The 67,012-nt window shown below is 57.0% G+C and overlaps 7 protein-coding genes across 8 annotated transcripts in view; 4 read left to right on the top strand and 3 right to left on the bottom strand.

The window, feature by feature from the left end:
• Window positions 1-1,000, bottom strand: part of CRYBA4 (crystallin beta A4) — a gene marked incomplete at both ends in the record, with an annotated part of 1,255 nt that extends 255 nt beyond the window's left edge. The window contains 4 exons of the mRNA XM_082491496.1: window positions 66-208; window positions 352-493; window positions 718-836; window positions 962-1,000. Coding sequence (XP_082347622.1) covers window positions 66-208; window positions 352-493; window positions 718-836; window positions 962-1,000 — 443 coding nt within the window. The remainder of the gene's footprint in view (window positions 1-65; window positions 209-351; window positions 494-717; window positions 837-961) is intronic.
• Window positions 1,001-6,178: 5,178 nt separating this feature from the next.
• On the top strand, window positions 6,179-9,993 carry CRYBB1 (crystallin beta B1; the record flags this gene model as incomplete). The annotated part of the gene is made up of 5 exons (XM_082491885.1): window positions 6,179-6,319; window positions 7,231-7,349; window positions 9,097-9,229; window positions 9,362-9,504; window positions 9,813-9,993. The coding sequence occupies 5 exons, from the start codon at window positions 6,179-6,181 to the stop codon at window positions 9,991-9,993; spliced, it is 717 nt and encodes a 238-aa protein (XP_082348011.1).
• Window positions 9,994-24,167: 14,174 nt separating this feature from the next.
• TPST2 (tyrosylprotein sulfotransferase 2) lies at window positions 24,168-30,505 on the top strand (the record flags this gene model as incomplete). 2 transcript variants are annotated; one of them, XM_082491787.1, is made up of 5 exons in its annotated part: window positions 24,168-25,018; window positions 26,583-26,781; window positions 28,093-28,143; window positions 29,231-29,279; window positions 30,007-30,505. In XM_082491787.1, 4 exons carry the CDS (start codon window positions 24,183-24,185, stop codon window positions 29,258-29,260), a joined length of 1,116 nt encoding a protein of 371 aa, XP_082347913.1. The 2 variants fall into 2 exon arrangements, with proteins under 2 accessions (XP_082347913.1, XP_082347912.1); XM_082491786.1 differs by lacking the exons at window positions 28,093-28,143; window positions 29,231-29,279; window positions 30,007-30,505 and having other exon boundaries at window positions 24,183-25,018; window positions 26,583-26,976.
• A 217-nt stretch (window positions 30,506-30,722) lies between these two features.
• TFIP11 (tuftelin interacting protein 11) lies at window positions 30,723-39,650 on the top strand. The gene is made up of 12 exons (XM_082491732.1): window positions 30,723-30,932; window positions 31,371-31,524; window positions 32,207-32,363; window positions 32,903-33,030; window positions 33,494-33,646; window positions 34,080-34,589; window positions 35,184-35,290; window positions 35,528-35,696; window positions 35,901-36,144; window positions 36,797-36,939; window positions 37,217-37,382; window positions 39,110-39,650. The coding sequence occupies exons 1-12, from the start codon at window positions 30,736-30,738 to the stop codon at window positions 39,463-39,465; spliced, it is 2,484 nt and encodes an 827-aa protein (XP_082347858.1). The 5' UTR covers window positions 30,723-30,735; the 3' UTR covers window positions 39,466-39,650.
• Window positions 39,651-40,362: 712 nt separating this feature from the next.
• On the bottom strand, window positions 40,363-42,251 carry SRRD (SRR1 domain containing; the record flags this gene model as incomplete). The annotated part of the gene is made up of 7 exons (XM_082491555.1): window positions 40,363-40,739; window positions 41,030-41,075; window positions 41,291-41,445; window positions 41,592-41,690; window positions 41,783-41,916; window positions 42,021-42,061; window positions 42,136-42,251. The coding sequence occupies 7 exons, from the start codon at window positions 42,249-42,251 to the stop codon at window positions 40,524-40,526; spliced, it is 807 nt and encodes a 268-aa protein (XP_082347681.1). The 3' UTR covers window positions 40,363-40,523.
• A 209-nt stretch (window positions 42,252-42,460) lies between these two features.
• HPS4 (HPS4 biogenesis of lysosomal organelles complex 3 subunit 2) lies at window positions 42,461-57,880 on the top strand (the record flags this gene model as incomplete). The annotated part of the gene is made up of 13 exons (XM_082491933.1): window positions 42,461-42,501; window positions 43,160-43,250; window positions 43,777-43,920; window positions 44,903-45,010; window positions 45,826-45,942; window positions 46,071-46,165; window positions 47,810-47,882; window positions 48,601-48,634; window positions 49,278-49,374; window positions 49,832-50,753; window positions 53,846-53,978; window positions 54,904-55,012; window positions 56,581-57,880. 13 exons carry the CDS (start codon window positions 42,461-42,463, stop codon window positions 56,750-56,752), a joined length of 2,136 nt encoding a protein of 711 aa, XP_082348059.1. The 3' UTR covers window positions 56,753-57,880.
• Window positions 57,881-61,966: 4,086 nt separating this feature from the next.
• Window positions 61,967-66,795, bottom strand: ASPHD2 (aspartate beta-hydroxylase domain containing 2; the record flags this gene model as incomplete). The annotated part of the gene is made up of 3 exons (XM_082491884.1): window positions 61,967-62,076; window positions 63,159-63,272; window positions 65,910-66,795. 3 exons carry the CDS (start codon window positions 66,793-66,795, stop codon window positions 61,967-61,969), a joined length of 1,110 nt encoding a protein of 369 aa, XP_082348010.1.
• Between the last annotated feature and the right edge of the window lie 217 nt (window positions 66,796-67,012).

The raw sequence follows: 67,012 nt of genomic DNA, 5'->3' as shown, positions 1-67,012 counted from the left end.
CCTCGGCTCTGGTGCGTGCTCCCGGCGCCGGGTCCTGGCAGGGTGCAAGCCCCCGGGCTACTCACGCGCCGGAGCGGATGAGGAAGGAGCCCACAGCGCTGCTGCCCCAGCCCAGGGCGGGCAGCGAGGGGCAGTCATCGCTCAGCTCCCCCCGCTTGCCCTGGAAGTTCTCCTGCTCGAAGAGCATCAGCCTGCTGCGCCCGTGGTCCTGCCGCCAAGAGGGGCATGGCGTCAGCACGGCCGCCCTGCCCGGCCCCCTGGCCAGCAGCTGGTGGTGGGCTCCAGGGACCAGCCCAGCGGTGGGCTCCGGGGACCGGCCCTGTGGTGGGGGTCCGGGCTGGGGGCACTCACAGCGCAGGCGATGGGGCGGAAGGAGCACATCCTCTCCACGTGGTAGGCGTTGCTGCCGCTCCACGCCTCCCAGCACGGGTACTCGCCGCGCTCCAGCACGAACTGCTGCCCCTGGAAGCCGCAGTGCTCGAAGCCTGCCCACCTGCCAGGGGCAGGAGGGGGGGTGAGACCCCCACGGCACCCACCACCCCGCTAACACCTGGGGCAGAGCCCGCTGCACCCCGTGGGGATGAGGCCGTTCCCCAGCGAAGGCAGCCCCGTGGCTCAGGTGGCCAAAGGCACTGGAGACCTCCATCCTCCAACCCCCCTCCATCCACGAGGTCCCACAGCACCGTGGAGTGGCAGCCCCCTGTGACCCCCACTCACGCCCCGCTCTCGATCTTGCAGGAGCGGACGGTGCTGAAGCCGTGCTCCGGAGTGCTGTAGCAGTCGGCGGTGAACTCGTGCTTCTTGCCCTGGAAGAAAGCCTCATCCCACACCACGATCTGGGGAGGATGGAGCAGGTCAGGGCGCTCCGCAGGTGCAGAGGCCCCGAGCAGACCCTGCACCCCCGTGCCCAGGCGTTCATGGGGCTCAGGCTGCGTCGCTGGTCCTCCCCAGGCTCCCGTACCTTCCAGAGATTGGAAGATCTCCTGCAGCGATGAGACATGGTGGCTCTGCCGGTTAAACGGGACGGTTAAAGCCTGCCCCGGGGCTGGTGCACGGCTGGTCCCGCGAGCCTGTCCTCGCCGCTGTAGCCTGCCCAGACCCATCAGCACTGCGCTGGGGGCTTGGTCCTTCCCTGGGACTCCCACGTCCCAGGACCGGGCTTCAGGCCATGCGTTGTGCGGGCAGTGCAGGCAGATGGAGGCAGGAGCCTGTAGCCGCCTGCTCTGATCCGCGGGGCTCGCTCCAGCCTCTGCCCAGACGACTCAGGCGCCTCTGCACGCCCCTCCACCAGCGGCGTGGGAGGCAGCGACGGGGTGGCTCCACACAAGAGGCGGCGCAGAGCACGGCCCAGGGCTCTCCCAGCCCACCCAGGGCTGCCACCCGGCCGTGCGGAGCAGCGGGTGTCTGGCAGGGCAGCCACGGCCCTGGCAGCCGTCCTGGCAGCACCGCACTGCACCGCAGTGAGCACACTGCCTGCCTGCGCATGGGGCTGCCCGTGCCCGGCTAGACCCTTCCTCCCGCAGGCAGATCCCTGAGCCAAAGCCCCTGTGCAGGCAGCGCCGGCGCAGGCAGCCCTGTGCAGGTCCCCCGGCGTGCTCGCCACGCGTAGGCAGGGCCAGCGCCCGGGGCTGCAGCCAGGGCAGTGCTGAGCCAGGGGCGCTGCAGAGGTGGCCGCGTGCCCGCGCTGAGCAGCAGCACCTTGCCCCGCTGCCACGGCACGCGATGCCCCCTGATCCCCCCCGCCACCGTTCCCCGGCGCCGAGGCGTGTGATGACAGAGCGTTGCCGCAGCCCGTCCCTGGCGGCTGCCCTCACCTTGCACCCCGGCTGCAGAACCCCGCAACCACCGACCATGCCATGCCATGCCATGCCATGCCATGCCATGCCATGCCAGCGGCCTTGGATCCTCCTCCACAAGTCCTCACGGCAGCGCTGCTGCCAGGACCCAGCTGTGTAGAGAAGGGGCAGCTGCCGCCAGGCTCCCGCGCTTACCTGGGGTGAGGCGCCGGTGCCCAGGGAGGTGACATGTCTGGCAGCCCTCTGGCTGGGTTTTTATAGCCTCCAGATAGAGACAGAGCCCAGGAGAGCATTACTGAAACCCCTAACTCAGCACATGGAGGGAGGAGGGACCGGGCAGAACAAAGGCGATGCTGCAGAGAAGCTGATGAGCTGGGATGTCGCGACTCCCGCTCCCCCGGCCCACCGGGCACGGGCTCTGACCCCCGGCCCCGCAGCTCTGGAGCCGGAGCATCTCCCCTGGGGTCTGCCGGTTCTCCCACCACGTGCCCTGCACCGGCGTGGGGCTGGGCTGGGACCGTGTCCCCCAGCTCTGGCCGCACTGCCCCTGCCCACAGGCAGCACTGCCTGCCCCACGCCGCGGCTCGGGGTGCAGGCAGGTTTTCTCACCTGCATTTGCGGGAAGTAGGAGGAAAGATGCGTCTCCCCCCCGGGGCAGTGCCTGCGCTCCCTGCTAGGGCAGAGCAGCTCTCCCCGACAGCCGGGGCAGCTCTTTCGCAGGTTGAGCACGCGGCAACCATGGAGCATGGCAACAAGCGGGAACTGGGAGGGGGGCAGGTTTGCAAAGGCATTAAAGGGACTAAAGACACAGATCAAGACGTAGGGAGTGCTGCAGCTGCCTCCTGCCTCTGTGTGCGGGGACCTGGAAAGAGCCCAGTGCATCTCCACTTTGCATATCTCAATAGCTTCAAGATTTGCTCCCGGTGACCCTCCTCCACCAAATCCTCCCAGGGTCACGCTGGGAGGGCACAGGGCTCCAAGGACCGAGCGCCTTGCAGAGGAACCCCCACAGCCTGCCCGTCGGAGGGGGGAGCAGTGGGGCAGCAGCGAAAGGAGGCCGTTGGGCTGAGTGGCGAAACCCACGTTCCCAGGTCGTGCTGCGTTTTGGGACAGCATTTGCCAGGAACCTACCTGGTGGCTGAGCTGGAGCATCCTCCTTCGTGCAGCTGCAGCCGCGGCGGCCCCGGGGACCACGGGGGAGGCAGAGCAGGAGCGCACGGCAGCCAGGGGGGCTCACACGCAGCCGGCTGCTCCTGGCCGCGGCGGGGCTGCGCTGGCTGTCCCCGACATCTGCAGCTCCCAACAAATGTGTGTTTGGCACAAGTTGCCCCCAGCCTCTCCCTGTGGCCTGAGCTAAACTCAGCTTGCTGCTGGCCACCAGCAGGGTGAAGACAGCTCACTCCCTCCCCGTGACATGCCCCGGCACCAGGATGTGGTCGCGTGGAGTCCATGCCGCGGCTGGGTGCACCCCCGGTGCTGTTCGGCGCTGGGCAAGGGGACGCAGCAGCCGGGGCTTGGTGTGCAGCAGGGCACAACGAACCCCTCGCGCCGGGCATGCCCCCCCCGCCTCTGCCTGCCAGGGCCAAGCTGGGGCGGCTCCAGCCATCTGCACCGGGGACGAGCCTTGGGCAGCTCTTTGCTGCGTCTGAGCTCTGCATCACACGTGTCCCTCCGTGCCGGGGCGGGACGGTGCCGCGAGGGGCTTTCCAAAGCGCCTGCATCCAGCTGGAGGGATGCTCAGTGGGGAGGGCAGAGAGTTGGGGTTTGGGGGGCTCAAGAACTGCCAAGGGCAGATCGCCGCTGTCAGCCCTTCCGCAGCCCCGACTCAGGGAAACTCACTGGGCTGCTGAGTCACAGAATCACAGAATGGATTAGGTCGGAAGACACCTTGAAGATCATGGAGTTCCACCCCCCCTGCCCTGGGTAGCCCTCAGAGTCCACGAGTCCGCAGAGTCATGGCCAAAGCAGCACGGAGCAGCTGTCGGGGGCAGAGCTCGGTCCCTCCGAGCACAGTTTTCCGATGCCCAAGTCCAAAGGTGCCGGGAGGCAGGAGGGGAAGCGGAGGCAGGAGCAGGGCAGCAGGAGCCGCGGGGTGGCTGAGATCTGCTGAGTAACAGGTGAGGCAGCGCGGTTAGAAAACCCACCCTGGCTCCGAGAGGAAGAGAGTGCAGCTTCAAATAGAAACCTGTCTAACAAACATGAAAATGAATGCAAATTGAAAGCCATGAATCATGAAAAGCTGCCCAGCGCCAAGGTGAGGGAGCAGACTGCGGGCAGTGCCCAGGGGACACGGAGCAGCAGCACCCGTGCCCGGCCATGCCTGCGGCACGACACAGCCTCCACGAAACCGCAGGAAAAGAAGAAGGGATCAAGAAATGCTTTTTGTTCAGGATTTTGGGCAATAGCCTGGAGGATGCAGCCAGATCTCCCCTCTGCCAGTTGACACTCCCCATGCAAGGGGAACAAAAGATGACGGCAAAACTGAGGGCTCTGAGCTTTCTGAACGTGCAGCCTTGGGTGACTTACTGCGGCCAGCGATGAAGAGCCAGCCCAGGCGTGCTGGTGCTGAGTGCTGCGGGGGGCTGCGGGTGCTGGAAAGGACTGGGAGGAAACAAGTGTGTAGGTGTACACACAACGAACAGGATCACAGCAGGCAAACAGGGAGAGCAGCTGATCCGAGGCTCAGTGGGAGCCACGGGAAGGTCCCCCCAGTGCCTCCTGGTGCAGAGAGTGGCCGTGGGGTGCAGGAGATGCGGCACTGCAGGCTGAGCCACCGCAGGGACCGGTGCCCAGCGTGTCCCCAGCCAGCCACCCCACGGCCCCCTCCGCCTGCCGTCAGTCAGGGACAGCACCCATGCACTGAAGCCCCACGTGGGATTTGGTACGGTGCAGTGCGGTGATGCAGCTAGGGATGGTATAGGATGAGCACAGCACAACTTAAGTGGGCTAAAAACCAGCTAACGTCCATGCCAGTGGGCGCAGTGAGCAGGGACATCCTCAAAAGAGAACACCATTTCCAGGGACTGAGATGTTTTGGAAAGCATCAGTTTCCATTACACATCATTTGGGGAAAAAAAAAAACAACTCCTGAAATATTTCAGAACACTTCAGTCTTGCATCTTGGCATCTTCAGGGCAGCACACTCAGGCGTTTGCAGGTGATGTTTAAAGCAAGAGATTCAGTGTTGAGAGGGGAGAAATGCGCCTCGCGCCACGCTGGGGCTGGGCACCATGCAGCCATAGGGCTCGGCGCGATGCAGCCACGGGGCACGGCGCTGGTGCACCCTCCCTGGCCGCAGCGGCACTGGAGCTGGGTGTGCGTGCCGGTCCAGGCAGCGGGGGCATTGGGCAGGGGAGGGCGGCGTGCTGGCACTGGCCGGGTGGCACAAGGGCTATATATGCCCTGTCGGGGTGGCCGCACGCGGGGCAGCGGGTGCTGCCGCACGCTGCAAAGTGGCACGGTCAGGTCTTCTGTTGTGCCGCGGGCACAAAGGAAAGTGCTGGGTTCAGCGACTGGGCACGGGGCTGGGGAGAGGCTTCCAGCTCGCCCAGCGCTTTGCAGGATGTGATGACTGGGCGGCCGCGCAGACACTGATGAGCCGGCAGTTCCTTTGTGCGTCCGCCCGGGGGTCTGCCCTTGCCAGGCTATAAAGTGGGGGCCTCGCTGCGCCCCGAAACACAAGCCAGCTCACTCCAACAAGAAGCAGCAGCTGCCCAGGTAAGAGGACAAACTCCCCGGGCACCGGGCTGCAGCCGGACCCGAGGCGGGGAGAGGGAAATGCAGGGTCTCAGCCGTGGCCACCACTGTGGTCATCGTGTCTGGGAGCACCCTGGTGCTCAGCATCCCACCGCCCTCCTCTCCCCCGCCAGCCACTGGTGACACTCATCTGTGGGGCCACTGGCAGGGTGCCCGCTGGAGGGCCTCAGCAAACCGGGGCGGTCCCCTTCCCACCCCCTCATGGACTCCCAGGCACACCCCGTGTGGGACATCCCCTGCACCGGTGCAGCATCAGGCTCCAGCCCTGCTGGGGAGAGCAGGGAGCAGCCGGGCACTGGGGCTTGGGGCTGCCCTGGGCACCCCTGCAGTGGTGGAGCCACACTCAGGGCTCTCCTGACCACAGGAGGAGAGTGCGGACACCTCCTGCAGCCCTCCCGGTGAAGGCAGGACCCCGCTGCCTGTGCCTGCCTGGCGAAGCTCCCGGCACCTCCTCTCCTGGCCCCAGCTGCCCACCCCATTGCTGAGCCCCCCACCCCAGTGCGGCCATCCCCTGGGCAGGGCGAGGGCTGGGGCGGGTGGTGGGTGCCCATGTCTGTGCCTCCCCTCCAATCTGCTGCTGACACCTCTGCCCGGTGCCCTGTCCCAGACTTGAGCCCAACACCACGATGTCTGAGACCACGAAACCCGCTGCTCCTGGCCAGGCTATGGAGGAGAAGGAGAAGACGGCCCCAGCGCCAACTCCATCCCTCGACCCTGCTCCCGTCGCAAACAGCAAGGGCGAGGAGCCTTCCACAGAAGCCTTCAGGGTAAGCCCTGTGCCTCCCCACGCGTAGGGACACGGTCCGGGGCTGAGGGGCAGTGGCAGCATCTCTGGGGCAGTTGGCAAGAGGAGATCGCAGCCATCCCAGGGGGAAGGACCTTCCTCCGAGAGCAGGAGAGCGCAGACGACGCCATCCCTCCCCGCTGTGTCTCTCCTGGGCAGCAGCTCTCTCGGTGCAGGATTTGGGCAGCCGCTTGCGGGGCCGCTGCAGGAGGGATGCCCCGGGTGCCCCTTGGCTGGGACAGCTCGTTGGGGACTACAGGCTTTGGAAATGCTCCCTCCAGGTCATGGCATCAGGGCTGGGTGCTGCCACCTGCTCCCTCTGGGCGCCCTCTGCATGCAGGGCTCCTGCCATGCTGCCGGGGGATGGAGGAGAAGGCTGTGGGTGACAGGGCCAGCACTGCAACACCACGGTGACACCAGGGCAGTGTACCACTGAGGCGCTGCAGCGGGGCAGGGGACAAGGGGCGACCAGTGTGAGGGTTCCGGTGACACTTCTGCACACGCCAGGCACCGAAGGTCACAGCATGGATGCAGCTCGTGGAACAGCAGCTCCTTCCCAGCCCAGCTGGGGTCTCATGTGGGCACCGGCACAGGGACATGTGGCTTTGCAGCACCAAAACCGGGGGCAGGATGAAGTCGTGTCAGAGCAGGGATGGCTCTCAGGAGGGGACCTTCCTGTGCTCAGCCCATGTTGGGATGGGGCTGCTCTTGCACAGAGCCCACCTCAGCGTGCTCAGGCACCAGATCTGAAAAGCTGCAGGAAGCCTTGGAGAGCCGAGGGGAACGCGTGGGGTGGTGGGCTCGTGCGTGCAGGGTCCATGCAGGGACATGCAGCACCACCCTGCCCTCCCAGAGCACGCCTGTCCCTATCCAACCCTTTCCCTCCACCCCCAGATCATCGTCTTTGAGCAAGAGAACTTCCAGGGTAGGCAGATGGAGTTCACCACCGAGTGCCTGAACCTGGGGGACCGCGGCTTCGACCGGGTGCGCAGTGTCATCGTCACCTCTGGACCGTAAGTGAACCCAGCCACGGAGGGGACCGTGTCCCTGGGGATGCCCCGAGGAGGTGGGGATGCGGTCCTGGGGAGCAGCCCCGGGTGCAGCGTGATGTGCATCTCCTTGCAGCCCTGGCAGAGAGTGGAGCAGGGCCAGCGCAGGAGCGGAGCTGGGGACCCTGGGGACCCTGGGTCTCCTTCGAGGAGGGCAGGGTGGCCTGGGCAGGTGGGAAGGACACCAGGGCCATTTGTAAAGCAAAGGGCACGAGAGGCAAAGCCGAAGGCTGAGGAAAGGCGTCCATCAGATCAGCTGCCTGAAGCTCTCCATGAAATGCAGGAGAGCTGTAGATTTTAGAAAAGCCAAAGTGAAACGAGGCAGGTGCCTTGGACTGGGCTGCTGGCCCGGGGCCACTGCAGAGACGAGGCTGGAGACGAGCAGCGATAAGGGGGCTGGGAAGGTCCGAAAGCCATGGCAACAGCCGGCACAGGCGGGGACAAAAATGATCGCCGAACCAGATGATAACTGCACAGACAGACGATCTTCATGTAGGAAGAGCATCTCCCTGCGGCTGTGCCCGGCGGGAAACACCGTGCCCAGGAGGGCAGCCTGGTGGCAGTGAGACAGCCCGGGGGGGCTGGTGGTGCTGCGGGGAGGATGCACGGGGCACAGCTTGCCCTGACGGCAGCCCTGAGGGGTTGGGCAAGGCGACCTGTGGTCACCTTGAATGACACCGTGTAGCACCGATGACGACTTTTTTATCAGGAACCCCAAATATTCAACTCTTCTTGAAACGAACAAGGGGTGGTGCAGCCCCAAAAGAGCTCAGGCGTGACGCCTGGGAAGCTGCACTGGACCGAGGAAGGGTGAAACCTGGAGAGCAGAGTATTGAACTGTCATTGAGGTCCTAAATCCTCAGAGTCTTCTTCAGAGTCACTGGTGAGACTCTGTGCCCAAAAATTTACTGGGGGAGAGACAAAAGCAAAATCAACCAAGCTGAGCCTTAAAAGTCAGTGTAAGGTCACACTGCCCGGGGTACTCCAACGCGTCTCCTGCCACGAGGAAAATACCTGTTGGTGTCTGCAGAAAGAGCCCCGTTTTGCAGGGAAACGGGAAACAGCAAATGCAGAGCTGTGCGGGTGTCGAGGGCTTTTGGAGCTCCTGAGCCTGTGCCATTCACAGCACAGCAGCACCTCGTGGCACTGCTAAAGAGGTGACATTGCAGCTGAATGAGCGCTGAGCGCCCGTACCCCGCTAACGGGCTGAATGCCAGAGCTGGCTGAAGCTGGTGCAGTGGAGCATGCGGCGTGCCAGGATTAGACAGCCCGGGCAGCCCCGGCCCCCGCTCAGTGGTGCAAGAGGGAAGACAGAGGGAAAATAGTCAAAGTCCCGAGATACCACAAGGACGAGTCCCTGGTGCGCAGCGTGCAGGGCTCGCCAGCTGCCTCGGGGTCCCGCTGCTCCCCGGGCTGAGGAAGGGGAGCACTGTGAGCACACTGGTGTCTGCTGCCGGCCCTGGACGCGTGCACCAGTGAGCGCTTGGCTGAGAGCCTGCGGGCTCAGCGCTTCATGGCAGCCGCCGGCTCCGTGCACGCCGTGGTACCTGTGCTCTGAGAAAGGTGGGAGCAGGACGGTGGGGCCAGTCCTGACACCTGCAGCCTTTTTGGGTGCTGGGACCCTGGCTCCAGCACCCCACAGGCAGGCAGAGCCGGAGAGGAGCTGCTGGGTGGCATCTGACCCGCTGTCTTCTCTTACCTCTCTCCCCAGCTGGGTGGCCTACGAGCAGGCCAACATGCGTGGGGAGATGTTCATCCTGGAGAAGGGTGAGTACCCTCGCTGGGACACCTGGTCTAGCAGCTACCGGAGCGACTGCTTCATGTCCATGCGTCCCATCAAAATGGTGAGTGGTCCGGGAGCAGGAAGCACCCGGCGAGGTCTGGCCAGGGCCGGATCGGTGCTGCTCGATGCCTCATCGCAGTGAGCTCGGGGGCTTTGGCCGCGCGACTCAGTGCCTTCCCTCTGTCGTCCCCAGGAGGCTGAGGACCACAAGATCTCCCTGTACGAGTCTGCTGACTTCAAGGGCAACAAGATGGAAATCCAGGAGGATGATGTGCCCAGCCTCTGGGCTTACGGCTTCTGCGACCGCGTGGGCAGCGTGCAGGTGCCCAGTGGAACGTAAGCCGGCCTGCGGCGGGGGCTGCCTCCTGCCAGGCTCCCCGTCCTCCCCCTGCCCCAGCTCGGGGGCAGCTCGCGCCCCACTCTGGCTCGCTGCCCGCTGATCCTGAGCATCCACATGGAGCGCTCGGGCAGCCCGAAAGCGCTGCATGGCTGCTTTCGGCGGTGTAGCCCATCACCCAGGGGGTTGCACCGAGTGCGCGGGAGGTAGGGGGGGGGTCTGCCAGCTTCCCGAGCGTGCCGGCCACATCACTGCTGCCTGCAGCAGCCAACGCGGCTCAGGTGCCCTCTGTTTGCTTTCCCTGCAGCTGGGTCGGGTACCAGTACCCCGGGTACAGAGGCTACCAGTACCTCTTTGAGACCGGAGACTTCCGACACTGGAACGAGTGGTCTGCCTTCCAGCCCCAGATCCAGTCCATCCGCCGCATCCGGGACATGCAGTGGGACCAGAAGGGCACCTTTGTCACCCCCGACGCGCCCTCCGACTGAGCGTGCCGCCTGCTAGCTACGAGTCCCGGGCCCCGTGGGGCACCCCCGCCTCCCCTCGCGCTCGCCTGCTCAGCACTTTCCTTGTACATTGCACATTCCCTGGATGTACTCTACCTTGTGAGGCAAATTAAAAACAAAAAAACCCAGAAGGCTGGAGCGGCTCGGGAGGCGGTGGTGCGCGAGCGCGGCCGTTGGGATGCTCTGCCATCGGCTCCGCTTCACCGTCCTGCGCGAGCCTCGTGCGGGAAGCCGGGTGGGACGTGGCGGAGGGTGATTTTCGCAGGGGAAGCGCTCTCAGGCAGGACCCCCCCACCCCATGCTGGGGCTGCGGTGGGGAGAAGGGAGACCCCGGTGAAAGCAGGACCGTGCCCGGGAACGGACATTGCTCCAGCCCGGCCTCGCCAGCCCCCGCGGGGCCTCTCGCAGCCGGGGGGGGGCTCAGGGCGCCCCGGGAGCCGTTGGACGGGGGTGGGGGGCTCCCGGGCCCCTCCGTGGCTGTGGGGTGTGGGGCAGCGGGGCCTCACGGGGCTCTGCTGGTGGTACACACCATGAGATGGGTCTGTGAGCAGCGTGCAGTGGGATTCACCTGAGCGGTAAATAATTAACAGCAGTAATTGGAGTCGATCAAAGATTAATTCACTTTCAAGGAGGTGCTTTTTCCCCTCGGACGCTGTGCCCACCCCACCCCCAGGCGCTCCCCCTCTTTTTTCGGGCTTCCGTCCGCCGCTCCCTCCCGGTGAGACACCCTCGGTGGCAATTCCCTCCGCTCCCACGTGGCTAATTAGCGACCGCCGTGATTGATTGCACTGATTGCCGTGACTGCGGCGCCGCCGGGCGCTGTGCAGGCAGCACCCCGGGGCTCGCTGGGGGCCGGGGGCGATCGCTACCGGGGAGGGGGGGGGAACACGGACAGCCCGCCCCGGGACGCCGCGGGGTGGCGCACGGCCGCATCCCGGCACCGGCTGCCCCGCGCTGCCCACGCGTATCCCGGCCCCACGCGGCCCCACGCACACCCCGTGCACACGCACGCGCCACCCCCCACCCCCGTGCGGGCACACGCGTGCCGTGCGACATCCCCCCCCCCGCCATCCGCCGCCGCCGCCCGCGCGCGCCCCCGGTGTCGCCCGCCGCCCGCCGGGCGCATGCGCAGTGGGGCGGCGCGCGGCGCGGGGATCCCGGCCCCTCGTGCGCGTGACGTCGCCGCGTCTCGCGCCGCTCCGGGCCGGCGGCGGTGGCGGCGGTCCCGGTGAGTGGCGGGGGAGGGGGGGATCGGTTCGGTGCGGTACGGCGGGGGCTGCGTGTGCCGCCAGCGCCGCTCGGCACCGGCAGCGACACGGGGGGTGTCCGTCCGTCCGTCCGTCCGTCCGTCTCCCCGCCGCGGCGCCGGTCGGCAGGTGACAGCGGCGGGCGGGGGGAGCGCGGCGGGCAGCGCTCGGTTCTCGGTGGGTGGCGCAGAGCGGAGGGTGCGCGGAGCGGCGGGCGGTGCTCGGTGCGTGGGGGGTGCTCGGTGCACCGAGCGATGCAGGCTGCTGGGTGCGCGGAGCGGTGCGGGGATGCTCGGTGCAGGGTGCGGGGGTGCTCGGTGCAGGGTGCATGGAGCAGTGTGGGATGCTCGGTGCGGCGTGCCCGGAGCAGTTCTCGGTGCCCGGAGCGGTGCGGGATGCTCGGTGCGGGATGCTCGGTGCACTGAGCGATGCAGGGTGCAGGGCGCTCGGTGCAGGGTGCTTGGTACCCGGAGCATTCTCGGTGCGCAGAGCAGTGCGGGATGCTCGGTGCAGGGTGCTCAGTGCCTGGAGCAGTTCTCGGTGCCCGGAGCGGTGCGGGATGCTCGGTGCGGGATGCTCGGTGCACTGAGTGATGCAGGGTGCAGGGCGCTCGGTGCAGGGTGCTCAGTGCCCGGAGCAGTTCTCGGTGCCCGGAGCGGTGCGGGATGCTCGGTGCGGGATGCTCAGTGCACCGAGTGATGCAGGGTGCAGGGCGCTTGGTGCAGGGTGCTCAGTGCCCGGAGCGGTGCGGGATGCTCGGTGCACAGAGCAGTGCAGGGTGCACAGTGCACAGCACAGGGTGTGCGGAGGGTAGTGCACTGGACACAGCGCAGAGTGCTCAGTGCAGGGTGCTCTGTGTAGCTTTCCCCCCCCCCTCTTTCCTGCCTTCCAGCAGGTTCCCCTCGCCCCAGGTCTCCCCGGCACCCCTTTGGGAGCCCAGTGCTGTGCGGTGCCCTCCCATCACCCGTACAGAACAGTGGTGGAGGGCAGGCTTGGGCACGCCGCCTGTCCAGAGGCACGGCTGTCCGTCTGTCCGGGCACCCAGGGCTGAGCCCGGGGTCAGGGCTGCCCTCCTCTGCTGGGGCGAGGGTGGCTGCCTGTGTCGCAGCGGCCTGGGCAAGCGAGCGCTGGGTGAGAGGCTGTGCCCGTGGGTCTCGCTCGGCGTTAGCCTTGACTTTGGGGACGGAAGGTTTTGGCGGCAGCTGAGGTCAGGGTGGCTGTGGGGTGTGGGTCCCTTGGCAGGGCGGTTGCAGACGGGCTCCCGAGCGGCTGTGACGGTGCCTCGCAGTCCACCCAGAACATCGATGCTCTGCCCATCTGTCACCGGGCTGCTGCCCTGCGGTGCTGCATGGCAGGGAAGTGAGATCCACGCTATTTCCATAGCAAGCTCGAGTTCCCTGGGACTCGTGGCCAGAGTCACAGTCCCTGGCACCGCCGGCAGCATGAGCTGGGCCGTGATCTTCCATGGGAAGGGTATGGCTCGCATTGCGCGGGCCTTTGTTCTGTCCCTCGCTGTGTTTGTTTGCATGCTCGGTCTCTGTCCAAAAAATATCTCACAGCTTGAAACCCCTCACACGTCTTCCTCTTGCGAGGCAGAGCCCGGCCCCGCCAGCTGCTTGTACTTAATATACGGGCGGCGAGTCTCCCCGTTGCACAGCTGTGCTGCTCTCGCATGCTTGGGTACCGAGCAAGGGTGAGTGGAGAGATTAAAATGATTTGTGCTAACAGGTTTCCAAATTTGACGTTGCTTTTCTGGGAATACTGCAGCGCGCTGGTGGGGAGCTTGTCAAGTGCCAACGCAGGTTCAAATGTTTCCTCCAAGCGGGGTTTTGTAACGGCGTGCCTGCCTGCAGCTTGTGCTCGGCGGCTGCCTGCATGTGGCCCCCGGTGGGAACAGACATGCTGTGCCGCCCGCAGAGAGGGCTGAGGGTCTGCAGGGTGCTCGTGCAGGGGAGGCAGCCCCTGAAATTGGGGGGGGGGGGTGTGGGGGGGATGATTTCCAGCACTGACCTCTGTAGCTGCCCCAGGGTCTGTGCATGAACCTGCAGGGGTGGAGTTCGAGGAAGGGGGTGGTGGATCTTGCCGGTGCGCCCATGAATGCCCTCTCAGCATTTGTGTCCGGAGCGCTGAGCTTTCTCCATTCCTGAGTTCCCTCCGTGCCCGTGTGCGTGCTCGGCGGGCGGTGCTGCTCTCCAGGGGAGCCGTGGCCGGCTGTTGCCTGCACCTCTGCATTTCCCAGAAGACGGGAGCATCGCTGCAAGGACCTGACCGTGAGACCCAGTCTCCGTGTCTCAACGTTTGGTGGCCCGACAGCTGAGATGGGGCACCGTGCTCCGGGCCCCCTCTGCCCAGCTGAAAGCCTCTTGCCTGGGGCGAGCAGCACCGTATGCCACGGCAGCAGCTGAGCCAGGCACGGCGCCGCGTGGGTCCTTCCCAGCATCACCGGGAGCCGGTGCTGCAGCTGGCGTCAGGGGCATTGCTGCAGGGGGATACGGGCAGGATTACGCCCTCCACACTGGCACTGGCGAGATGTCCCAGGCTGGGGACGAGGAGGCGGGAGCCGCCGTGTGTCTCTCCAGGATGTGGTTTGCTGGTGGGCTCACCAGAAGGACAGGCAGGCTCGTGCCGCTGCCGTTCTCTGCCTGTAGGTTTTAAAAACTGTATTAGTAATTTCTGTCGCTATTTTAGGAAGATACTTCCAAAGGCAGTTTGCATTACAGATACGCTGAGCCTTCAGGGGATGTGCGGGATGGCAAGAGCGCTATAAAATGCAGTGACTGTCAAGAACATTTTTGGAGAGAGAAAACAAACACCCAGCAGGTGGTTTTATTTGGCACCATACAGATGCGTCTTCTGACGAATTTGTGGTGTGTTTAGGAAGCCTCAGCAGAGCGCGTTTCACTTTGGATTTCGCAGCTCTCCAAGCGCAGGCAGCGAGCACGCGGCCGGTGGGAGAAGCTTGCCGGGTTTGTTTTATACCATTTTGCAAGCCTTTAGTCTGCACAGCTCTCCTAAACCTCTGTCTGTCTCCAGTATCGCAGGGACTCTCCTCAAAGAAATCCTGTCTAATGGTCAACGATGCTTTTTTTTCCCGCTTTTCATCCCCAGTCCATCCTCCGTGCTGGTGTTGCCGTGCGGGCGCAGGCAGGAGCGTGGGCTGGCAGCGCTGCCTGGGGCTGGCCCTGCCCGTAGGAGCCATGCAGGTTCGCCAAGCGGCCGTCCCTCGCCCCTCGCCCCCTCGCCGCCTCCGCAAACAAGAACCACTGATAGCAGAGGGTTGCTCAATCCGCAGCGTTCCGAAGTTAAACAAGCGGCTGGTTCCCATCTTGCGTTCCCAGGCGAGTGAGCCCAAACGGAGACCGGGCAATCCCCCAGTGGCTGCGGCGTTGAGGTGCTTCTCCGTGGAGAAATGGCCACTGTCTTGTTGGCTCTGGAGCCACTGCAGTCCGCAGACTGCTGTAGCGGGGCAGGGAGACGCTGCTGGGGTTTCTCCAGTGCTCCGGTTCCTGCTCGGTCGGTGCTGGGGGTGGAACCTGTGGTGTGAGCGACCGTTTCTGGCAGCGGCTGTGCCAGGACATGCTGCGAGGGGGGTGGGAGCGCACCCGCCCCACCGGTCCCCCCGGCAGCTGTGCTCACAGCTGGCCGATGGCCAGCGTGGCCGAGTCCGGGTGACATGCAGAGGAAGGGTGGCATGCAGAGGCAGCCCTCGGTGGCCCAGCGTTTGCAGATGTAAGTGGCAGCAGAGGAGCCGGGGCTCGCGGCTGGGCTTCTGAAGGCAGGAACCGAGCCGTGAAGCACTCGGGTGTGCTGTTCAGGGTAATTTGTCTCGCGGGTCAGCCACGCCGCGCACAGAGCACAGCGTTTTGGAAGGACCCGGTTCCTTTTCTTCCATCCGTGGTTTCATGGGAAGAGCTTCTCCCGCACTGGGGCTTGGTGGGAGGTCGTTGCACGTCCTCGCTGGGGGCTGTGCAGGCAGAGGGGCTTCGTGCCGCGTGGAGCGGGAGGCCACGTATTCACACATTGCTGGAGCTGGTGCTGGGCAGCACTCTGTGCCCTTCCCCAAATTCCTGGCTTTGTGAAGATGCCAAACGCTCGCCCTTGTGGCAGCCGACGTGCCGAGCCCGGCTGGGCCACGGCCCCGGGGCCGGGCTGCGCGGGGAGATGGGGCACCACTGCCAAAGTGTGGCTGACGGCGGTGTTCCTTCCTCGCCTGGCTGCCCGAGGGGTGTGCGGCGTGTCCCTCTGTCCGTCTCACCCTCTCCTCAGTCAGTGCCTTCAGCTCTGGGGACGCCCGGGGTTGCTGCATGGGGAAATAAAATATTTTGATTTTGTTTCCTAAGCAAATTTGAGGTTTTGGGGTTTCTCTTGCAGAAACAACCTTTTATTTGCAAATCCTGATCTTCGTGCCTGCAAGAATGGAGCTTGTTGAGACTGACGGTTTGGCATGTGGATTTGGAAAATATTTTTTTGAAGATACTTAGTATTTTTTCTCGCGGTTCCTCGGCCGCCTTTTTCTCCCTGTTGTATGGCGGGTTCTGACCACCCACATTCACGCGGGGAATCTTTGTTCAGTTTTGGGAGGGAAGAGTCCTGTTTGTGCCGAGCGTGGGGAGTTAACACGGAGGCGGCAAACTCTGTCTCCCCTCGCCCTGCGGCGCTCCCGGTGCCCCTCTGCAGCGGGGTTCCCCGGGACTACCCTGGGCGGGGGGGGGAGTTGGGGGGACCCCGGTCAGAGGAGTGGGGGAACAGCTCCGTGCTTCCCGAGAGCCCCCTCGTCCGGCTCTGTGGGGGGAGCAGGATTACCGGGCCACCGGTCAGGGCACCAGGGGAGCGAGCATGGGAGCGTGTCTGTCTGTCTGTCACTTCGTGCAATGGCACCCGCACTGCCTTTGCCCCCCTGAGGCAGCGACTGCAGAGTAATTAAGAAAAGGTAAAGCTCTGTGAATTGGAGCTGCGGGTTGATTAAAAGCCAGAAACGTCCCTCCGAAGCACAGAGCTCTTGTCCTGTTTTGGCACAAGCGCTTCCCAAGTGAAGACCAAGCCCATCTGATAGGTGGCTCCATCCATCGCTGGGGGGTCACAGACACCCCTCCTGCTCCGGCACCCGTCTCTTGCAGCCCACGGCACAGGGCGCTGTGTGGGTCACCCTTCCCCGCCTGTACCCCATCGCTCCGCTCAGTCCTTCCAGCGGCAGCTGTACCTCCTGACCCCGCTCCGACATCCAAGAGGGGGACGTGGTGAGCCCCTTCCCCCCGGGCTTTGCCGGAGCCTTGCTGGGGTGCGGTGGGTATGGTGGCTTGAGCCAGGTCGCTGTGGGGGGTGCCTCCATCACCGCCTGCTGGCAGCAGCTTTCGCTTCGGGCATTTCATAATTAATAAGCCAGTTTGAGACAAAGGATTTTGCCTTACGGAGAGGTTGGCAGAAGTGGATGCTGTGGTTTCAATCACCAGACGATAAAATGCCATTGCTGTGCTTGGAACGAGAGGCGGGTGGAGCGAAGATGCTGTAAATTGGTGAGATTTTTATTATTTCGGGAACATTGTAGCATTGAGCAGGATAATAAAATGTTTTTCTAATCATAACAGCCTCGAGGCAATAAACAAACAGTACATTTGTGCTGTGAAATGTCTTGTCGATTCGTTGTTGATGTGATTTAGAGCCTGTTAAAGCAGGCTGGTGCGCTGTGCGTGCATCCCCGGCCAGGCTCTCCGGGGATGGTGTGCCGGGGCGCTCGGCGGGGAACGTGCTGCGTGGCTCAGGGCTTCCACCTCGCAGGTTGTTCTGAGCGAGAAGGCTGGTATTTGGAGCCGGTGCGTACTGCCTTAATCCTCGGGGCATCAGATTCTGCTAGTTTATTTTTCTAGGTACTCAGCAGTGAGAAGAAACCCCCTCGTGTCCCCCCTGGAGGAGGGCTCTGTGCTTTGGGAGAGAAATGGTCTTTTGTGAACCCCCCTCACCCCAGTGGGTCCAAGCCAGCGACCTCCGGGCTGCAGGAATGTGGTAATCGTGGTGGTGCTGGGGAGCGGGAGCTGCGCCGTGGTGGTGGGCTGCGCCGCTGGACCCTCGAACCCAGCCGCTGGGGCAGCTTCGGCATCTGAGCGGAGCTGCCAGAGCCACGGCGAGTGCCTTTTGCAGCAGAAGGCGAAGAGGGGAGGTTTGGGAGCCAGTGTCGTTGCAGCGACCCCGGCTCATGCATCGCGTTGTGTGTGCTCAAGTAGGGAAACGGGGCAGGACCTACGAGCGCAGCAGTGCCGGCGTTCTCTGCGGCTGCTGTGGGGGTGAGCTGGGCCGCTTGGGTGCTAAGATGCAAGCTGAAACATCCTCCTTGCGGTTTGGGCACTGAGAAGTGTGCTTCAACGCTCATTCTTGCAGTCTTTTGACTATTTCTTCCAGTTTTACTTGGGATGATGTCAGCGGTGCAAATACAAACCACAGTGCTGCTTGTTCTATTTGGGGTTTTTCAAAGGGACACATTACCCAGAAGTGTTCTGAAATCCATGTCTTTTTCTGGGATTGGCTTCTGATTCTTGTAGATACTCCTGAGTTTGTGACCTGCAGTGCTTCAGTGCTTCTTTAGCTTTAGTAAGCAAAACCGGTTCTGTTGACATTGCTGTTCTCACCACTTGGTGGCCTGAAAGCAACTTCTTTTTTTTTTTTTTTTTTTTTTGTTTTTTGAGTGCTGTAGGTGCCGTTCAACAGCTTATTTTCAGGCACATAAGAGTACGCTCTTGTCTCCCTGGCCGGAGCCTTGGGCCGTTGCTCGCCTCCAGCAGAGGTTTGTACAAAGCTCCGGCTGTGCTGCGAGCGCTGCAGGATCGATTGGGGTGGGCAGCAAAGCGCGGGGTAGGTTGGACCCTGCTCCCGCAGGCTGGCTGCCCCCGCGGGGATCGGCCCTCGCTGGGGCGGGGGCGGACGAGCACGAACCCCGGGTTGTGCAACGGGGCTGACGCCGCGCTTGGGTCAACCTCAGCCTCTGCTGTGGCCTCGGCTGCGGTCGTGGGCGCGCAGCGGCGAGCAGGGAGCGGTGCTTGCTCCGTGCTTGCTGCATCCCAGGGCTGCTCATTGCCCTCTCGGTGAATGTTCTAAAATCTGTTGTTCAGCTTTTGCTCGGGCTGCTTTGAAATTGAGATGGAGAAACACCCTGCGCGTTGCGTGCCGGCAGTCCCTCCCTTCCCGCTCCTCGCCCTCAGCCCCCACCGGCTCTTCCCGGCTTTCCTCTCCTGGGGCTCGTTGGACTCCTCTCTGGTTTGCTGCTGCCTCCTCAGGACGTGAGCATCTCTCCTGCTAAGGGAGACGCCTTGGGGTCATCGGGTGTTTTGAAACGCGCTTTACGAGATGCCACCAGGAGAGACCAGGAGAAGCACGCCTGCCTTCGGTGGTGACAGCACTTCTGGTGCATTGTTTGTCTCAACTCGGGTTGGGATGGCAGTGGCCACCTGAAGGCAAGCTGCATTTATTTTTGTGTGGCATGCCACGTGTGAATTAACTGGAGACTATCCACTAAGTAATTAATTTTTGCTGATTTGTAAAAATGGGAGCTAGATATATTGGGATATTTCTTGCTGACCACAGCTTCTGCTGCCCTTCCACCACAAAGACGTCTGCAGTTCCTCATCCTTTTATTAACCACCAATGATTTGAGCTAAAATTTTCCAGGCCACACCTACGTCGTTTGGGGAAGTTGCAGTTAATAGCAATCACTTCTGGGAATGGTTTAAAGAAAAATGTATTTTTTGATGATATTGAGCTTCTCATAGGAACTGGTTTTGTTGTTTGTTTGTAACGCTTTGCTGCTTTAAAAAATGGACCTGAGACATTGCTTCATCGCTACAGATGGTGCACGGCTCCCTTGCTGCGGTGGTCCCAGCTGTGCCGGTGCATGGGGCTGCTCTCCGGCAGTGGTGGTGGTGGTGGTTTGCCCGTTTCACAACAGCAGGTGAAGGAGGACGTGGAGGCTGCAGTCGGTTGGTGCTCGCTGTCGGTGCTCGCTCGGCCGCGGTGTCCGCCCGGCCGGCACAGTGGCATGCTGCGCGGCCCCGCGCTGTGGTGGGAGGCGTCAGGAAGGAAGTCTGCAAGCGTGTGTGTATCTGTGTGTGCATGGGCAAGAGCTGGAGCCGTTTCCGGAGCAGGGCGTCTCGGGACCGGGCTGTTAAACCACCGCCGCTCCGTGCACCACATCATTCGTGGCACTGCAGAAGCTCATCCGGGGATGCAGCTGCTGCTCCGCAGACTTGCAGCCTCATCCGGACCTGAGATCCCATGGTCGATGGAGGCCAGGCCATCGACTCGCAGGGGAGGAGGGCGATGCGTGCACTGCGGATGAGTTCTTGTGAAGTTCGTGCTGGGTGGAGCTTCCCTCTGGTTTCTAATTAGTGCTAAAGTGGAGGGGCCGCGTGACGTTCAGTGGCAGCTGGGCAGGAGAGGAGGAGACTCTTGGGTGGCTGGAATAACAATTAGTGTACGTACTTGAAATGTTCTCAAAAACATCCTCTGAGGCCGGGACACCATCGTGCATCAAGGGGGAGCTGGCTGCGGGAAGGGCCTGGCTGCAGCGGCCTCAGGACGAGCCCGTGGTCCCGTGCACACGCTGTAAGCCTCGGAGCGGAGTGCCATCCTCCCTGCCCGCCAGGTCCCAGCCCCTTGGGGTGCTTCGCTGCAGCGCAGCCCCCCGGACAGTGGCTTTGTTGGGAAACCTGCAGCCCCGCTGCTGCCCTTCTGTGCCTGGAGGAGGGTATTCTGCAGGGACACGGCCGCTGCACTGCCAGCGGGATGCGGGCAGGACCCCTGCACTGGCGTGGTGTCACCAGGATGCTCTGCGCTTGCAGGACAGCTTCAGCCAAGGCGGTGCAGGCGGCTGCTGGGCTCCCCGGGATGGCTGCAGTCCTCCTGGGGTGCAACTGCTGTGTCCTTGTGGGAAACCTGGCATTTGGGCTGATGCGCAGGTTTTGGTTCCCTACCTGGTGGGGTTTGCGTGCCACAAGGGGCCGGTGCTGCTGCCTCGCGGGGTGGTGAGGCTGGAGAGAGATTTGTCCCTTGGGCTGGAGCCGCGGAGATCCCGGCAGCATGGGCAGCTCCTGGTGCTGAGGTGGCATCCCTGTGACAGCGCCTGGAGGCATGAGCATGACCTGCCAGACCTGGGGAGTCCTCTGGGCCCCGTTTCCCTTTTGCTGGGGGAACTGGTTTGGGGACTCTGACTTTAGTCTGACCTGTGCCTGATTTCAGCATTTGTACCAAAGCCTGTGGCGGGTGAGTCTGGAGCTGCTTCCTCTGGGATGGGCTGTTGTGTCAGTCCCTTGTGTGCAATGGAAGCGTGCCACGTTTGGACTGCTGTCCCCCAGGTTTTAAACATCCCAGCTGCTCCTGTCCCCCTGGGGGTTGTCCTTTCCAGGAGGCTTCTTTTCCCTAAAAGAGCTGCCGCCTTCCCGCTTCCCTCCGTTTCCTCCTCTGGCTCAGCCCCGTGAACGGCACTGTGATGGAGCGGTGCTGGTGCCTCGGGGCGAGTGGCCGAGTCGCAGACATGCCGCATCTGGCTGCCAGCACTGACCATGACCTGGGACCACCGGCTCCACCAGGACCGCCTTTGCCCTGGGCTTGGAGGGAGGCTGGGGGCAGGAGGCATGTGTGCAGCAGGGGAAGTTGCCAAGGAGGAGAGTGTCACTCGTCAACTTGTGTGCAGATGTCTGTGATAAATAAACAAATTGACATTGTGTCTTTTCTTTCCCATTAGGTATTTTCGTGGCCACCTGTGTTTCAGCATGAGTCTTGGCTAGCAGCAAAATGAACTTACCAGGGGAAGGTAAGTACATATGGGTGGCAGCACCAGAGCAGCTGATTCCCCTGTGACACTGGGCACGGGCTGGTGAACATTTCATACATATGTACACACTGCCACTGATGCTCCATTAATATTGTATTGCCTTCACAAGCTGACAAGAAACGGTTTAAGCCTTGTTTATACTCGTGTCCGATCGGCATGCAAAACAAGGAAGACTTTCTGCCTGTAGGACCTCTTCTGTCCTTGTTTGTCACTGCTCTGCTGTCACCTCCCCACCAGTTCCTGTCCTCCCCCACGCTTTCTGCTCCCAGTACCCGCCTTGCCCTGGTGGCAGTTGGGGACAGAGCCCCTGGCTGTGGGTTACAGCAGTGACCAAGCTTCAGCCCGGGATCAGCTGCTGGCACTTTGATTTCTGCTCCCCATCACCAGCTGCAGTGGTTCTCAGTCCCTGCTGTGATGTGCCAGAATAGCCCCTGAGAGCTCCGTAATTCCTGCTGGAGTGGAAAGCTCTCAGAGCCAGCTTGGGCATCTGAAGGACTAGAAGGTCGTCTGTGATCAGACAGCCGCGCCGCCTAATTATGCCATGATACTTTCCACCAGATGTCTGATGTGGAGGAAATTATCCATCCCTGTTCTCTCATAGACTAATAAGCCCCATAAATTTGGGGGAATTCTTAGTGAAGGTTTGCACAAAAGAGCTGAAAATAAGCCAGGATTGTTTGCGGTTGCTCCGCAGACCGCTGCCGAGCACGCTCATGGATGCTTGTTCAGCCCGCCCGGGTACACTGGGGTAGTCCCACTGGGGGAGTTCTGCTTCAGCGCTCCCAGTGCCCGCGGCTGCCGTGCGGGAGGCAGAGCGGGGCCGCTCTGCTGCTGGGAGCAGTGGTGCGCCGCAGCCGCGGGGAGAGCCCAGAGCACAGCAGGAATGGAGAAGCCCCGACGGCAGCCGTCGGCACCTGCCTCTGCCTTTCCTGTTGCCCCACAGCAGAGCGAGAGTTTCCCCACACTGCCGGTGTTGGACGGGCAGCGGTGGGGGCTGTGTGTCCTGCCCTGGCCAGGGTGGCAGGATGATCCCAGGGACACGGCACTTTGTCGTGCCGGAGCAGGGCCGGTACCGCAGGCTCCCAGCCAGCCTCCCGCTCCATGCAGCAAAATGAGTGAGTCCCTTTGTTCCTCTCGGTGGCATTGGGACCGGAGCTGCTGGGAGCATCGCGGTGGGAAGCACTCACTGTAAGCCGTTTTTGCAAAGAACAGAGCACTTCTGTGCTCCCAGTCTCCTTTTTAAACTGCGAATCTTTCCTGCTAATTAGCCTGTCTTGGTCTGCATAGCCGTAATTATTCCGGTTGGCCTTAAATCCTGACTGCTCCAGCTATAATGCATTGAAATGGGTCCTGTGGCATTTGCAATTATTTTTAGGGGGAACGTTTGAATATATTTACATGACTGAAACAGATCAAGATAGCAGGAAGGAGCAGATGAGCGCTTGTCTTTTTAATGGGTCTGTCTCTGCCTGGTGCTGCAAAAATGCCAGAGCTGTTTGTTGTTCCCTCTGATTTACATCTAAACAAATGGACCAGCGTTTGACTTTCTGACTTTTATGTAGTATGTGGGCACGCATTTGAAACTGTTTAACCTTGGTATGTTACCCAAGTAGTTGGCCAAGATGTTAACCACGGTGCTGAAGAGCCACAAAAATAATTTTGGTGGTGATGTTCCTTTGCTGCTGGGGTGAGACAAGGCGTACCTGGGTGGGCAGAGAGGCACTGCCTCTTGGCATGGTGGTAATCCAGTGGTTTGGGCAGAAGTGAGTAAAAGCAGAGCGGGTGGATGGTGAGCAGCTGAGCGCTTCACCAGTCCGGGTAGGTGGAGCGGGATGTCGGGGGTTGGAAGAGGATCGGAGTGAGTCCTCGAGCGCTCGGCTGGTGGTGGGGCGGGCTGTGCTGGCAGGCAGGGCAGGGGCAGGGAGGCTGCCTGGCTCCGGGGCGGCTCTCCTGCCTCCCCCCCCCCCCAGCAAAGGGGCTTTGGAGGAATCGCTGCTAAATGTGCTCTTTCACAAAGAGAGACGAGAGGACAAAACTTTTTTTCTGAAGCAGTTCTTCGGATTTTCAGCTAAACAAAACGCATGGACGTCCCGTTCCTTCCACTCCATTCAGCTCCCACCCCAGCCACATAATCACAAAGAACTTGAAATCCCTGGTGAGCCCAGGGGAGGATTGCAAAACCTGTGCTCGCAAATGGAGCAGAGAAGGGGGGAGGGTGTGGGAAGCGGTGCCAGCGTTCGCAGGAGTCCCTCCCGAGTAGGCAGCAGAGCAGGAGAGTTGCAGAAACTGCAGGCTTCCTGCTGGATATCCTACCGAGAGGCAGAAAACCCAAAAAGCCTTAATGCCAGATGAAGTCTTCAAGGATTTTTATGTAAGGTCAGTCTCTGGAGGAAGGGCATTTAACGCTGACTCTGCGTTGCTGTTAGCCTTCAGATGGTTTAATTTCTCAGAGTGTTTTGTTCTAATGGGTAACTGCTTTTCCTGACTCAGACCCTTAAAATTTGCATGAGATGCCTTTGTTTTTCTCTTATTTCAGCTTTCTCCCCCTCCCCCTTCCTCCTTGTGACAGCACATTGAAACAAAAGAAAATGTAGGAAGGAGACAGGTGGCTGAGAGAAGTGAGAAGACGGTGGTGTGCTGAGCTCAGTTTTGGAAGGAAGGAGAACTGCAGGGAGGGTTTGGGCTTCATCTGGGATGGAACTGACTCTCCATTATTTTTTTTTATGGACTGACTTGGGTACGCGTGGCCCCTCCTCTCCGAAACGCTCCTGGAGCTTTGCTTCAGCTGTAAACCTGTGATTCTGGGTACACAAACAGCCCAGAAATAATCTCTTTGGGTGTGCTCTGAGGCAGACTTTAATTACCTCCTGGGGTAGAAGGCACCTAGCCTGGAAGTTGCTGATAAGTGAAAGAGGTGATGAAAGCCTGGGAGGGTGTCAGCGTCCTGAAGGAGCCAGGCTGGATGCTGAGGTGTCGCTGGGGCTGGGCTGGATTGTGGATCCTGCTCCTCTGACCTTGCTGTGTTTCTCTTGCAGATGCCTGTTGGGTTGGACATTTGCTAGCCGAAAGCTGAAGCGCGGTCACCAGCCTGTGTGCAGGAGAACAGGATGCGGGTCACCATGAGGAGGGTGTTGCTGGTGGTGGGCTCGGTGGTCGCCCTGATGGTGACTCTGCACCTCGGCCAGCAGGTCCTGGAGTGCCAGCAGGTCCTGAGCGAGAGGAGGCACAGGCTGATGAGACCCGAGAATGAGGAGCTGGTCATGATGGACTCCAACCACGTTGAGTACCGTTACAGCAAGGAGATGCCCCTGATATTCATTGGTGGGGTCCCACGGAGCGGCACGACGCTGATGAGGGCCATGCTCGATGCCCACCCTGAGGTGCGCTGCGGAGAGGAGACCCGCATCATCCCCCGTGTGCTGGCGATGCGGCAGGCCTGGTCCAAATCGGGGCGAGAGAAGATGCGCCTGGATGAAGCAGGGGTGACGGACCAAGTTTTGGACGCAGCTATGCAGGCCTTTATACTGGAAGTGATCGCCAAGCACGGTGAGCCAGCCAGGTACTTGTGTAACAAGGACCCCTTCACGCTGAAGTCCTCTGTCTACCTGTCCAGGCTGTTCCCCAATTCCAAATTCCTCCTGATGGTTCGAGATGGCCGGGCTTCAGTCCACTCCATGATCACACGGAAAGTGACAATCGCGGGGTTTGACCTGAACAGCTACCGAGACTGCCTGACCAAGTGGAACAAAGCCATCGAGGTGATGTACTCCCAGTGCTTGGAGATCGGGCGGTCCCGGTGTCTGCCCGTCTACTACGAGCAGCTGGTGCTGCACCCCGAGCAGTCCATGCACGCCATCATGAAGTTCCTGGACATCTCCTGGAGCGACACGGTGCTGCACCACGAGGAGCTGATAGGGAAGCCCGGCGGGGTGTCGCTTTCCAAGTGAGTGTCTCGGCTCCTGCCTTGGCTTTTCGAGGAGCGTTTTCGTTACACAGAGCAGGTCAAGGGTAAAACTGGGGGCGAAGACGCGTTGCTTGTGTTTATGCGTGCTTTTTCAGGGGCAGAAGTGGCAGCACGTCCAGTTTTGCTGCAGTAGGTTTTGTGTTTCTGAGTAGAAGACGGCTGGAATACCAACAATCTGTTGTACCCAACAGAGCAGCTTGTCAGGCGAGGATTTCAGGAGCAGGTGACTGCTTTATTCATCTGTCTTGACAGTGCAGAAATGATTTTGGTCTCTTAATTTGAAAAGAACTGTTTGCTCTTTAAACATGAGCTCTTTAATGCCTCTTTTCTCCACCTGTCCTTAAATACCTCCTTACTGCTATTAGTTTTGCTGCTAATGAATGGCTTTCAGCGGTGAGCAGCAATTCTTGCCAGGTTTGGTGCTGGTATTGCAGAATAAAAGAAATACCTGCTCCGTGCAGACACACCCCACACCCCAGCACTTCCTCCTCGCCGGCTGGCTGGCTCTGGCTGCCAGGGGGGTGCTTGCCTCCTCCCACCTTCTTCTCTTTTAATGCTCTTTATTTCCTAAATGGAGACAAAATTTAATCAGTGGTGTAAGGGAACCATACGAGCAGTCTTTTTATAAATTGCTTGTTCCTGATTGGTGAGGGCAGCTGTGGGCACGCCGCTGCTCCGTGTCTCTGTGACGGCCGCGGGTCCTTGAGACACTCTTCTGTACGAGGGCGTGTGGCATTGCCTGTGCCTTAGCAGCTGGTAACTGGGATGCTCTCACGAGGCTCAGAATCTGCAGCCTCTGTGCACATTCATTCCTCTTAGGACGCCGTGTAGCCTGTGCTGTGTGGGGTGTGGTTTCCTTGGGCTGGAGTCGAGCAGGTGGCTGCTTGCCCCGGGCCAGCGTCCCGCCGAGCCCAGGGTGCAGAGCAGGGGCTGTACCTGCAAGGGGCTCGCAGGGAGCATGGCCCAGCGCCCTTAGCCCAGGCGGACCAGGAAGGCAGCCGTGGTGTAGGATAGAGAGATGCTGCACCTTTGATGGCAGAAGCGATTATTTCTCCAGAGCTTTCAGCGCTGTTTGCTCAGAGTAAATTTTGCTGACGTTGCCTAAACAGATAATTGTTTGGATTTTCAGTGAGGTCATATGGTGTACCTGTGCTACAGACCACACATCTTTCATTGTTTTTCTGTAATAAGCAGAGGTGTCCTGGTAACACCCTGACCCTGGTGCAGGATGGATCCCCCCATACAGCAGAGGGATACAGCCTCTGGGGCTGTGGAAGCCCCTGCCAGGATCCGCTCCCCCAGAGCAGGGCTGTGAGTGGGGAGCGGCTGCCCCGGGGCTGCCCCACTGTGCCTCTCGCCAGCTCTGCCCCAGGCGGACCCAGCGGGTGCTGAGTGGTTGCGCTGCACACGTGTCGGGCAGTGGATGCAAACTGTTGGACTGGCAGTGAACGTAGCTGAAGGCTGTTCTGTCTGCACCCACGTAGGTGTGTGAAATCTAACTTTAGTGTCTTGTTTTGTTTTTTTCTTTATTATTTTTCCCCAGGATAGAAAGATCAACAGACCAGGTTATCAAGCCAGTGAACATGGAGGCGTTATCCAAATGGATCGGGCACATCCCAGGGGATGTGCTGCAGGACATGGCCCACATTGCACCAATGCTTGCCAGGCTTGGCTACGACCCCTACGCCAACCCACCCAACTACGGCCACCCCGACCCCTTAGTTGTCAACAACACACACAGAGTGAGTGTCGCTGCCGTCTGCCTTAGTGCTGCCATGGGAGGGAGCGCTGGCGTGGGGCTGTGGGGGTCTGCACCCACAGAGCCCTCTGGAGCAGAGGCGGCTGCTGAACCGAATCAGAAAGGAGCAGGGGAGAAACAAATGCTCTCTTCCTTTTGGGAGACTGGGACTGACAGACACACAGTTATACTGAGATGATTTCAGAACAGACGCGTGTGGTAGATTGAGCCTGGCGTGGCTCAAACTGATGACGTTCCCTATGATTTTGTGGTGGTGTTCATTTCTTCTGTTGTGGCAGATACTGACCTGTCCCTCCCTGATCCAGCCCTACTCTCGAACCCAGGCATGGGAGTTACTGGTGTGTGCTGATGTTATCTAGGTGCACAGCTGTAGGCACTAGACACGGCGGTCTGGCCCCAGGAGGACACGCAGACTGTGCTGTGTCTGTGTGTAGCTCACCAGCCACTCCCGTGGTCCCATGGGGAATGCGAGTGGAGACTCGTAATGCATTTGGGCAAAACCAGAAGATATTTTTTTTTAGAATATTGACTCATGTCCTTGGAGCAGAACTGGAAGGAAGAAGCTGCAGAGCCACAGACAGCAGTTACTAATCAGAGGGAGTTTCTCCTGCTTTGGGGTGGACTAGTTCCTCCCTGGCCTGAGGCCGGACTCTACAGCCCCCCCCCCCCCCCCCCCCCCAGCTTTGCACATGCTCCCTATAACAGTGCCCTTGGACGAGGTGTCCTTTGTCACACTGGTGGGAGCAGGGGAATGTCTGCGGGTAGGACTGGTCCCTGTGGTACTATGTGCAGCTTGTGGCCAGGCAGGCAAGTAGTGGCACTGACCTGGAAGGTCGGAGGAGCTTCCCTGGAGCTGGTCCATGCTCCCAGTGCTCTGGTCTCTTACAGCTCCTCCTTGCTCTCTCTGCTTGCTGAGAGTTGTTCTAGGACATGGCTGATTTGGGTGAACTTGTGGCCTGGGCAAGGTTAGGGACTCTCTGGGTCTCTGATGTGGACCTTTCAGTACTTCTTGGGATGAATTTGGAGAACTGGCACAATGGTAAAGACCAAAATACTTTCCCCTCCCAGGCTAAAGGAGGCAGGATGCTGCTCCCTGTCTTTGCTTACAGTCAAGAAGGAGGAAACCTCCTGCTTTTGCTCCAGTATGGCACCACGATGGAGAACAAATGTCCATCGGGGTATTTCAGCTGGTTCAGGTATACTGAGATGTAGGATACAGTTAATGAGGTGGACTTACTGATGCTCATAGAGCCACTACCACAGAAGGGTCACTACAGTTCTCTCTTTTCCATAGGTTTTAAAGGGGGATTACAAAACGCCAGCCAATTTGAAAGGTCATCTGCAGGTAAGAGTCTGATGTGCTTTGAGGGCTTTGCCCTGTTTGGTTAATCCTGGGTGCCTGGTGCCTTGCTCCCTCTTATGGGCATTTGCAGGCTGGGCAGCCAAGTGTGGGAAATGTCCCTGCTCTCTTGCCTTGATCTGTGGGGACGATGTGCCTGTCCTTCCTGCTGTGCACCGCTCCCACCCTCCACGCTTTTGTTGTTGATGTCCTGTGTATTCTGTGCTCCTCAGACCCTGCTCGTTCATCTCTGCCACCTCCTTCCTGGTCTGCTTGTGTGTATTGTTTTGTGTTGTGGAGTTCTGTGTTCACTCATCAGAAACTTGGGCTCTTCATTCTCTTACTTTAAGACACTTTCTACCTTGCTCATTCCAAAACTCTTAAAGTTTTCATTGCCGTGAGTCTTGCCTGCCTTGGGGAAGGGTGGCTTCTCCAATTTACAGGTTACAGATGGGTCTTCTAGTTCTTGTATTTGGCTGATTATGTTCAGCTGTCAAAAATGCACAATGGGGCTCCCTCCCTAAGGGGCAGTGCTTGAAAACAATTAATAGCCATCTTTTCTGATGCACAGCAGTTCAACAACCATTGCAGATAAAGACTTAAAGACAAAAAAAAAAAAAAAAAAAGGACTTCTTGACTCTCCAGAAAGCACGATCTGCACAGTAGGGAGATGCAGTAGATTGGTGTCGATGTTTCGATCAAAGGTGACAGGTTTTTACCTGCTCCGCATGTGGCCTCTGAAAGAAAGCAGGGGGACTGAGCTGCATCGCCAGTGTTGGGCGAGAAGATGCAGAGCCCAGTCCCGGACCGAGGAATCAGGGCTGCTGGTGAAGCGAGCGTGTGGTAGTTTCACTGCGAGAGGTGTCCCTGGCGATTCCCAGATGGCCACCCAGGGTGGTTCCTGTTGAGTGAACTGTAGCGAAGCAAGAGGCTGCAGTCTCGTGGCAGCCTCTCCCGGCTGCTGGTTCTCTGCCCTTGTGCTGCTTTCTGTGTCCTAAACATTTCCTTTTCTTGCTGCTGGGAGCACAGCGGGAATGTTTTGAGTTGCAGATGGTGGCTTAAAGCTGACCCTTCTGTTTCCGGGTTATTCTAGGTGACTCAGAACACATCATCTTCTCACTAAGAAAATTAATGATTTCCAGGTAAGACCTTGTACTTCATTTTGAGACTCAGGCAAATCTGCCTGCATTGCTCCAGGGGTAGCATTTTGCCTGTGTGATTTCTTGTGCCTGTGGATTAGCCCGACTGCTGCAGGCACGCTCGTTATGTGAATTATATCCTTCACAGTTGCTTTAGGTTTACAGAACAATACCGTTATCGGAGGCAATTTGTCAGCAATTCTTTTTCTGAGTGCTGGAAACAGGCTTACTTCAGCAAAATCAAAATCAGCCACTTGGGAGAGTTATTACTGACTGTCCCCACGGGGAGCATTGAAACGGGATGTGGAAATGTGTAGATGAGCTGAGCTACTCTCCAGCTGTCTGCTAGGGCGTGCGTGGCCCCGTGGAAGGGAAGATAAAGCAGTTGCATCTGCTGTCAGTTTGGAAAAACAAAGCTGCTACCTTGGGTTTCTGCTCCAGATACAACTGTTGATAGGTTAGATGTTTTTCTGTCTCTCTTTTCAGCTAGCCTCTACACTAAAACATAAAATATAATTTTTCTTAAAAAAAATGACCCTTTAAAAACTAGTTTCTATGTAAAAGCACTACAGTGTGCTAAAAAAAAAAGAAATGACCAGAAGCACTGAGTGAGAATCAAAGTTGTATGCCTATTTTTTGTCTCGCGGCTCTTTTAAAACCATTAGCCGGGCACCCGCTGCGCTGGCACGGCCGGATCCTGCTCCTGAGTCCCTGTGTCTCTCTCTTCCAGAATGCTGCAAATGGCCTTTTGTTGTCCAACAAAGAAGAGTTTGCAATGGCACCAGTGGAAATCGGTTATCCAAGCATATTGCTTGCTAATACTATTGCCAAAATGACTGCTCTATGAGGAATGTATTTGCATTTATTTGCAAAGGCCAAACGTTTTACACACCGGGCAACCCGTCGTCGGCCTTCTCCCAGCGCTCCGTGGTGAAACCATCTGTGGAAATCCATACTCGATGCGGGCGCCGGCGTGTGTCGGGCAGAGGTTTTGTATGCCGCAACCGAAGGACTCGTTAAATCGCGTTTGAACATCTCGTCACGCTGTTCCCCGGCTCGGGGGTCAGACACGACCGCCCTGACCTCAGAGAGCCTTTGTGGTGCGAGTGACCCCCCAGCCCTCCCTTCACTGTGACCTACAGAGGCTATTGCAGAGTTAATATATGAGCCCGCCCCTCCCCGCCTCCTTCCTTTGTTGCACACCATTAAAGAATCGTTTTAATAGCGCAGGCTCCGCCCCTCTTCTCTGCTCCCTGCGGCGGTGCAGGCCGCGGGCCGGGCCGCCAAACCATAGAGGAGCCGCTGCGCGGGAGGCCCGAGCGCGGCCGCTCCTTCCGGCTCTATGGTTGTGGGCGTGGTTCCGGCGGCGTCCCGTAGTGCGTCACCGGAAGGAGAGGGTTCACTTCCGGGTGGGGGGGGAGCGGCTGTCTGTGGGTCGGGGGGGTGCCCCGCTGTCGCCATGTCGATGTCGCACCTGTACGGCACGGACGGGGAGGATGGCGTGGAGATGGAGAACTTCGAGGTGTCGGACTGGGACCTGCAGAACGAGTTCAACCCCCACCGGCAGCGCCACCGGCAGACCAAGGAGGAGGCCACCTACGGCGTGTGGGCCGAGCGCGACTCGGACGAGGAGCGGCCCAGCTTCGGCGGCAAGCGGTACGGGCCGGGGGCGGGCGGGAAGGACCCCCTGGGCCGCGCCGTCCCCTCTCGCCCGGGCCCGCGCGTCTGGCGGCCCCCGCTTGTGCCCCGCTTTCCTGGGGCCGGGGAGCCGCGGGGACAGGGCTCGGGGGCTGCCCCGCTTCGTGGTGGTTTTCAGGCTGTAAACGCCCCCCAGAACAGCCCACCCTGGGAGAGGGGCGGCCCTCGGGGCGGCCGTGGGGCGCACATTGCTGCCTGGGGGGACTTTGCCTGTGTAAGCGTTTCCCTGGTGCCCAGGGGGAAAGAACGGTTATTTCCTGGTAAAAACAGCGTTAAACTGCTCGTCGGGTTTTAATATTTCATTTTAAGGGGAGGTCTAAGGTGTAGTAGGCTTGTGTAGGAATGCGCACTGGTCAGCTGGAACAGAATTCACTGACAAGTCTCGTACTGGTGTAGCTCTAGGGATTACTCGGCCCCCGTGAACTTCATCAGCGCCGGGCTGAAAAAGTCAGCGGCTGAGGATATGTCAGAAGAAGACTCTGATGAAGATGAAAAGCCTGTGAAGCAGGAAGAAATCCCTAAAGAGTTTGTGCCAAAGAAGTTAAAAACGGTGAGTTATCTGGGCAGTTTTCAATTCTGTGTAAGGTATTTATGAAACTTAAGCTGTAGTCTAGAGGCGCTGAAACGGTAATAGAGCACTAAAGAAAGGGAGAAATAATTAAAACCAGAGAACCATATGTGAAAGCATACCATGAAGCGAGGTGTTTTCTCTGTATTGTGTAGCTATTCTGATGTATTATTGTATGTCCTTTGGAACATCAGTCCTTTTAGGTCCTTTTGTCTTCCTTAATCTTCCCTTGGGTCGGTTGAGGTTAACATAAAAGAATGCCCGTGGCTTGCTGCCTTTCAAAGACTTTTTTTTTTAATCTCGCAGAACAGTATGACAAATCTAGGCGTGTTATAGATTAAAAATCAAACTCTTATTTTCAGTTAACAAACACAGAAAGAATCAGGAATCAGCTTCAGCTAAAGTCAGTGGTAGAGACTAATTACTGGCAGCTTGTTAGTCTAAGCTTGTCAGGACTTTACTTTTCAATCTAAGGAATTTCAGGAAACTCCTTCGATGTCAGGGAACTTACGTGGATGCATAAGTCATGACATAGTGAGCTGTGCGGTGTGGTGATGACTGAATTGCTTCTGGGAAGAACCTTTCTTTTGAGTGAAATTATACAGAGCTTGGTTATTGCAATGCCTTAAGGTTGTGTGGGGTTTTTGTTTATTTGTTTTAACAGGGTGGTAATTTCAAGCCTAGTCAGAAAGGCTTTGTAGGAGGGACAAAATCTTTTGTGGATTTTGGCAGTTGGGAGAGACACACTAAGGGAATTGGGCAGAAGCTTCTCCAAAAGATGGGTTACGTCCCTGGAAGAGGTCTCGGGAAGAATGCTCAAGGTACTGTGATTGTGTGTTTGTTTGTTTATTGTTAACTGTTAATTTGGAGACGAGACTGGATCCTTTAGAGAACTGCCATCTCCAGGTGGCTTATAACGACATTCTTGTTTTCTTGCATCTCTTGCAAGTGATCTGGGTCCTCATGATATGATTCATTTATGTTTAAATTAAAAAAGACCAATTTTATGCTCTTGTTATTTTGCAAGAGGAAAAAGAGAAAGAAAAAAGGGAGATAAATTCCAAAGGTAGTCAGCTCACAGAAAAGGAGATGTTCTTTTATGTGATAGAATAAAAAAAAGCAGTGAAATGTTGATGTGAATAATACTCTGCTTTGTTTTTTTTTGGTGTGTGCTGGAATTAAGTGATTTTGTAGCTGCTAAGAAATTAGTGGAGTGGTAGAAGATACCATAGTGATAGAGGCAGAATACCAGGCTGGATGCTTGTGCTGATTTGATAACTTAGGGTACTACAGGAAAAGCACTCACAGTCTTCTCTCGATAAATAAACCGCTCCTTCTGATCTAACTACTGTCCTCTTAGGTATTATCAATCCAATTGAGGCCAAACAAAGAAAAGGCAAAGGAGCTGTAGGGGCATACGGCTCTGAAAGAACCACCCAGTCTTTGCAAGACTTTCCTGTTGTGGACTCGGAAGAAGAAGCTGAGGAGGTATTTGTACAATTCTCCAAATATCTGTTTCCCGATTATGTTGTATGTATAAAAATCAGTTCTAATATTAGCTTCTGTGTCAGAGAAAACTGTTTAGGCTCATTTTAAGTAAGAAGCTAAAGACATAGCACATGAATTTCATTTAGACATATTTTGTCACCGTAATGTTCTTTGTTGTTTCTGGCTCACTGTATGCCTGCAGTCTTGCTAGAACCCCACCTTCAAAGATTCCCCCCCAGGTAAATAGCCTTTGTCTTTTGTTTAAATTAAAATAAAATCAGAAACATGCATTGTGAATAGGGTGGTTGACTGGACCACAGCATCTGAGCCAATTTATCACTGAACTTTACCACTTTCCCAATTATTTTGCTGTACAGCATTCTTAATTTTCCCGTAGAAAACAGAGGCACATTTGGGGCATGACAAAGAGCAGACACCAAAACTTTTCTTTGTTTTTGTTTAGGAATTTCAAAAAGAGCTCAGTCAGTGGCGGAAGGATCCTAATGGAGGCAAGAAAAAGCCCAAATACAGCTATAAGACAGTAGAAGAACTGAAAGCCAAGGGTAGGATCAACAAGCAGCTTTCAGCCCCTCAGAAGGAGCTGTCTCAAGTCAAGGTAAGGTTGATAACCCAAGAGGTGGTATCTCTTGTATGCACTTAATAAAATTATTCCTGTAATATTAAAATGTCTTTAAAAAAATTATAAAAATACCTAAGACTTCTGTGCAATAAGGAATAGTATACTACTTGCATCATCACTGCTTGTAGAATTACTCAGCGAAATGGTAAAACTGAGATCAGAAGAGGAGAGTCTTCCAGCTCTGGTTCAAATTGTTTCTTACTCATTCTAACTCTTCATGTCTGGAGTCGGCCTTTTTGGAGGCAATCCCCAATTGCCTCATTCAGAATGCCAGTGTGTATTAGTAGCCTGCTGGAGTAATTAAGGTACTTTGAAATCTCCAGTTTTCAATTTGGAGTAAGGGATTTTTTCCTCTTTTAAACACAAAGTACAATTTTTTTGAGACATGTTTGTTCTTATTTGTTGGAAGGTTATAGACATGACGGGCCGGGAGCAAAAGGTTTATTACAGCTACAGTCAAATTAGCCACAAGCACAATATCCCGGATGACAGTCCTCAGCAGCCACTGGGCAAAGACTCCAAGCCCCAGGGATTTGCCTTGCCCGAGCTGGAGCACAACTTACAACTTCTCATTGACATCACAGAGCAGGAGATCATCCAGAATGACCGGCAACTGCAGTACGAAAGGGACATGGTTGTCAACCTGACCCATGAGATACAGAAGATGTCGGAAGTTCTCTCGCATGAGAAGACAGCAATTAGCAATCTCAGCAAGGTGTTGGAGATGGTGGAAGAGTGCGAGAGACGGATGCAGCCTGGTTGTGAAAATCCCTTAACTCTCGATGAGTGTGCAAAGATTTTTGAGACGCTTCAAGACAAGTACTATGAAGAGTACAGAATGTCTGATAGGGTGGATCTGGCGGTAGCAATAGTGTATCCTCTCATGAAAGATTACTTCAAGAACTGGGATCCCCTCAAGGTGTGTATTAGTTTGATTTATCTGCAGTTCTTACTTGATGGCTTAAGTAGTCTTTATTGTCTTGACGTTCCCCACCTCCTTGTCCCTAACTTCCTGATCAGTCTGGAGAGAAAGAAGAAAAACCAAAAAAAATATCCTACTCTACACCCACTCTCGGACATTTGCTTCAACTGAAGGCTACTGTTCTGCAAAGCGGATAACATTTTAGGAGCTCGTAAGCTTAAAATCGGTCCCTTCCATGGGTGTTGGGAAGGAAAAGTAGATGAAAGCTAAGTCTCTAGTTCTTGTTTTTAGTAAAAGCAGGAGAGGTCTGTCTTTCATGTAGTCAAATACGCGCTGTCTATTCTTAATGCTGTTTAGGCTGTGATAGGTGAGAGCCTGAACTATCTGTACACCTGAAAATGTTCAGACTGTCCTCTTTTCCCCCTGGCCATATGTTAAATCCATAAAGTGGGATTTTCCTCTTCTGGGACTTTACTGTCCCAGGAGGGTGAGAAAGCTGTCTGTAGCCAAGTGTACCATCAGCCTGCTCTGTGTAGATACCAGCTGAAATTAATGAAAAAGTAAAGGCTGCTCATGCCTTATCGTTTCCAGGACTGTACGTATGGCACAGAGATCATAGCCAAGTGGAAGAACCTTTTGGAAAATGATCAGCTGTTATCACACGGTGGGCAGGACCTGTCAACAGATGCTTTTCACAGGTAAAGACCAAATGAGTTGCATTTTGTGCAGCATCTTCAAAGACTGCTTCCTCAGAGATGGAAAAGAACAGATACAAGCATGCTTTCCAGATGATTCTCTTGATGGGTCTGTTAATATCCAGCTGTCAGCTATATAAAAAGAAGTAGCTTTTAAATAACAGTTACCATTTGGTTTATTTAGGCCTGGGGCTATAGCTTTAAGCTTAACTTTGATTTATTTATAACTTCTTTTTCCAGACTGATGTGGGAAATCTGGATGCCATATGTCAGAAACATAGTGGCGCAGTGGCAACCGAGGAACTGTGGATCAATGGTGGATTTCTTGGATAGCTGGGTAAACATTGTTCCTGTCTGGATACTGGATAACATTCTGGATCAGCTGATCTTCCCCAAGCTGCAGAAAGAGGTAAGACAAGAGGGCTGCTTTAGAATGAAGCTGTGCTCTGAACCAGTATTTGAATTGCAGTCAACTAGAATTTTAAAAATAATGTTTTGCTGCCTCTGCAGATGCATTTAGGAGTTAGGGGGTTGCATTATGGCTCTTCTTGCATCTGGCAAGACTTACTGCTAATGGCTGGATTGATTTAAATCTTTTCTGTTTTATCTCAAGGTCGAAAGCTGGAATCCTTTGACAGACACAGTCCCAATCCATTCCTGGATCCATCCCTGGCTTCCCTTGATGCAGGCACGATTAGAGCCGTTGTACTCTCCCATCCGAAACAAGCTGGCGAATGCACTGCAGAAGTGGCATCCCAGTGACTCCTCCGCCAAACTTATCCTTCAGCCCTGGAAAGATGTGTTCACACCTGGGTCATGGGAGGCTTTCATGGTCAAAAACATCGTGCCCAAACTAGGTGAGACAAGCCAAACGGTACTGAATTTCTGGAATCTGCTGGTTGCCACCTTCCCCCTTACACCTAGGAAAGATACATGTTAACATGGTTGCTCGTGTTACTTCAAAGAACATTATTAGTACGTTTAGACTAAGCTTGCATCATCTTTTCTGCTAATAGTACCATGTGTGTTTTTTCAGAGGCAGACATTTTGGAAAATACGGGGAAGTGCTCTGATTATTCTCAATGTTTTCTGTCTTATTCTTCTAAATCATCTGATTCTTCTGTTGTTCAGCTGACAGGAATATCTGATAGCATCAAACTATAAAACGCCTCTCTCTTACTCTGGTATTCTTTGGTCTATGCTAGTGCTTTCACCGTGAGATTTTGTAATTCACCATTCAGCTGTGCAAACTGGCTATAAAAGGCTCTGTAGTCTGAAAATCAAACATTTTAAATTTCTCAGTTCTAGCAGCAAGTTGTAGTCGCTGGAAATGGAAGTGCACTGTTCTGGTGGCAGGGATCAGCCAAACAGTTTAAAGATCCTGAATGTCCTTTAGGGTAGTATGCAATACAGGTGCTCCTCAAGTCATGTGTGTTGCTAGTGAAATAGATCAGGGCACTGATAAAACTGAGTCGAGTTCTTTTCTGACTCTTCTCCCTCTTTTTCCAGGGATGTGTTTGAATGAACTCATCATAAACCCTCACCAGCAGCACATGGATGCCTTCTACTGGGTGATTGACTGGGAGGGGATGATTTCTGTCTCCAGTCTTGTTGGGCTGCTGGAGAAACACTTCTTCCCAAAGTGGCTGCAGGTGAGAAACTACCAAGGCTGAGTAAGCAGGCTTGATTTCACTGTGAAGTGTTTTAGTGACTCCTACCTAGAAATTGCTGCCCCAGAGCTGAAACGGTTTACCTACCAAATGGGGTGATTTCCACTCATAGCTCCATGCACATCACAACAGATTATATCTTAAGACTGCACAGTCCTTTCCTTTGCTGAAAGCTCAGCGATAAACAAAGTGATCATAAGGACTCTCCTCCATAAGGGTACCTGTCCTACTGCGTTTCATCTGTCATGTTGTTTTGCAGGTGCTGTGCTCTTGGCTTAGTAACAGCCCCAATTATGAAGAGATTACAAAGTGGTACTTGGGTTGGAAGTCCATGTTCTCAGACCAAGTGTTAGCACATCCATCCATCAAAGACAAATTTAATGAAGCTCTCGATATCATGAACCGGGCTGTCTCTTCCAGTGTTGGTAGGTGGCTTGTGGTGGCTCTGCTTCCTGTGGTGGCAGTACAGCAATGCTTGGTTCTTGTGAGTCTGTACTGAGGCATGGCCCTGCTCATTGGCATTGTAGCAGTTCCCATGAGCAGTAAAATTCAAAGTGTGTTTTGCCTTGCTGTGTCCATAAATAACACCTATAAGGTGCTAATTAATAATTGTCTGTGCCTCACTGAAGCAGAAAAAGATTTTTGGTGACTGGCTGCATGTGCCATTAAGCTACTGATTCTCTTTCAGCCTTCCCTGATTATAGTGTGTGTTCTGTCAGTCAGTGGGTGTTGTGGTATTACCCCAGCTGGCAGCCAGGACCACACAGTCGCTCACTCAGTTCTCCCCCCTCTCTGCACCCCAAAGGGCAGGGAGAAAAAAGGAGGGGAAAAGGAAAAAAAACCTTGTGGGTTGAGATAAAGACAATTTAATAGAATGATAATGGAAAGGGAAAATAATAACGGTAAAAGCATATACAAGATAAAGATGCGACACCAGTCACTGTCACCACCCGGTGAATTGGTTGCCCAGCCTGTCCCCGGTGGTGATCACGGATTCCCGCCCTCCCCAGCCAACCGCTGTTTATATAGCATGACATCTATGGTACGGAATATTCCATTGGCCAGCTTGTTCTGTCTATGCTCCCTCTCAGCTTCTATAGGAGGCTGAAAAAAGTCCTTGAACAATATAAACATCACCTGGCAACAACTAAAACAGTATGCATTATTGACATTCCTGTCATAACAAATCTGAAGCACCGCAGCCACTAGAAAGAAAATTAACCCTATCCCAGCTGAAACCAGGACAGTGAGAGACCACTATTTAAAGAGGTTGACTTCTAAACCTATAATTTGTTGTGGTTTTTATCTTTATGGTGAGATACTGGTTCTTCTCCTTAGCTTTAGAGCAGTGCCCTTTCCTTCCACGATTCTCCCTGTGACCTAAAAGAGACTGTTAGGAATTTGCTGGGAATTAAACTTTATAAAAGAGAAGGCCATGCATGAGGGAACAGCACCTGAAATTTGCTCTGCCCTCCGAGACTGAGAACTCCTTTCGTGTATCCCTCTTGCCCACTTGCTGTACAGCGTGATGGAGAATCTGCATCAGAAACATGGAGGATTACTTGAGGCCCAGTTTAAGTGTTAATTTCTGTGGTAAAATGATACAACTGCAGACAAGAGTTGCACAAAGGGGAATTCACGTTTTGAGAAATTTCTGGCACGATAGTCATGCAGCCAAAAATTGAATTGGGGGCTAATAGTGAAAGCGCTCCTGATGCAATGCTGCTTCCTACAGTATGGTACTGTTCCATCCTTAGCCTGATTTTGCAATAGTCACTGTCGTAACTCAGCAGTGGCCTGTGGCAACCAGAGGACGGGTTTTGGCTTTGAGGGGTATTTTTTTGTTGCTGTTCTTATTTTTGTTCACACTTTTCCTTTGGCAGTAGCAGTGCAGCATCCTCCTCTCTTGTGCATGCTCAGCTTTGGGATTGTATCAAATCCTGTTGCTCCTGCTGCAGTTCTCCAATTCACCTCGCTAGTCTGTGTTGTATTAGCAATAATAATATAAAACTTAATGAATTAGAATGTGTAAAGGATTCAGAGCGTTATTGATTGACTGTACTATATGTGTCCTGGAGCGGAGTTTACCTGTAGACCTTGCACTGGGAACGGACTGGCACCTTGTTTTCACATGTTTTGTCTCTCCAAACAGGTGGGTACATGCAGCCAGGCGCTCGAGAGAACATTGCCTACCTTACTCACACCGAGCGGAGAAAGGACTTTCAGTACGAAGCCATGCAGGAGCGGCGGGAGGCTGAGAACATGGCCCAGCGCGGCATCGGCATGGCCGCCAGCTCCGTGCCAATGAACTTCAAGGACCTAATTCAGACAAAAGCAGAGGAGCACAACATTGTTTTCATGCCTGTGATTGGAAAGCGGCACGAAGGGAAACAGTTATATACGTTTGGACGGATTGTCATTTACATTGACAGAGGTGTTGTGTTTGTACAAGGAGAAAAGACTTGGGTGCCGACCTCTCTCCAGAGCCTCATCGACATGGCGAAGTGAGGCCCCGCTTTGAACTGTGAAGACCATCTCGCTGAAATTTTTAGTGTAACTATCTTAGAATAAAGAAGTTACAGATTTGTAAATAGAGTGAAACTGTAGCTGTATGCCAGGATTTTTTCTTAGAAGAGCTGTTCAGGCAGTGTCAGGAGGTTAAACTATATGTGGAAGCTGGTGCTAAGGGGGGAACAAGCAGTTCTGACACTTGTGTAATTGCCAACTGCGACAGGTTTATCAGCAGGTTAGGAGGGACCATAGGAGGCGATTCTCTGCTCCAACAAATGAGCGAGGGCTGAAAACCCGAAGGTCTCCAGTGACAGAGATGTCACAGCTTCTCCTTGCCTGCTGCGCCGCTCTGGCAGTGAGGGTTACTGTCCCGACAGCCTCCCCCACGCAGCGGGCTCCTCTCTACCGTGCGCAGCCGGGACTCGTCCCGTCTCTCTCCAGGGGTGCTGGTGGCTCGGCAGCCTGGTGCCTGCATGTGGGCCATCAGTCGCTCACGGTGCCCTCTCTGCCCTGGCAACGCAGAGCTGGAAGGGGGGGGAATTGTCACATTTGTCACAGAACATGTTGGGGCACAGAGGCGAGGGCGGGAAAGCGAGGCTTTTTTCCCCTAGAGGGAGGTGACATTCTTCCCAGAACAGCTAAAGAGCTGATTTTGTTAGCGCTGGACAGCTGAAGGCCCCTGCCTGTGAGAAAGCTTTTCTAAGCCTGTATTTGGAACTAGGCACTGATCCCTTCAACTACACACCCCCCTGCCTCGTGCTTCAAAACGGGCACAGTACATGCAAAGGCTTTGAATTGTTCATGAAAGGGGGAGGGATCAAAAGAGCAATCATGCAGTATGATTAAAAGGCAGGTTTTAGTTAAATTTGTTGGCTGTAGTTAAGTGAGTATAAGTCAAAGCACAACTTGACTTTTTATTAAATAATTAAGATACAAAAATGTCCCATCATGCTCAGTGTTCGAGTGGTGCCACTTCTGGCGGAGCACCGCGACACTGTCAGCGCTTCAGCTTCATCTCAGCTGCGCAGAAGCTGCCGTGGGAAGGGACGGAGCGGTCAGGACTCCACGGCAGCGGGGCCGCACTGGTCAGCTCTGTCCTCCTTTCTGATGATCTCGCATTCCTCGTACGTCGGCTCCTCCACGAAGTGCCAGACCTCAGGGGAGAGGTCCTTCAGTTTTTGCAAGGGAAACCAGTGGACAGAGGTGTCGTTAAAGGTGTCCAGGTACTGAGGGTGGGTGGGGAATGCCACTTCCTCTGTCCCTTTCAAGACCTAAAGAGCATTTGGGGGAAAAGTTATGTATGACACCAAAGAACTTTTCTGCAAAGTTCAGCTAAGAGTCGGTGAAGATAAGGATGGTATGTTAACCTCACCGTGTGCAGCGTGTTCTGCAGATAATGTAGAATGATCCTAAAGCAATTCATTTTTATACTGTAGCAGCCAGGAAAAAAGGTTTTAAAAATAACCACCCTCTTCTTTCCAACTGCAATTAATTTCCTTTCTCATTAAAAGGTGCTTTGTCAACACAAACCCAATAATGTTAAAAAACTGGGGGCTCATACCTTTGCTATGTAAGAATAATCTCTCTCCAATATTCTTGACAATAATCTAGAATAACACAAGGTAACCAGCGTTAGACACGACGCTCCTGTGAAATGAAGAAAACTTTTCTGAAAGGGGGTGTGGGACAGATGGCTGATGACTGCAAATGTGACAGCAGGTTGGAAATGAGCAACACAGACACCGTTGTCAGAAGCAGGGAAGGAAGGAGAGGAAGACGCTGCTGGAGGCACCAGAACCTTTCCCTGGGGGGCTGCACCCACCTTTCCTCAATGCCTTTGAAGCTGTTCCCGATGATGACCATTTTGGACAGTGCCTCTGTGGACCAGTTCCTCCACAGGAGGTTGTTGTACAGGGCTTTCCCGCAGTGCACCATGTAAAACAGCGTGGCCGATCCCTCAATACTGTGTTTCCCCTCCTGCAGGTAAACCAACGGTTCCCGTTACAGCCCGGCCCCGGCGGCGGTGGTGGCCGGACGGGGTCTCCCGCAGCACCGCGGGGCGATCTGGCCGCGGGACCCCGCAGCACCGGGGCTGGGGGCGCAGCCCTGCGGGCCCCGCTCACCTCGTTGTCCGGGAGCAGCCGCAGCCCCAGCTGCTCCAGCGCGGCCGCCTCCTGCGCGGAGAACGCGGGGTCGAACACGGAGCACCGCCCGGGCGGCACCTGCGGGGAGAGGGGCGGCCGTGGGCGGGGGCCGGGCCGGCTGGGACCCTCCCCCCGCTTCTCCCCCCGCCCGGTCCCCCCCCCGTCCTCACCCCCAGCTCCTCCAGCAGCAGCAGCAGGAAGGCCAGCTGGTGCCGGGCGGCGGGGCAGCTGCTGAACCGGCCCAGGCCGTAGCAGACGCAGCGGGCGGGCGGCTCGGTACCGTCCAGCGGGGCCCGCACGGCTCCTACGGGCGCGGAGAGAGGCGTCAGGCCGGGCGGGGGCGGCCCGTTCTCCCTCCCGGTCCGTCCGTCCCCGTCCCGTGTGCCCCCCCCCCCCCGCCGCACGCACCGGCACTCGCCGCCCAGAAACCGGAGCTCAGCAGATCGTTCCTGCGGGGAGAGCGCGGCGTCAGCGGGGCCCGGCGGGGCGGGGGGACAGACGGACGCACGGACCGGGGACTCACCGCGCCTCCCGCAGCCTCCGTAGCACCGCGCCGCCCTCCTCCTCCTCCTCCTCCCGCCGCCGCCGCCGCCGCCGCCGCCACCCGCCCGCCACGCGCCACCCGCCCTGCGCCGCCATGCGCCCCTCACGCCGGCGGTCACGTGGGGCGGTCACGTGGCGCTGTCACGGGACCGGCGGGCCGCTGCCTACCCGGAAGCGGCGGCTGTGAGCGCGGGCGGCTCAGCCCCGGTGGCGGCGGGACACAGCCGGAGGGACGGCCCCTCGCCCGGCCCGGCCCGGCCCGCCTCGGCTCGGCTCGGCTCGGCTCGCCGGCAGCCCCGCCGCCGATGGCTCGCCCCGCCGCCCCGGAGCCCGGCTCGGCGCCATGGTGAGCCCCTTCCGCCGGGCCTCCCCCCGTGGCTCTCCCGGTCCGTGGTCCCGCCGCCGGGGCTGTTCCTGCCCGGCCGGGGCCGCGGGAGTGAGCTGGGCGGTGCGGGGGGTCACGCGTGGCGTGGGCAAAGCTCGTAACGAGCTGCTTGCTGGTAGGAGTGGGAAAAAGCGTTATTAAATAGGTACGTCCGTGAAACGGTGAGGTGAATAATATGGCAGCGTAGACCGTCTTCGGGAGGAGACGTCCCGCTCGCGCTCCCTGAGGTCCGTCGTGCGCAGTCAGCGGCTGAATGAAGAGTAGTCGGTCGTGGGAACCCTTCGGACCGCACGTGGTTAACGCTCAGCGATGACTGTTCCCGGCAGATAGGCCGTACGCGGATACCTGCGGATAGGAGAATATCTCGCAAGTTTGTGTCTTCCTCGTGCCTTAGTTGCAGAGTTGGAGAATGTGTCCTAAGCCCAGAAAAGTGGTCGGCTTTAATAGCGTGGGACCCTCTTAGTGCGGCTTTCGTGTCTAAGCTCGGTGTGATGGCTTAAGAACCGTGTCTCTCTTCGTCTGATAAACTTTTTGTTGCTCTACCTGAAATAACGGGACAGGGAGAAGCGGTGCAGTTTTCAAATATACAATAGTTTCTGCCAATGCTTTGCTTTTTTAGGTGGAATTACTTTTTCCTTTATGATGGTTCAAAGGTTAAGGAAGAAGGAGATCCTACGAGTGCCGGGATTTGTTATTTCTATCCATCTCAGGTAATGTCTGCTTTTATTTCGGTGCCTGTGTTGTGGGTCAGTGCTGATAATTCTGGCTCAGGAACGGTCAGGCTGCCAGGTGGAGCTTTGGGTTCATGTTCACAAAAGTTTTAAGGGAACTCGTGCAAGGAGAGCGGGGTGGTGTGCCACCGGGCTGGCTGCACAGGCGTCCTCGGGCTTCTGAGGCTGGGCACAGTGGTGGTGCTCTCTGCTCCCTCGCTGGGGGTTCTGGTCAGTGGCGTTGTCCAGCAGCGTCCAGGTCTGTTCTGGTGATGTGAATAAATACACAGAGCGAAAGTGCCCCTAAATAAGCTCTATGCCCTTGTGCGGCATGAAAAAAAAAAAAAAAAGCGGTCCAATTATTTTTTTCCGCAGAAGTCTGCCTGTGCTACTGCATTTGTCTTATAACTCAATTGAACTTATAATAAATTTTTATTTATAACTGCATACAGTAGTGATTTTTTTTCCAAGTCTTTTTAAAAGGCAAAAAAAAAAAAAAGTCTTTCTTCCCTGTTTTCCTCGATAGACTCTCCCCGACCAGCAGGAACTGCTGTGCGGACAGATTGCTGGAGTGGTGCACTGCATGACTGAGATTTCTGGAGTTCCTCCAAGTCTCATTCGCCTGAGGAAGCTCAAGTTTGCAGTCGTAGTGGATGGAGAGTATCTGTGGGTGAGTTCAAAAGATCTGGAGGCAGTCACAGCGTGAAAACAGCGAGAGTCTGAACTACTGTATCAAAGGGCTTTTTTTTTCTTCAGGGAGGGGCTGCACACAGTTAGACCCGGGGAGAGCTAGGGTGGGAACTTGCAATGCACAATTTTTCATTGCGAGGTAACTTAAATTTTATTTGCCGCAGGCTACAGCCATGTGTGGTGGCAGTCGCTTCAGCTGTTCTGTGAAAAGCTTCACGTACCTCATTTGTGTGTCCACACCCAACGTGTTTTCTTAAGATGTGCTTAGCAATGGCTGTAAAAAGTTGAGCTCTGCATCATTGTGTGCATCTGTGGGTTACTGGGAACAACTGGAAACAGGGTTCCACGTGCTGCGGTTTATGATAAGGACTCAGACTCCCTATTTGATAGTCTGATTGTTCTTTCCTTCTAACCCTCAGTATTCCCTGCTGCCGGGCTTTGTCAGCATCAACAGACATTTAGTATATAAAGAGCAGCGTGGGGCAGTCGTGACAAAAATGTCCCAAACCATCCCCTGGAAACTGGGCTGAGACCGGTCAGACCTGTTTAATTGGCAATGCCGTTAAGGAAGGCTTAGTGCTTCTGTGTCTCTCGGCAACTGAAAACCTAAATAAAGCATCTTCATGGCTGTAAATAACGAGTTAATTTGAATATTTTAAAGTACTTAGTTTCAGGAAAATGTTCTTAGCTATTAGAGCACTGAGCTGGGTCATCTGATGTGGGAAGGGAGTGTGTCTAAAACGCTGGAATTCTGATTTATTTATCCTGTCTGTGCCAGGGCTCTTCTGTGGGTATTTTTGAATTTCCTTTTCATCTGACTTGTGAATCCGGGGGCTGTTTGCCTGCCACAGAACTGCTTGTACGCCTTTGATACTCATTTGAAAGCGATAAGAGTTGTTCTCACCTGCTGTGCCTGGGTTTTGTCAGTAAACATTCTTCATTCATGGCTTTCTGTATTAAAGGTTCTGGGCTGTGCTGTTGAGCTCCCTGATGTCAGCTGTCGACGGTTTCTGGAGCAGCTGATCAGCCTCTTCACCTTCTACAATGGACCCGTGCACCGTGCGTACATGGTAATTAAAGATCAGCAGCATAGGAAGAGAGCTTAAGGGCTTTCCGTATCGGCCGAGCTCTCCCCAGGCACACGTGTGCTGGCATGTTCCCTTTTGTTGTCTTCCTACCGTCAAGGGTCAGAGCAAGCTCGCAGATCAAAGAATCGGGACCTGGAAAAGTGTACAGGCCCATCCTGCTACTGCACCGAGGTAGTGTGGGTGTCTGCTAAAAGTTTCCGAGATGTTCAGTCTAAACCAGTTTCCTCTCGATACCACCTTCCTCCTTATCCTCGCAAGATTTGTCGCTGTGTGAGCTGACACAGGCAGGACACAGGAACAACCACAAAACCGGGGATGAAATGCAAAGAATCAATTTAATCTCACTGCCTCGACAACTGGGGGGGCTCCCGGGCAGAGGCACCCAGGCGCCATGGAGCTGGGTCCGTGCTAGAGGGAGTTACGGAGCCTGCTGTTCTCGCCTGTGTATCAGGGATTCAAGCGGGCGTAGTTCCTCACTGGGCTTTGATCTTTCCCGCAGCAGGGCAGGAATCTCAAGCGTGTTCGACAGGGTGCCTCGGAGTCTATCTCAGGCCCGCGTTTTCTAAACGCGGATGTTCTACTTGTGGAGCACACAAGACTAAACAACCATTAGTATATATGTGTTTTTTGAAACCTCAGCTGCAGGTCGCTTGAGCGTGTTTACAATCCTCCTTGCCGATCTTCCACTATTTTCCCCCAGTCACTTATAGGTACCGTCCCAGATTGATTGCACCTAACCATCCTGAGTGCATTAAGGCCTGTGCAGTGACAGCCGTGTGGATTTTTGTTGTCCGCAGGCATTTTCTCAGGAGGAACTGAGCAGGCAGTGGGACAGATACATTAAACATATCCAAAAAAACACCAGCGACCTCCACAAGATTTTCAATTCTCTCTGGAATCTGGACAAAACCAAGGTAAAAGGCTGTCCTCCGCAGTGTCTGCCTCTAGAGCTGCCCTAGTGCCAACAGGTGTGTGTTTATTTGCTGTTTTGAGCATTTCCCTGGATTCTCTGGCCTAACTTCTTGTGGTTCTCCCCGTCTAGGTGGACCCCCTGCTTTTACTGAAAGCAGCTCTCATCTTGCAAACTTGCCAGCGGTCTCCCCATGTCTTGGCAGGCTGCATTCTCTACAGAGGCTTGTAAGTAACCGAAGGATTTAACTGCACGTTAAATCAGCCCCTTCCCAGGGCTGCGATTCCCGAGTGCATCCGGGGAGCAGAGCAAGGGCACTCGCTAGCCGCACACACAGGGCTGCGGGTTGTTATTGGCGGGAGCATGAAGGCTTCAGGCAAGGTAATCCCTGTCTGCTGGTGTATTTCAAAGAGGATAAATGGTTATTTGCGTTTATCAGTGGGAGAAATGGAAGCATGAAGAAATTAAAGGTTTGAGTTTGAGCGTAATCTGCTGTCTTTGATATTCAGCAGGATGTGAAGACTGAACTTTTTAGGCTTTTTAGGTGGAAGTCACCAGGAAAAAGAAAGGTGTGTGAATATTATTCTTTCCCCTTAGTGTTCTCTTTGCAGTCTTGCAAATTCAGTGCACGTGTGTGTCTGTGTATATGTATTTTTGACTGACTTATTGGCCAGGACCACTGTCTATACTGGTAGAAAGTGCACAGAAGAATTAGCCAGAGTTTCCCACAAGAAATGCCTGCTTCTTCCAACTGATCATGGCTGAAGATGCTACAGATGTGGTACTGAATGACATCAAGGAAAGCCTCAAAGGTGTCCTTGAAAGACGGGAGGTGGGGGATTCTGAGAATTTCTTGGCAGTAGCATTTAAGTGCCACTTTTCTTTGGCATAAGCTGTTCCTGTAACACCTTTTATGAGCACTGGAAATATGCCACAATGTGTGCATCTTTCCAGGTCCGACAGAGGCAGACCAGGCATTTTTAAGGGAGTGATCTCATACTTGCAAGCAGGACACGGAGCATGAGTCACTGCAGCACCTTAAAGCTGGCAGCATGTTGCAGTGGAAGCAGATGCCTGACTTGAGAATGGAGTCTTCTCCTGCGTCTGCCCATGGCCACTGCGTGTGTCTCGTTGTATTGCTGGTCTGTCTGGTAGAGATTTATTTTTTTTTCACCAAATGTCATCAGAGTTTTCTGAATGTTGAATCTTACTACGACACTGCAGAGGGCTTTGTGTTTGAGATAAGCTTCTCCTTCTTTAGAGTCTTTTGGAGAATCTCCACAATGCATATCTCAACAAGACATGGGCGGAAAGACCAAGAATACCTTTGGAAGCCCTGTCCAAGGGGCCTGTGCTGCACTACTTTGAGCACTAGTCTTTCCGAATCTTCTCCGCTGCCTGCAGCTCTTCCCGGGGTGGCAGGAAGCCTGTATGGACTGGTCTGTCTTAGGTCTTGACTCAGCAAAACCAGGTTTGTTGGCCCAAAGTAAATGCCAGCAGGCGGTTTTCCTGAGTTTAGAGTGGGACTGACCCTAATACAAGAAGAAAATAGAGTCCTGGTGGTGACTCAGCTTGTGTTTCTCTGTGGCAATGGGTTAGCTCCAGCCCACGTGTGGGGCTGGTCCTTCGACCCCTGCAGAGTCTCTGGCAGGGCCGGGAGCGGTGGGTGCAGTGGGACCTTGGAGACGCCCCCGGAGATCACCCAGCTGTGAAACGGGGCCCTGCAGCACCCTTGGTTTTGCTCAGAGTACACGTCTAGCGTGGCACTGCTGCTGGCTCTGCCTGTCCTGGTGCACTGAGTGACGGGAGTCTATGATTGAGCTTCAGGAAATGGTGCTCTGCTCACAGATGACTTTGTTTTGTCTTTTTAGGATTGTGAGCACCCAGCTGCCACCTCCTCTCACTGCCAAAGTTCTCCTGCAAGGCGATGAGTCTCCAGGCCAGGTATGCTGCTGAACAGGTTCCCTGCATGCAGATACCCACTTGTGAGGATGTGGTGTGGGAGCTCTTGTCGCATAGATCCTACGTGTGCTTTTACTGGGAAGGACAAATATTGATGCTGATGCTAACAGCTTTTATTAGTTATGATTGAGTAGGGTTTCAAGACTTCCGCACTAGGAATTTGCCTTTTTGTTGATCTTTAAGTTACTGAATTCATGAGTTCTCACCTATGTGATGTTTTGATTAGCTTTTTACCCAAGTTTAGGTATTTTGTGCTAACTATACACACAATGAATGTCTGAAAGTGACTAATAGATCAATTTTCATTTGCATTAAAGCTTGTTGAAAGTAATTATTTATGTGGTTCAAGATCTCCCACAAAAAAGCCATCAAGATCCGGGTATGAAGAAGGCTTCTGCTGTTCCTCTGGTTGAGTGAACCAAGTTTTTGTGCCCTAAACAGGCAGTAATGGCAAATTGTGGTATTTGTCCTTGCTTTCAGGTGTATTTTGGTTCTTGGGAAGTCCCCTTTGGCTTTGAGGGCTACCTAGGGAACAAACCACTGCCCAGCATGGTAAACCACTCACGGCGTTTGCTGAAGGGGGTGGTCTGGGGTCTGCTGTAGTCCCAGGGAGGCCGAGGAGGCTGGAAGAGATGTCCTGGTGGCATTGATGGCAAGTGTTGAGTCATGCCACGGAGCTGATTCTTGGCTTTTCTTTCAGAGTGAGCCTGGAGGTGAGGAGCAGCGGGAGCCTGGTGAGCATCCAGCTGCAGAGTACTGGTTTCCAGGTGCACAGCAGCAGCGTACGGGCAACCCTCTGGGGTTGCATTCTCCGCAGTGAGAGCGTGAGCTGGTTGTCTGGGATTCACGTCAAAGCTCTTACTGGATGCAGGAGTGTACCCCTGAGGGTGCTGCAGCCGCTCGTCAGCATGTGCCAGTGGGTGTTGTGTAATGAGAACTAGTTCCTTCCTGTGGCTGAGCAAAGGAGTTTGCTCTTTTAGTTTAATTGTCAGCGCTGCAGATTCCCAACATGCCTGCTTTAATTCCAGTTACCCGTGTGCCTACTTGGCCATTGCTGGAGCCCTGAAAACAGATGGCTGATGCTTTCAGTCCAAACCTTCAGTCCTCGTTTTTGAGCATCAGTTTATAGATATTCTGCCAGGATGGTTAGAAAAAAAAAACCAAACACTAAGGGAAAATATAACTCTGTCAGGCACTAAGTGTATGAGGAGGATGGGAAAATACTGCCTAGTCAGACGTGGCCAGTTTGTGGTGGCCCAGGATGCAGGATGAGAGCGTGCCTTCTTCTGCAGAAGCCTTCGGGCTGATGGAGTCTGGCTTCTGTTCTTTATGCTGGGGCATGTTAATTTAATCCTCAAACCTCCATTGCTCTTGCAGATTCTCCATTGCCACCGGGTGTCCATATCATCCCTGTATTCCTCACAGAAGATGAAGTCTCAGCGCTCCGAGACTTTCCAGTGGAGTGGATGACTAGGTAGGAGATCAACCCGAGGCATAGAGAGGCCTTTGCACCAAGGGAACTAACGTGGGACGCTGTGTCCTCGCTAGCCATGTTACTGTTTTCTCTGATACCAACTCAAACGCTGTCATCTGACTGTTAAAGCCACCTGAGGTCTTTCAGGCTGGACAGAATTTGTGGTGTCCCTATCTCTGTTTCCCGAGTCCAACTGCCATCTTCTGTTGGTTCTCAGTTCTCGGTGCTGCTTAAAGCCTTTGTGAATAAGGGCATGATGCTCCCAGGAGTCTGCAGTGTGAGAGGCCCATGCTTTTTACCTGTGTCAGACCTTAGCCCGTCCTTTTCCAAGGCATACGCTCTTTGTAGTAGAGAATAGATCAGCTATTGAACACTACCAGGAGGTGGTGGTGTTATTAGGTATGTAATAACGCCAAACAGATCTTAGTAGTTTAATCAACTTGTCATCTCCCACTAGGTCATCCGTGTCCCCAGCAAGCCCTAGAGGAGAAAAGAATGCTCTCTGCTCCCAGCCAGTTTTGGAATCAACGGGAGTTCATGAAAACCAAGACCCGAGTAATATTTCTCTGCAGGAGTCCCCTGAGCAAGCTTCAAGCACAGCTGCACCGGAAGATGCTGTACAATCAGGCAGCCCTGCAAACACCGGCCCTTTGAAGGGCTTCCCCAAAACGGAAGCCGGTACAAGGAATTCTCCAACTGCAAAACTGAGCACACCAGACAGCAAAAGCTCAGAGCTCAGTAGAAAAGCGTCCTTCCCATCAGAGAGAGACATGGAGCAGCTGCAGAGCCCTTCCACACTCCGTACTGCTGGATGTGCTCAAACTACAGGTCCATATCTGGAAGGCTTTTCCTTTCCAAACCCTTACGCCCGGGAGAGTCAGAATGTGGGGAAATCCCTTGTGGACTCTGATGTTGAGCAACGCGGTTTCCAAAGTAATTCTGCAGCCAGTGGCAGTCCGCCTGTTTGCTCTTCTGCCCAAGAGTTGAGCAGAAGGAGGTCGAGTGGACAAGAGCAAGGGACTCTGAGCAAAAATAGCGTCTCTGGAGAAAGCAGTGGTGCAGCTGGTGGCAATGTGCGGGGTTTGGATCCTCCAGCCGCTGCTGAACAATCCGAGCTCCGAAGCAGGAGTGAGCTGTCGGCTGTAGAGGCTCAGCAGAGTCTGTGCGGTGACCCAGCAGAGAACACGGGCAGTCCCAGGAGCGGGGAGGGTGGCTGGCCGCCTCGGGTGGGCAGTCCGGGAGCCCAGGCCGGTGTGGAGTCGGGCAAACAGCACGAACCAGTTAAAATGAGCTTATATGTTCACGGTATAAAGGGGCTTGTGCTCGCCCTGCTGGCTGAAGATCACCTCCGAGAGGACCAGAGCTCCATCGAAGATGTGGTAAGTGAGAAAGCTCTTCCACAGCTGCAGATCCGCTCACTGCTGCTTGTCTGGTGGTGGTGGCGGGGACAGGAGTTACAACTGAAGGGCGAGCATTGGGTCACGCTTCCCATCTCTTTCCTCACCTGCTCTGTGTTGTGCAAGGCAAAGCCATTTGTCTTAGGGTTCGTCACCGCAACCGAAGCTACGTGGGAGGTTGTTTGCAAACGTCAGGCAGTGAGCCTGAGAGGTGAGAGTGTTCGTCTCGCAGGCGACTCCTGTTGCCTGTTGTTGTCTGTCGGTGCCAGCGCCGGAGCAGAACGTGTAGGTGTGACCGTCAGACAGCCCCGTGGGCTGCCAAAGACCTGTGCTGGATTCGGGATTTGTTGGGAAACCCCGTCAGTTCTGTAGTGCTTTTTGGAAAGCAAGGTTTGTTCTTTGTTTAACCTCCACTTTGCATGTCGCAGCTTCTCACTCTGGAAGCACCAGAGACGTGTCTGGCAGCACGTCCCCGTCTCGTTTCCGTTGTAGGTGAAAATCTGGCTGTCGGAGTCCCCAGCCTGCTCTCCTGGTGCTGCTTTCCAGGGACCGGAGTGAAGGGTGCCGTTTGGGCACTGCAAATAGGTGCTATACCAGAGCAGTCCCAAATTACTCTGCTGGGGGATTTGCTTCAGCGCCCAGGCGTCCCTGCCGGGCGGCACGGTGCAGCTCATGGGGCTGCGGGGGAAGGACGTGCCGGCCCCCGGCGTTTCCCGGTGAAGCATTAGTCTGCAGAGCTCTGCCTGGCCACTGCTTCCCTACCGGGGAGCTGAGTCAAAGCTGCAGAGGCCTGTTTGATATGCCAGTTGCCATAGGAACAACCTAATTTCTTTAACCGTCAGACTGGAAGGTGGAGGGAAGCTCAGATTAATGCTGCCTCCCAGTATTAGCAGAGCCTCAAGGTTACTCCTTTTATTTCCGAGCTCTGGGACTCGGAGGCTGTGGCTGTGACACCCCCCCCGGTCTCCTAAGCAGGGGGACGCCACCTCCGCACAGCATGTCCCCGGGAAGGGATTGCTGCAAGATCGGCAGAGGCCAGGAGGTGCAGCCTTGGCCTTTAGCACCAGCCACGGCCCATTGCTCTGTCCCCTGTCTGCTTGTTTCAAACAGGCAGCGGCACGATGGCTCCTGCTCTACCACGTCTTCCCCGGTTGCAGGGAGAGTGGGGGATGCAGGCAGGTAGGAAATGATGCTCTCCAGAGCTGAAGGTCGTCCTCTTTGCACAGGTACCCCCATCTTCTCTGGCTTCCCTCCGGTTGTAGCTCTGGTCCGGCCGGCGGCGCAGCTCTGCTGTGCCCGGAGGCAGTGCGGTTCCCGGCAGCCCGTGCAGCGCCCGTGGCTGGAAACCAACCTCTGCTCTGCTTCATGTCTGACCTGCCACGAGAAGGAGCCTCTGAAGGATGTAGCTAGCGTGGGAAATGCCTTGTTGGGGGGGTTAGCTCTGCTGGGAACACATTGCACCTCCTCCTCCCGTCAGATGCCTGGGCAAGGCCAGCAGCGGGCCCAGCCTGGCTCAATTTGTCATTCAGTTCATTAAGCCTCAAAATCAACTGCCCGACACCGCTGCGCCGCATTTCCGTTGGTTTTCCTTTATTTATTGCCCGAGGGTTGACAAAGCCCTGTTCCATTCGGGTGGTTCTTTTCCCAAGCGTGCTGCTTCCATCTCGCATCCTCTTGCCTTGGATCCCGTTGTGGCAGAACACTCTGGCACAGCTTGGGTTTTGACTGTGATTGGGTTCTTCTGACGGCGCAGGTGTTTGTTATCTCCTGGAAGAGATGCACCGCGTGCCCCGTCATCCCAGGAGGAAGAGCGTTGTTGGAGGAGGTCGAGCCGGGCTCTGCTTCTGGCGTCATGGTGGATTTGAGGCGTAACCTCGGCTTGTCTGTTCCTTTGTTTATCTGTAGATTAAAAATGACCCTCGGCTCTCAGGGATGTCAAAGCTTAGTTATAATTAATGTTTGTCGAATGCTTTGAGGCCCCTGAATGACACCAAAGAAGGGTAAAATATGCTACTTGTGCAGCTGGGAACAGCAGGCAGTACCGATCGTCCCTGTGGGAAGGCGCTTGCCCATACAGGCTTTTCCTGCAGAGCGGGAGGCTTTGGAGGCCCTCAGGCTCACGTCCTGCCCGTCTTCAGGTCTTATCCCTTCATTTCACCGCACAGAAAAGAAAATCTGTTGCGTGACCAGCAGGGTCAAGGGTAGGCCAGGCGCCGCCGTCCTGCTGGATGGAGGCTTGATCCTCTCGGCGGCGGGGGAAAGCACAGGGGCAGGCTGGAGGATTATGGAGTTAATCTTCCCAGCATTGCCGGAGGGGCCCTCGGCCCTGCCTGAGCCCTGCCTGAGCCCTGCCTGCTGCCTGGGAGCCCCGCACGGCCAGGGCAGCCGGGCTGCTCGAGGTCCAAGCGGGAGAGCAGCTTGGCTTTCCTGTTAGTGTGTTGTGCGAATCCGTTGCCCCGGGCCAGGCCTGTCCTTAGCCCACAGGTGAGGCTGTTTCCTCGGCTTTTCCTGTTTTCCTGCTGATGGTAGCCCAGTGCCTGCAGCTGGCCAGCAGCTCAGCGCGGAGGCGGGGTGCCCGGTAGACGATGTACTCGTGTGTGGAGCGGGTGCTGCGGGAAACACTGCAGGCAATTAAATCCAGCCCGAGCGTGCAGAGCTGCGTCCTGTGCTGTACTGGCTCTCTGCTGTAATAAGGGCCGGTAAGTGAAGGAATATTCCTCATTGCAGCTAAAAGTCATGGCCAGGATGTGACAACGAGCCCTGGAGAGTAATGTTTGATGGTAAATGAATGGAGTCTTGCATTTTTCCCATAATTAATAGCATCGGGTGGTTTAATGGCTTATTTTCAGGTTAGAGTGCCCTTTTCTGAGTCCCCGTCTCACTGACTCGTAAGCTGTGAGACTCGTCTGCTTTCCCCTCTGCCCAGTCCTGGGGGGGGGCCTGGGCAGCAGCAGCATGCAGGGGTCCGGTCCCTTCGGCACCAACATCGGTCACCCAAGGTCCCCGGGGTACCTCCTTGGTCGTCTGGGCGAAGCCGTGCTTCTAACACTTGCCTTTGTGTGCCCTGCCTGCAGTACCACAGCAGTCTGGCTTCTCTCAACGGCCTCGAGGTTCATCTGAGGGAGACTCTGCCCAAAGACTCCTCGTCCTCAGCCAAGATAACCTACAGCTTCACTCACTATGATTGCGTTCAGAACGTACTCACGGGTAAGCCTTCTGTCTTCTGCGACGGCGGCCGCTTCGGAGGAGGGAATAAGGAGGAGCATAGGGTTTATGGTGACCTTTTCTCATGCTTCAGACAACTTCTCAGAAACATCGCTTGCTATGACTCTTACAAAATAGCCTGGGTACGAGGCCCTGTTGAGGAAGCTTTGTCTTTTGTGAGTTTGTAGTCAGCTGAAGGCTTGTTGATCGCTCTGTTTGGATGAGAGCCAGAGGCCGCTGGGAGATGGAGCGTCTGCCACTGGCGCTTCGCTCAGAAAGGTGTTGCTTGGGGTTCTGCTAAGGGCTATCTCCGAGGACAGGACTCGGCATCCTCTTCAAAGCCGCCTGCCCTCCCTCCCTCCCTCCCCCTGACTGCTTTCACCCCTGGTGTGATGCCTTTTGTCCCACCGTACAACAGAGAGTTTGTCAGTCGTTTCCAGCCACAAGAAGCAGGAACTGGGACCGGGCAGTAGCCAGCAATTTGGAGACTGCTGCCCTGGATCGATGGGTAGACCGTCGACATGCAGAAAGCCCCATGCACGTAGTGCCCCCATTCATTCTACTGTTTCCCTTTTCCTGGCAGCCTCACAGGCAGTGTCCACCTGTCTCCAGCTTAGAAGTGCTTTAGGGAAAGAGAGAAACCCCAGTGATCGCAGGTAACCCAGATCTCACACCTTCTTGTCACCCCCCTGATGCGTGTACGTGCAGGGAGAGGTCCACCAGGGTTGTTTGTGCATGGCTGAGCGCGCTGTGAGCCGCTGAGCGATTTCATTGAGGTCACACTGGGGCTTAGGGTGTCACCCAGTCTCTGTTCTGAGATAACCAGGGTCTGTGGGAGAGGGCCACAGCTCTTTCCTGCGCAGTAAACGGGGACACGCTCCTCTGCAGAGTGGGCTTTTGACCCACAACCCTTCCTCCTTTCCTGCAGCCAACCTGCCCCATACACCCGGTCCCCTGGATCGGCACTTCCTGAGAGCTGCGACGCTGATCCACTCCGACTTCAACCAGCTTCCCACTGCTTCAGAAATGATAATTAGGTAAGGTGTGCTTGTACCTCCCTCCTCTTCCAGGCACAGGAGCGCTGTGTGGCGCACAGAATAGGCAGAAGAGAGGAACCGCTTTTGTAAGGCTCGCTGAGATTTGGCAGGCTGCAGTCACAGCGGTGTCTCTTGCCAAGGGTCAGTCGTGTCGCTTCATTCCCTGAAGTTTGCTCTTTCGATGTGGGCTACTTAATATTCTGCCCGTAGCATGATCTGGGTGTTGAGAGGCTAGAATGGCACCAAGGCAAGGGAACTGAAGGCGCAGCTGAGTTGTGCCACGGGTTTGGATTGAGATACAGCGCTAGAATATTGCCAGTTCCTGGCACCATAAGGTTCTAAGACGCAGTTTTAAATATAGCTGTTCCTAATAAATTTGTGTCTCGGCTGGGAGCCAAAGGCGCCCAGAATTGGCAACCTAGATTTTGTTTTCTTGCACGGCTTGTTGGGTTGGAAACACACTGTAATGTGCGTGGCACACTCTATTGTAATGCGCCAAGCGAGATGGTCTTATCACAGCCAGAGCCCTTCCGCACAGCCGCGGCTGAAGCTCATCTTGTGCGACTGCACTTCCCCCATCCCTGTAGCTGATCTCGGGGAGGGAGGTTATGTTGTGGGCGCGCAGAGATTCTGCTTGCCTGGCCGTGCTTGTTTGTCCAAAACATGATGAAATAAAGATGCTTCTGGGAATTACACTGTTTCGCTTCTCTGACACGGCTTGCCAAGGGAATGTGAATCATACACTTCCATGCTGGAGAACTCCTTGTTTAGGATTAGTTTGACTGGCTCCTTAAATCCTATACCAGCTAAGCTGGCGTATTCTGTGTTGCCCCCAAAAAAGCAACTCCATGTGTGAATCAGACTGAGTAACAAGATGACTAAAACTGCTTTCTTTTATGGAGAGTTGTCACAGAAGGGTGTCAGCAAACATATCAGTTGCTGCTTTCCTCCGTCGAGGAGGAATGCAGAGCCCTTCGCTTTGCTGCCTGCCAGCCCTCTTGCAGGTAAATCCCGAGTGGTGGGTTTTAATCAACGACTTGAGCTTTCGTGGTTACAGTGTCTGACTATTGTCTGACCTTCATCACACCTGTGACTAAACAACCTCGTGTGGTTCCTGCTGCAAGGGGGCTGTGCTGGGATTTGCGTATGGGCGGCAGCAGTGAGATAAGGTGCCTCCATTAGACCGAGGAGCGTTCACCTACTGGCTCTTGATATCCCGGGCTGGTCTGCCAGCAGGGGAAATACTCAGAGGGCGGCCACGTGCACGGGTGTTAGTGCTGCTGAGTAGGTCCCAGAGGATGAGACGTGAGATGCTTTCTCCTTTAGGATGCCAGGAGCCTTGAGAAGAGGAGGTTCTAGTTGCCTGTGGCCTTCTGGCAATACATTGCAGGGTTCTGGTGCCTGTTTTAGCTCTGTGCTCCGTTGCTCTGCTGAGCGAGACCTAAAAGTCCCTCTGTGGAGCTGGGAGTCCGCTGCCGCAAACATCCCAATGCCCAGCCCGGTGAGCTGAAGGGGATCTTGTACAAAGCTGTAAATCCTGACCGCTGCCTTCTCTCCTGCCCTGCTAGGAACGCCTCCACGGCTGTGTACGCCTGCCGGAATCCCGTCCAGGAAACCTACTTCCAGCAGCTGGGTGCTCCTCTCCGCAACTCGGGTGTTCCCAACCCTCACGACAGCGCGTTCAGCTTGCCGAGCAAGGCCAAGCAAAAGCTGCTGAAGCATGGAGTGAACCTGCTTTGAACTGATGCACTGAGGCAACGTGTCTCAGCCCGTGCTCAAAGTTAATTCATCTCCAATAAGTAAAATCTCAAAGCCATTTGTTCTGTAGGAGGCACATATGCTCTGTACTGAGGTCTCCTGCCTGCCTTGCCCTGAGGAAGGGGCGCATTTACTGCCCTGTTCCTGCAGCACGTTTTGGGCTACTGCAGGGTATTGTTGGTGTTAGCACTTACCAAAGACTGAGGATAGAAAATAGCTGTGTTGGGGTACGTGGTTTACATTGACTCTAGGACGGCTCATGGGGCTCTGCCGCCACAGGCAGACACTCCTGAAGTGCCTTCACCTAAGTAAAACCTCTTCTTGCTCTAAGCTACCCAGAGACCAGGCTACGGGGCAGTACTGGCTTTCGGGGGTGTCAGTCAGACACTGCATCTGCCTGGAGTTCTGTGCCTACGCTTGCCCTGGTCAGACTCGGGCTTTATTTATACCTCTTAATCTATAGCAATGATCCCCTGCCATGACGTAACGCCTTACCTTCATTAACAGAGCCTGTGTGTTCTCAGACTAACTGGAATGGAACAAGTGCTGCAAAACTCATAATCCTCCTAACAGGTACTGTCAGGAGGGTTTTATGACTGTAGCTGGGTCTGGGGGATCCTTGTCCCTCCAGACATGCCTGACCGCACTGTGCAGCACAGCGCTGCCTTCCCCGCTGCCCACCAGCGCGGCTGTAACCCGCCGGCCTCTCGCAGGGTCCCTGGTGCTGGTGGTGGTATGACTGCACTACACCTCCTGCCTGCTCCTCCGCCTTCTGCTTCCGCCGCTCCCTCCCGTCGGAGGACCTTGTTTCGCCTCCTTGCTCCTGCTGCTCAGTTTGTCCACGCTCTGTTGACAGAAAAGGCGAGCGGGAGCCCCTGTGGCTAATGGGACCAAAGAGGCTCTGCAGCGCCTCGGCAGCTGTTCGCTTTCTGCTCGGGCAGACGGCATGTCCCCGCTCGGCGGCGCTGGGGGCATCGGCGGTGCCGCCTGCTTAGACCTGAGTGATGGATACCTGCATCTGACTGCGCTGTATCTTCCAGAGCCTGCTGCTGTTACCTACGGACATATCCCTGTGACTGGGAAAATAAAGGAGTCTCCAAGGCTCATCCGAGTGCCGTGTGTTAGTGGCCAGAGTCCAACTCACGGCTTGATTCTCTTGTTTGTGATTCCCGGTGCGAGGGTTTGGGGTTGGGTAACCTGTTACCCCTAGTTAGCTCCGTGCCGAGGGCCGGTTCCTGCGCTGGTGGGGTTGAACAGGCGTTGCCTGTCTTGTTCCACTCGGAGGGTAGATGAGTCCCAGGATAGCTCTGCCATCGCGGGGCTCCTCTGCAGACCTTGGCTGGGAAATGCAGTGGACTCCGGAGGAAGAGCTGACTGCTCGCTGGGGGCGGCCGGGCACAGGTTGCCATCTGGCTACCAGCCCTGGCAGCTGCGGAGGTGCTTCAGCAGCAGGAGGGCTGTGTGTTCCTTGTTTCTGCCGTCCTTCTTGTGGGGACTGTGGAGTAGAACTGCTCTGCACTGAAGTACTATCAGTTGCCTGTTGGCTAATGGCAGCGGAGATGTGAAACCTCGCTGGAAAACATTGCTACAGCCATCCAGGAGACCTTCTGTCTTGGTGACACCACGCTGAAGGGGGCACAGAGTAAGGCGCTGCCTCCCTGGGTTACGGACAAGCTGCTTCGGCTCTGGACCGCAGCACAGAGAGGCACTGTAGGTGAGGGACGAGGTGGTGGGAGAAGGCAGGAGGGAAGATGGTTGTGTGCTCCAGCCCTCTCGGGCTCCTCCGGCACGCTGAGCCAAGAGGGTTCCTCTCTTCGATGCTGCTCTGGCTGTCTCCTCGCGGCGCGCTCGGCAGCCCTGACGCAGGTTCGCTCTGCGGCGGCTCAGGAGGCGAGGACGCCTCGGACTGCCAGAAGGAGCAGCGAGGCAGCGGGCAGGGCTGCGAGGCAGCTCCAGCCTGCTCCGCTCCCCGAGGGAGATCTGCTGTCTCCGAGCTGGGTGTTTTGGGGAGGGGTTGTCTGCTCTATCAGGAAACACGCAGAAGTTGAAGGGAAAGCCTGAGAGGGACAGGAGGGAGTTTTGGCACAGCAGCAAAGCTCAAAATCGATGCTTTTGGCGGCTGTCGTCGGGAATCTTCCGCTACAATCTGCTGTGCCGTCTGTCGGCAGCGGAACAGCTGGGGCGGCTTCGTTCCCTTTTGCTTCTTGAACAGCATCTGGCCACCAGGACCTATTGCTGTCCTCTGATCGTTAAGAGGAAAGTTGTCTTGGGTTAGCACAGCAAAGAGCTCCAGGCCCTTGACTTAATGGTTGCGTTGCAGAGAGGATGTTTAAAAATTGGCCATTTCGAGTATTGCGAGATGAGGTGCAGCTGCTGCACCGGCTTTGCCCCGCGAGCGTGTGGGAGTGCTGCTAACGAGGGCCGGGGGCCTCCTGCTGAGCCATTTCTTTGCCTTGCCAAACCGGCCCTGCGCTCGGGGTGACGCCTGGCACTGGTTTTCGGGCAGTCGGGTGGGAATCGAGTGGCAGCCCAGCACCCCCGGTGCGGGAGCTGCTGCCCACCGCGCTGCCGGCAGTGCGTCAGAGCCGGCGGCTGCAAGCGTTTTCTGAAACGGGTCCTTTGAAGCCTCTGGGGCAGGAGCCCGGCCAGCGCGCTGAGCCGGGGGGGCGGCGGGGCTGCGGCTCTCTCTGTTGCCGACCGGTGACAGTCCCTGCCGCCTCGGGCACCGGCAGCGCCACTGTGCAGCTCTGCGGTGCCCGTACCGAAGGGCTACGGTAGGAGCGGGGAGATCCAAAGCAGCCGTTCCCTGCGCTCCTTGGCAGCGTGCGCTGCGGGACAAATACAGACCAGGGAGGCTGTAACTGCTCGGGACAGAGGTGCCACGGGCCTGGGTATTTTAAAGCTCCTGTTTTTCCAGCGCGTTTCTCCCCACCAGCAGCCGCTGGGGCCAGCGGGGGTAAGCAGCACCCAGCCCCTCAGTGTTTCCATAAGATCATCAAATGGTTTGGGTTGGAAGAGACCTTGAAGACCACTCAGTGCCCACCCCACCCTGGGCAGGGCCACCTCCCCCCAGCCCAGGTCGCTCCCAGCCCCGTCCAACCCGGCCTTGAGCACCTCCAGGGATGGGGCAGCCACAGCTTCTCGGGGCACCCTGCGCCAGGGGCTCACCACCCTCAGAGTCAAAAATTTCTTCCTAATATCTCATCTAAATCTCCCCTCTTCCAGTTTGAAGCCATTCCCCCTCCTCCCATCACTCCATGCCCTTGGAAAAAAGTCCCTCCCCAGCTCTCCTGGAGCCCCTTTAGGCACTGGAAGGGGCTCTGAGGTCTCCCCAGAACCTTCTCTTCTCCAGGCTCAACCTCCCCACCTCTCCCAGCCTGTCCTCCCAGCAGAGGGGCTCCAGCCCTCCCAGCATCTCTGTGCCTCCTCTGGCCCCGCTCCAACAGCTCCGTGTCCTTCTGACGTTGGGGGCTTCAGAGCTGGGGGCAGTGCTCCAGGTGGGGTCTCAGGACCCTGACCCCGGACTGGTTACACCAGCAGGCAGAGCCTGTTCTGTTTTCAGCACAACCGTTTATTGATAATCTTTGCTTATCCACTGTATGAATGTTACCAAACTGTAAGACAGTTCCCGAGCCAGCCTCCTTCCTCAGGGTCTGGTTCCAGGTACTCAATGCGTGTAGAAATCATGCACTTCGGGTATTCTGTAACAAGACAGGTGTAAAAAATATCTCGGATGTATTTGAAATCTCTGCCTTATCTTGCAATCTAATCATTGAAAAACCTGTAAAGAAATCGTGGGGGAGCGGGGCTGCGTTCCCCCCGGGGCAGGGCGCAGGGGCGAGCGGTCCCCACAGCCGTGCCAAGGCCACCGAGCCCGGCGCAGCCGCTTCCCAACCAGAGGCGCGAGGACAGCGGCGAGCATCCGCGGCATGCTGTGCTTCACGGCTAGCACGTTACAAACAGTACGGTAGCTCTGTACCCCCAAAACCCCCCAAACAAAGGCGGGATGCCGGGCGACTTCAGGGAAAGCGTGTTGGTCGCTGGGAGGGGGCAGGACCCCCGGGGACTGATTCCTTGGGCTGCGGGATTAAACCCCTCCCGCCTTTGGAAACCTTTCCTTTGCTGTCAGGGACGCGTGAGCTGCCTCTGTACGCTCGCCCTGGCTCCAGGAAAGGAGGAGATGGAGCAGCAGAAGGAAGCGTGACCGCCTTTCTTCCCTGACCTTTGTCTGCGGACAAACAAGAGCCCTGCGCTGCGTTCCCGCGCTGCATTCCCAAACAGCGTCGCTGCCCCTGCGGGGGCTGCCCAGCCCCAGCTGTGAAACCCGAAGGTTGCGGATAAAGCAAGAGGGGGCTTTAGGCAATTGGTGACGCCCTTGGTCGGATTAATGAGCAGGGCTCCGCGCGTGCTGTCCCCTCGACGGGGTGTACGTCGGGGCACTCCCGGGCTTGCCGCCCCGCTGGGGCCGGGGGCACCTGCAGCTGCGAGGGCAGCCGGGCAACCAGCGTCGTGCTCCCCCCCTGCCCGTGTGGCAAAAAAAGGTTTCTCAAGGCGGGAGGGCCGGGGAGCCACGTGCCGGGGCCCCGCTGGCATGCGAGGGAGGGAGCGGGAGCCCCTGGGCTCGTGGTGCAAGAGCTCTCTGCGGGCAGAGCGCTGCCTGCGCTGCCTGCGCTGCCCCTGCCCGGTGGGTGCGTTGTGCCCGCTGCAGCCCCTGGGTCCGTCCGTCTGTCCGTCCATCCGGGGACTGCAAGGGGCTGGGCTGGTTGGCTGGTTTGCTGTTTTGAGGGGGGTGTGTGTGTGTGTGTTGTTCTTTTGATGACCATGAGAAGTTTTACGTTATTACATTCAAACGAACACCCTTGGCTTTGTTACTCTACTTCTGAACACCGCAAAACACAGTAGCAACATAACACGTAGGAGAGTGGCGCTGCGGCTAACCACGGAGGGAAGGCGATGCGCTGTCGTGTCGGAAAAGAATCCCTGAAGCCAATGATGGAAGGAAAGAGATGGGCGTTGATACACGTCGCAGTTTCCATTTACAAGAGCCGCCGGGAAGGAGCACCCGAGGCCGTGTGCTGGGAGGAAGCTTCCAGTGCGGCGGGCGTCCACGTGCGGCGCTGGACCCGCGGCAGAGCCGAGCCGGCACGGCCGCCCGCCCGCCGCCTGCCCTCGAACCCACCACACCGGGCAGCGCCGTCATCGTCCCGGGGCGAAGATGAAGTCGAGGGCTTGGCGCTCTGCAGCGGCGACGTTGGGGTGCCACAGGTCCACCATGAAGACCACGCGGGGACCTTCCTCTGGGGGACCTGGGTGGGATGCAAGCACGGGGTGAGGCTGCACTCCCACGGGAGCACCCAGTGCTCGCCCCCGTGTACGGGTGTTACTGGGAGCCCAGTGCTGCCAGCAGGGTCCTCCCCGCCAGGGCTCCGGGGTTGCTTTGGGCAATCAGAGCCCAAGGTTTCCCGTGGCAGGGCGGCGGGCACGATGCTGAGCTCGCCCTCCTCGCAGCCGTGCCTTCCTTGGAGCCATGCAGGGAGCGGCGGCTGCGCCATTGCAGCCCTCCTGGCCCCACGGCTCCGCACTGGGCTGCGCTTCCCAATTCCACAGCAGGGTTGATGTGGGAGCAACAGCTTTTGTTCTCCCACTCTCTTCACATGCTCCCCTGCATCGAACAGCTCTGCTCGATGCTTTTATGCCATCAGCGACTAATGCCGGTTAATCCGGGAGAGCTGAAGCGGAACAGCCTCCATCAGTGACGGAGAGAGGCAACAAAACAGGCTGGCGTGAAGCTTTTCTCCCTGCACGGGAGACAAAGGTGCCGCTGCCATGTCAGCGCTGAGCTGCTGCCGTGCAACAGTGCCGCTGCAGCCGGCAGCGCTGCCGCGAGCAAGGGCGAGAGGATGCCGAGGCTGTCGGCATCGGAGCCGGTGCCGCCCTGCAAAGCTCTGGGGGATGAGGGAAGCCCTTTCTGTGCTGGCTGCCGCGGCAGGGAGGGCATCACTGGGCCCTGTGCCGGGCTGGCAGTGCCGCAGGGCTGAAGCAAGTCAGGACGGGAGCGAGTCCTCCGGGAGGCAGAGGAGGGGGCTCCGGGGGCTCCTCTGGGCGAGGGGCACGGGGATGCTCCACCACCCCGCAGCAGCGAGGAGCATTAGTGACGGGCAAGCCCCCCCCGTGCCAGGAACGGGGCTCCTGCGCTCCCCGGTGCAAGCCGGGGGCAGCAGCGGTGTAACCCCCGTGGGACGCAGGTGCCTCCAGCCCTGCGGCCACCTCGGCAGGAGAAGGGACTGGGCGCAGTCGCCATGCCTCCCGCTGCTCCTCGGCCCCCCCCGGCACTGGTGTCGGCACGAGATGGGGCTGCGAGGCGCCGCCAGCTGTGCGTTGCGCTTACCTTCGTGAAACGCCGTGTGCAGGAAGGAGTCATCGAAGAGCAGGCAGCGGCCCTCAGCCCAGCACTGCGGCTCGCCCCCCACCACCAGCTCGCAGTTGCTGGGTGTCTTCAGACCTTCAGGCACAGAGAGAGAGAGAGGACAGGCAGGGTGAGGCGGTGCTGGCACCGTGGCGAGCTCCACGCAAGCGCCGCGCTGCTGTCGGGGGGTTACATCCCTCCAGAGAGCAGCCGCAGCCGCTGCGCTGAACTCGGCGCGGGGCAAAGTGCAGGGTTCATGCAGGCAGCAAGCTGGCACTGCGTTTGCAAGCCGAACTCGGAGCCCCATGCAGCGTAGCCCCTGCCCGCTGCCTCCTGCCCCTCTCCCTCACCCCCCGCCGCCGCAGGGCACCCCGCCGCGGTCACTGCCTGTACCCCACCGCGCTCGGCATCACGGGCGCTCTCTTTTGCACCTGGAACGGCCACCGAGTCCCCGGAGCCCCCAGCTACGGGGCGTGCGTCGGAAGCCGGTTCCCTGGCGTGTTTTCTGTCTTCCAGACCAAAGGCAGAGCCCGCCCTCCCCTTCCTCCAGCTCCGCCGCCGTGCCCCTGCCCGCGGCACGGCTGGGGCAGCAGGAGATGCTGCACCGGGACTCCGGAAGTGGGCTCAATTCCTGGCTCTGCCACAAGCTCCCCACTGGCCCCTGCATCACGCAGCGTCTGCCTTGTCCCTCAGTCCCCCCACCCGAGGCGCTGCCCCCCGCCCCCCAGCGGGCAGCCGCAAGGAGAGGAATTCAGGGGAGGGTCCCAAAACCCTCGTCAGGGAAGAGGCTCTGTGAAGGCCGTGTGAAGGACAATCCTAGAAATAAAACGTTGTCTTTTCCTAAAATACCAGCGCAAGTCAGGCCAGTTTGACAAGGGTTGATCCCATCACCGCCTGCACCAGCAACGTCACCCCCCGCGGTGCCGGGCACCGCCGGCGCTGGTGCAGAGTCAGCCTGCCCCGAGGAGGACGCAGCCGTGGCGGAGAAAGGGGTCAGGGCTCACGTGGCGTGCAAATGGTAACGATGCAGCAAACGAGCAGGCACGGAGCTGGCAGCGATGCCAACACCACGCGAGCGCAGCGGGGGCTCTCCCAGCAGCCCAGGAGAGCTGGGACCACCAAAAAAAAAAAAAAAAAAAGAAGAAAAGAAGCCGCTCTGCTTTTCTGAGGGATGTCTCAAAGCCTACAAAACCCAAAGCCATTTCCCCGCACAACGGCCTCAGCTGGAGACGCTCCAGCTGGAAAGGGGGAGCTGAGCCGCCGGGGGGAGGCGGGGAGGAGAGGGCCGCCAGCGCGCAGCCTTTCCATCGCACCCACCCCCGGGGGACGCTGCCCTCTCCCTCGGCGGGGGCAGAGCTGGTGCCCGCGCTTGGCCCTGGGCGCTGAGCGGAGCGGTAGCGGGATCGGGCTGAATCCTAGAGGGCGGCTTGGCCGTGCTGCCGGCTGTTCTGGCTGAAAGGGCCGGTTGTCCCTCAAACACATCCGTGCCCTGGGCACAGCCAGGGCCGAGCCCCCCGCCGCGAGGTGGGCACGTCGGCGAGCGCCCGAGCAGCCCCTCGGCGCGCCCCAGGCACGGCGCTGTGCCCCGGCGGGAGGACCAGCAGCCGCAGCGCAGATGGAGCTGGGAAACGTGGAAGGACGGGGGAATGACCCGCATCGCTCATCTCCCCGGGGCGGCCGTGCTCCAGCTGGAGGAGGGCTGGCGCCAGCTCCACGCCGCCGGGGCAGCACGCGTTTGCACTGGCCCCCTCCCAGGAACGGCTCTCGGCCCCTCGTGAGGACAGCGCATCCCCCCAGCGCCCCACAGCGAGGGGAGAGCCAGCGGCCGGGCGGTGGGCTGCCTCCTGGCACCACAAGGGCAGGTCCCGGCATCCCCCCAGCGGCTCCCCAGGGCCGGAGAACTCCTCGGATCAGCTCTGCAGACCGATTCCCATTCTAAATAAATGGCCAGTCACCGCCTGAGTGTGTTTACCCAGGAGGAGTTGGCTGAACAAGCGGGTTCGGTGTTTGCCAGCAGGGCCCGTGCGGTGCCTCCCCCGGCACGATCTGCGCCGCTTCCAGCGCGGCAGAGTCCCGACCATCTGTGCCGCGTGGGCTCTCCCCATCCCGGGCGCCCGCGGGGTGGGGACCACCGTGCTCAGCCAGCCCGGCGCTCACCCCGCCGGAGGGGACACCCTGCGACCCCCCCTCCTGCTCCGGATTTGCACCAAAGCAGCATCTTCGCTCACGTCTGCCTGTGTCGCACACGGAGCGCCCGGAATCCCCGGAGAGAGGGAGCTGCCGGAGGGGCGGCGCTGGGAGACGGCTGGGTTCCTGGAGCAGCACCCCGGGCTGCCCCGCATCCTGCGATGGGGGGATGAGGGGGGCTGCCTGCAGAGTCGGGGGGGCGTTCGGAGACCCCTGCACAAAACCAGCCCCGGTTCTCGCACCGGCGGGAGCCCGCGCCTCCTCCAGGTCGGTGGGAGGAGGTGGCGAAACGCTTCTCCTGCGGAGCTGGGGACCTCGGGGGTGTCGGGCACCCCGGGGGGGCACACTGAGCGCCCGCCTCTCCTGGGGAGGCTGCTGCTGCCAAAGCCCCAAAATCTCCCTCGCGCCATGAGACAGCCCCGGGGCTGCAATTAGCAGCCGGAGTCAGAGAGCGCGGGGTGCAAGGGGCCTTTTCTGGGCTCTGTCCGCCCGCGGCGGGGACGCCCAGCCGGGATGAACCACCCCCCCTCCGCCCCCGGCACTTACCCAGGTGGCAGCGGATGCGGATGTTGGTGGGTCCGTAGTGCTCGGCGATGACGGTGCCCGGGCTCAGCACGGAGATGCACGCGTTCCCAAAGACATTGTTGCCAATGCAGGTGCGAAGGCTGCCGAGCAAGCGGTACGTCCGTGGGCATCTCCTGCAGTTCCTGGGCACGCACATGCCCTGGTTCACCAGGTAGAAGGTGAACCACTCCCCGCTGGGCGTGCTGTTCATTTTCCATCCTTGCGGGAGGCTGCAGTTTGAGAAAGCTTTGTAGAGGGTCTCAAACTCGCACAGGATGGTCTGGAAGTTGCGCTCCAGCAACTCCACGTCGTGCTTTTGAGCGTCCCGGGAGAAATAGGGCATGGTGGGCAAGTCCGGCAAGAAGAAGACTTCTGGCTTCTGGATGGAGGGCCGGCTGTTGAGGTAGCGGCCCTGCTCGCGGATGCCCTTGTGGATCCTGCCCATGCCGGACCAGGAGTAGCGCTTGGCGTACTCCTGCAGGTTGTGGTAGAGTTTCTGGTTGAGGCCGTCGTGGTGCGTGCAGCGCACGCACTCGGGCGAGTGGCAGTAGACGTACCCGTTCTGCACGCCGTTGGCCTCGGCGCTCTGCATCAGGGCGTTGACGGTGGCGTAGGCGCGGGGCTGCTCCCGCCCCACGTGGTAGCAGTACCACACGAAGAGGACCAGCAGGCAGGCGACGGCGGCGAGGGCGGTGGCGTCGCAGTCCCGGAAGGACTGGATGCCCGTGGCGATGAAATCCCGGAGGCCGTCCAGGGACCAGCTCCAATCTATCAGCCACTCCAAAGACATGGTGGTGCAGCGGGCGGCGGGGGGGCGCAGGGGGGCCCGGCGGTCAGTCCTCGTGCTCCTCAGAGGCACCCACACCATGCAGCTGGGCCGGGGCGCGGGGGGAAGGGGCTGCCATGGGGAAGTGGAGCTGTGGCTCTGCCCTGCACGCCTGGGGGCTCTGCATTGGCAGCAGCAGCCGGCAGCTCCCAGGGAGGCGGGCGGCCAGGCTGCCCGGGGGTCCCGGCGCTGTGGCTCAGCAGCGATGTGCCCAGAGGGTCCCCGCCGGCGCTCCTGGGCTGATCATCCCGAAAGGCAG

Source organism: Vanellus vanellus (genome assembly GCF_965231255.1).
Source record: "Vanellus vanellus genome assembly, chromosome: 16".
NCBI classification, from domain to species: domain Eukaryota; kingdom Metazoa; phylum Chordata; class Aves; order Charadriiformes; family Charadriidae; genus Vanellus; species Vanellus vanellus.
Note: the sequence above shows the minus strand (reverse complement) of the source record. Positions and strands in the feature narration are given on the sequence as shown.

What these genes read in the sequence shown, in the direction of transcription:
- TFIP11 (XM_082491732.1), top strand. Translation starts at nt 30,736, where the DNA reads ATGTCGATGTCGCACCTGTACGGCACGGACGGGGAGGATGGCGTGGAG. An exon ending in CCCAGCTTCGGCGGCAAGCG is followed by an intron (nt 30,933 to 31,370) that starts GTACGGGCCGGG and finishes GTACTGGTGTAG; the next exon opens with CTCTAGGGATTACTCGGCCC. An exon ending in AGGAGCTGTCTCAAGTCAAG is followed by an intron (nt 33,647 to 34,079) that starts GTAAGGTTGATA and finishes ATTTGTTGGAAG; the next exon opens with GTTATAGACATGACGGGCCG.